This window comes from Ptychodera flava, chromosome 17, assembly GCF_041260155.1.
Source record: "Ptychodera flava strain L36383 chromosome 17, AS_Pfla_20210202, whole genome shotgun sequence".
NCBI classification, from domain to species: Eukaryota; Metazoa; Hemichordata; class Enteropneusta; family Ptychoderidae; genus Ptychodera; species Ptychodera flava.
The window spans coordinates 25,722,671-25,792,686 of NC_091944.1; the positions used below are offsets into that span (position 1 = coordinate 25,722,671).

General features: G+C 38.2%; 2 protein-coding genes and 1 long non-coding RNA gene across 3 annotated transcripts in view; 2 read left to right on the plus strand and 1 right to left on the minus strand.

The window, feature by feature from the left end:
• Nucleotides 1-751: 751 nt before the first annotated feature.
• On the minus strand, nt 752-37,489 carry LOC139115878 (uncharacterized). The gene is made up of 12 exons (XM_070678283.1): nt 37,250-37,489; nt 34,414-34,508; nt 32,741-32,808; nt 29,487-29,710; nt 28,839-28,921; nt 28,174-28,320; nt 27,383-27,612; nt 7,691-8,351; nt 6,292-6,992; nt 4,503-4,640; nt 3,891-4,082; nt 752-3,210 (listed from the first exon to the last, which is right to left on the minus strand). The coding sequence occupies exons 1-12, from the start codon at nt 37,309-37,311 to the stop codon at nt 1,747-1,749; spliced, it is 4,065 nt and encodes a 1,354-aa protein (XP_070534384.1). The 5' UTR covers nt 37,312-37,489; the 3' UTR covers nt 752-1,746.
• A 15,384-nt stretch (nt 37,490-52,873) lies between these two features.
• Nucleotides 52,874-54,172, plus strand: LOC139116354 (BTB and MATH domain-containing protein 42-like). Its single transcript, XM_070678989.1, has 2 exons — nt 52,874-52,924; nt 53,546-54,172. Exons 1-2 carry the CDS (start codon nt 52,874-52,876, stop codon nt 54,170-54,172), a joined length of 678 nt encoding a protein of 225 aa, XP_070535090.1.
• Nucleotides 54,173-65,601: 11,429 nt separating this feature from the next.
• The window catches only part of LOC139115879 (uncharacterized), a 13,930-nt gene continuing 9,515 nt past the window's right edge, over nt 65,602-70,016 (plus strand). The window contains exon 1 of the long non-coding RNA XR_011548201.1: nt 65,602-65,742. This is a non-coding gene — a long non-coding RNA (uncharacterized lncRNA). The remainder of the gene's footprint in view (nt 65,743-70,016) is intronic.

The window sequence follows — 70,016 nt, forward strand, 5'->3', positions numbered from 1 at the left end:
GGTCAATATCCCCGAAGGGCTATCAGAGTGTCACAATTTATTTTGTAGTCCATGCGTAGTCCATTTGTAATATGCAGGGGAAATTACTTATCTGGCTTTCTCGCCAGTGAAGCTTAAACACGCAACTCATGCTTCGTGTACAGGCTGGATGTACGACCTGAATATCAAACAGTGAAGTTGTCCTCGAATGACATCCCAGCTGTTCACTGCATACATTAATTTGCCATACTCTCTCTTGGGTTACATGCACAACCTTTAATGGTGAGTAGAGATATTCCCTTAGTCAACTCAGTCGAAGGCTTGGAATGTTAATGTTTCGAACAATTGAGATATCGCCTTGATGTTCAGTAAATGTTAAACATGTGAATGTGAACTGTACAGGTTATTTGATTGATTGGGAGGCCTTCTTGCAAATATGCAGTTGTCCATTGACATATTTTTATAAAAATAGATGGATCAACATATGAATGATACAGTGCACTGCCACATAGTATTTATTAAAGGCAAGTTCCTGGCACTATAGATTCATTAATATCTAACCTTCCTGCTTAATATTTCGTCCCGTTATAGACAGTAACGAATCAGGTGACCTCTCTCTCTCTCTCTCTCTCTCTCTCTCTCTCTCTCTCTCTCTCTCTCTCAATCCATCCTTTATAATGTAATATGTCATTATTTTGTAACAGTAACACGCGCAGAAATACATGCTTGTAGGACAAGAAGTATTTGAAAGTAACTCTAGCTAGAAAAGATATTTGGTATTCATGACGGTTTATAATAGTTTATTTGCAAACAGAAACCAGAGAACGAAATAAAAGCACACCAACTCAACTTGGATCACATCGATAATATATAAAAGTGGTACAACCGCAGGCATTAAATGACAGCCTTTGTTTGAATCGGCTGGGGATTGCCATTGATAGATTTACCGTGAGACAGATGAGATAAAATCATCGCAAACTTTTGAATTATATATAACATGAAATTAATAAATCACAATACGTTATTCACAATGGTGTGCTTTCTGCCAACAATCTAAAATGCATCATGTAGATAAGCCAATATTTGAAAGTGCATATAAGAACACTATTACACACTTACTTCGTTAATATGTACAAGTAACGATTTTTGCCATAAAATATATAAATGAATTATGTGAGTCCTGGTTTCCGGTATTCTCTGGAACACGATGTTTTTAAACCATGGCATCAAAACAACGCGTCAGAGATGAGACTTTCAAAATCAAACACTAAAGTTATTCTCCTCAACGGGGAACCAGTTTTGGTAAAGTTAATTAATCAAATAACACCACACTTTAAAAGCAATGTTTTATTTTCACTACGGAAACAATTAACCGGAACGTAAGAAACGACTCAAAATTCAGTATTTTAGATTCTTAGATTACTTTAGTCTTGTGCAGTGCAATCGGTGTGAAGTTTTGGCAACACTGGAAGCAATATAACGTGAGCTTTCTTCTTAAGAGTACTTATAGAGGACAAGTCGAAAGAATTGTAAGATAACTTTTGTGTCATGGACCAAAGATGATAACAAATGAACATGCAACATCCTATTCATTCCTATAAGTGAAGGCTATTAAAATGTTATCTTCCTATGCGTTGATTTCATTATAATTCACCATATGATAGCTTGTTGCTTCACTAATCTCCTCATCACTTTATGCTCCTCTCATCTATTCCTTCCCCCTCGTCAATTTCATCAAGTCTACTAGAATTAAGCGGTCTGCCGAATTTAAAGCAATTCTCTAAGAATTTTAGCGGCCCCCGTCTCAGTTTTGCTGACAGCCGACAGAAAATCAACCAACGCTGGACGAGCTTCCCGTTCGCTCATCGATGTCAGCCATCCGTGTAGGTATACCTCCGCGGTTGTTCGCCTGTTCCAACCCTCAATCTTTGCCTTGTCACTCAAGGTGGCAATCTCATCTTCATCCGAGCCAAGGTGACGCGCCACCGACGGCCATACACGAGAGATGACGTTGGCCACTTTGGGCACCTGCTCCAGCTGAAGAGTAGTGCTCGGATAGAGAATATTTTGCGCGTGCGTGTTGCCGATATCAGCCATTTTTTGCCAGAGGGCTTCGGCGATTTCCGCTCTGCACTTTTCAGACTGGAGACCTTCACTGATGTAGATGTTTAATAATCTCCTCGTTGGGTTTTTCCATCGAGGAGTGGTTTGTCTCTCTTTGACTTGCTTTAGCCTATTTGTTACTTCTCTTTCTTCTTCTTCATCATCTTCTTGGCAGTCCTCTTCAGAATTTATATCATCTTCATTATTGCCGTCATTTTGTCGTTTCACCATCTTGATATAAACATGTCGTTCTTCATCCCTCGGAGTCTTTTCAATGTATGCTCTTATATTGTTTTGGCTTGGGTATCTTAATTCGCAGCTGATGCTCCTGGAACTGTCGACCGATCTATTCGTAACCAAGTTATCGAGCGGAAAACTGTTACTTTTGCCGCTGTTGACCCGACCGCTACTCATTCGACCATGCTCTCGGTGATTAGGGTCCTGAACGGCACCCGTTCTCCTGCCTACCCATACTCCATGGGCTTTCCCGCTGACTTCACCATTCACTGTGCCGATGCTGTAAGTGTAAACATTTTTGATACTCGGGTAGTACCGATGTCGCACAGAATTTTCGCCCCTGGCGGCGCTGTGCGTCCGTCTTTTGCCGGAGTTCTGTCGGTTGTAAAAACTGACGCGGCAGCCGTCGCTTGCAAACAAGCCCTCAGAGTACGTTGTGCTTTCAGGTGTACAGACACTCGCAGAACTGACGACGCTACTCGCCCGCAGTCTCTCTCCGATCCTTTTCCGATAATTTGACCTCAATGAACTGTCAGCGGACAAGCTTCTCAGATTTCGTACGGTCTCCGAACCACTCATATAATTACCAAGTTTTCTTCTTCGTCCACGCGCTCGTGCCGCAGACGGACTCCTCCTCGGCGATATTGACAATTCATCCCAATACTTGTTCACACTGACGTTAAAGGACAGTTCCCTGGCCAGGTACCTGTAGTCCATGCACTTGGCCTTTCCTTCTACCATGACGATCATATCGCTCTGCCTGTCCATTCCCTTGGATAAGGCGTCCATGATTTTGCTTGTCAAAACTGGCCTTCCGCAAGTACCCTCTATGACTTTACCTTTAGCTGGACGGACCTTGAATAGACTCGCTCCTCCTGTAGAAAATTCGTTCTGTGGTACAAAGGAAAATATATTTTCGTTAGAAAACCAATAAAAGGCGATACGGATCTCTGAACGTTTTCATAATGTATTGGCAAGGTTCCATTTTCCACAGACTCTGGGCTAGAGAGCAACAAAAAGACATCCTCGACAATTGAATGAACGATATTATCATTTTAATGAAAACCACATTACCAGTGACGCGATCATATAATAAAGAGTAAAACAAACCGTACACACAAATGTATTCTAAACGATATACCGAGGGACTCTCGAGAGGTGAACAGAGTCAAGACTGGGAAACGTCATTGATTCAAATAGCCAAATGCAATGTGAGCGCTATAACACATCATAATCCGAGACAAGTGTGTGTCGTCTGTAAGAAAACGCTCTCCGGAGAATTTTACACATAAATTTAGATAACTACTCCACACATGTACTTAATCGTCCTTAACAATGGCCTAAGCGTCAAAGCACTGACGGATTGAACCTCTGTCATCTTGACTCTTATACCAGAGAGTGGTAGGTAGCAAAGGTTGAAATATATGTTTTGTTTGTTTGTTTGTTTGGTTGTTTGTTATTTGTTTTTATGGGTTGTTTAACATCATAAGCTTCAACACACCTGCATAAATAAACAACATCATATCTGTAAGTTATTAGTCGATGACTTCGAATAATCACTTAATTCCCACCTGTTTTATGTCAGTTTGCCCGTCACAGCGCAAGGCCAGCCGGTTGTTCGTCCGTAATTGGTGTAAATGAACCTTAAAGCTTGTTGAACGTGGAGTAAGCGACTTGGTGTCAGCAACCTTTCGACAGTAATAGAAACCAGCTTGGCAGCCGCCCGCTGCCCCCAGTGACATCAAAGACTCACGTGTAACCGTCTAGAAAAAAGAATGGAGTATCTTTTTAAAATGGCGCCCCCAATCGTCCGTTCACAATATTCTAGTCACGACGTTGAAGTGCTGAGTAGACTTGCCCATTTGTCGCTTGGTATACACTGTTACTCTGCTCGGTCGTTCGCAGGAAATACTGGCTCGCCAATCACCCCCACTATAAGTGACAGTCTGTTGACGTTTATTTCAAAATGTTTAATTTGATCAACCCACCATAAAGGTGACAGTTTGTTAAAGGGTATTCATTCGCTCTATTACACAGTTATCACACTAACAAGCAGAGAGGCTTGGGGCAATTCAAGTTCAGGTGCTGTCCTGCGCATACTCAGAACTCAAATTCAAACCTCGTACCTGGCATTCAAATATCACCATTATAAATCACAGACAACGCTTGAAATCAATATTTACCTTTGCATCTTGGCTAACCGTCCAACCACGTGCTGCAGTCACAGCAATATCTAAATGTCGCCCTGTCTTTTGTAAACCAATGTAACCGATATCGGACAAATGGAATTGTTTGTTTTCGTCTTGCATGAGTTCTTGGACCTGCAAGATACACCGGCATTTCAAAGATAATGTACGATTTAGTCATATAATGGTAATTTTGGAAAATATTTGGTCTTAAAGACTGCTTTTTCAACATTACCGACATCGGAATCCAGATTGTTAAATAAAGACCTATTGCCAGGACTCAAGAATGTTGTATTGTGTTTCGAGTCGTTAAGGTAGAACGTGAATCGGGGATAGAAATTCAACTATCGGTAAATCTTGGGTAATTTGTATCTTTAGTAATAAAATTTGCACGGTGGCCCCCGATTTGTTTTTGATTTGGTAAGAGAAGTGTTGAAAGTTTCATTTAGGAACGTTTGAACAAAAGTGTAAGTCTTTCACTTTCGAGGCTTATACTACCATAACATAGATATGCCTTCAGGAAATAGGATAGGTCTGCAGGAACATGTTTTTGTTTTGTTTTGTTTTTATTTGGAGTGGCCCATCGAACAGATAAATTTGGCAAAATCTTGTATGATTTTTGCAAATACAAAAAAGTTTTTAAGTGTAAGTCGGGTTACTGGAAACATGTATGCGTTTAATTTTGCCTTAGTATAGGAAGATAGTTGATCGAAGAAATGAATAGTTCACACATACGCTATTTTTGTTTTGCAAACAGTCTTAAGCCTTGGCTAAAAACATAGCTCAATGCAACACTTTACTATATATTTAGCTATATGAAAGAAAACAGCCAATCTCAGTTATTGCCAATCCCTCGATTAATCGATGCTGAGGGGCTATGAATAATTCAACTGAAAAATGCGAAAGCCAAGCGTTTGTGTTTAGGGGCAGGAGGTTTATCTCAATATGGACATCTTTACGTCCATGGTATCAAGTACCATTATGGGCAAAGTCGCACTAACTAAAAGCATTATGGTTGAGCCTCTGCAAAAGGCGTGTATATGTGTTACACTCATTCATCGTTCAAAGTTTGTTTTGAATTATTTTTCTTCAATAAAGGCCATCCTGTCAGCTGCTTTCGACACGCCCACCCTTTTCATTCCATATTCCATATTAAAGCCCCAATAGCTGCGAATGCGTAATAAACCGATCGCAAAATATGTGTATTCAAGTAAATGGCATCAAGTTTGTTTCTGGTATGATTACGATGTGTAGTGTGCAAAAAATACTGTGGTTTTTGTACTTTTCCGTGGGGGCGCCATTTTATGAGTGCGGCACCCGTTTATTATTCAGCCTGTTAAAACGGTCCAAATCAGCAAGCAGTGATACTTTTACACACGTCCTTCAGGTAGCACATTTACACGTACTAACTTTGGTATAAAAATAAAATCATGAAAATAATGCATAAAACTCGCAGCTATTGGGAAACGCTCACTATGTGTGTATGGCTTATTTAGAATCGACCGGCATATAAGGTTAGTATCACGTTTTCATGGAAAGAACAATTCGAGATGAAAAAGTTATCCAAGGGTTTAGCTATTTCAGAGAATGGAAAGATTGCGGATCATCATTGGATAAAATGTAATTGTAATATTTATCAATATAAATCATCAACTTTTCATACATAGTGATGACAATTGCTGGTGCTTCAACTTGGAGCCTTGCTACACGACCCTACACTCATCAGCTGGTAGAGATTTACTAGTCCTTAAAACGTTTCGAAAGCAAAGGAGACGTTTAGTCCTACCTTTCTGTCTGCTGGAGTGTCATTCCATATCCGGAGCTGGAGTGTGAGATGATCTGGTCGCATGAAATCTCGCATTGGAGAAGAGAAGAGTCCAACACAGAGAACTTTCCAGGAATTTTTGTCACCGTCATCGTCCGTGGACAACCTCACTTGGTAACATCCACCTCTCGTGACAAGCGCGGTTACTTTGTCTTCCCTGACAACCATCTGAGTCTCGTTGGCGCTCAAGATTCTCCAGTTACACCGCTTGCCTATTCTGTGGTAACTGTACGCCAGCCTAAATTTGCTGGCGTGCACGTTCCTAGCGCAGTGAGGGAGAGTCAACATGACCGGTTCATCGAACCTGAGATAGCGGGGCGCCACCCTAACAACCGGCGACACTGTGACGAACTGGCCCGAGGAATCGGTGGATTTCCCATGCCCTTCCTCGTTTTCCTTACGCAAATATCCTAAGACGTCGCCTGTTTCCAAGGCGATGTACACCTCCTGAACGACATTAGCAGACACGATATCTTGAGGCACATACAGATGAATGTTAGCGTCTTGAAGTTGTAACATCCCTCCATCGCAGCCAATGTACCCGAGGGAAACCGGCCATTTCGTAAATGTATTCCCCTCGAGTTCTTCATCGTCCAATTTTCTAGCTGAATCGCGGCAGCACTCCAAAGCTGACGATAGCTCCCCGTTTTCCTTTGACATCACTACATTAGGAATAAAACTATTGTTTGTATGTTTGTATTTTATTTAAATATGATTACCTATGTGTGGATGATACAACGCTGATCAATTTTTCCACTTTTTGATATAAAGAATGGTTACAAATAAAGAAATATAAAAATAAAGAATGGTTACAAATATAGACAATATCACGACTATAAGCTTATTAGCTAACAAATTTTAGTTGACCGAAGACTGTGATCTGGCTAAGCTAGACTCGGTTAGTCAGCATTGTATTAGCATGATATCAAAATGCTTCTCGTAGTCGACCGCTTCACTTTGTATGGTGTAGTAATAATGACATATTGTGTGCATTTTTCGAACAATCTTCTAGGGTATGGCCTGATATAAATACATTCCAGTGTTTTGGTGCCTCATGTAAAGCCGACTTTATACTATTTTCTTTCTGAATCGATATATGCAATTGTAGCGCAATACTTTGAGGTATGGAGACAAGTTAGTTCTACAAATTTAGTCCGTTGATTTTGGTGATAGGATAATGTGAATCGTTCAGGTTATGTTGTTAGCCGCTTTTAAGGAAATATTTTTATTTTTTGAAACACCAGATTGGAGGAGAGGGAAGTGACACGCGGGTTTCAAAATGAATCGGTCGAGTCTTCCAACCTACTGAACCCCTTCCCTTGAGTGTAGTACATTATATTTCTCATGCAGTAGGACTTACCGCGTGTGTCAGCATCGTGCTGCCACATATTTTTCGAGGGTCCCAGTATCATCAGAACGTTCTTGGAACACTCGATGGCATACGCTATGTGACTGAGAAGCATGCCGTAACGTTTACTCCTCGAATACTCATGGAGAATGTTACGCAGATCTGGATGTAACATCTGTGTACTCTTCTCCGTTCGCAGTCGTCTCTCGATCGGCCAGTCTTGGAAACTCTCCACGGCTTCCCTGTGTCTGTCTTCGTGTGTTTCCAGCTCGTCGTCCTTCTGCATGGCTTCTCGTTTTTCGAATGCGATGTACTCGACTAACTGACGATGCAACAGGTTGTAGAGCCAGTCTTTCAAGTCTAAGATCCCTGCGTAGATGTTTTCCAGCTTTTTAAACGCCAGCAGCGTTGCTTTGGTCGGATATTTTTCCGTTGATCTGCCGGGTGATATTAACACTTCTTTGCAGTATCTTGCATCGTCGAAGGAAAGAATCTTTGGTCTGTGGATAGGAGCATATCCTTCTACAAGTCCAATTTCAGCTCCGTTTATGAAATCGTTGACATGATAACAGAGAAACATGCGCCACTTTGCTTCGTACAAAGGACACAGTCTTTTCCAAGCGGACGATGCTATAGAGTAGAGACTTGCGGTTGACACGTGACCCCATGCTTGCTGAAATATCACAAGTAGAATATTAAACAAACACAGTGGAACTACGCTAGCACTCATGTCTGAACCATAAAACTCTGGGGGTTGTACAGCAGGATACATGGCAATCAATTCGCTGTTCAATGTAGCGGATCAGCTCTGGCTTATTGGAACTTATGGTGTGCTTTTCTAAAAATATTTTTTATCTTTTTTAAAAATAAAAATTGTACATATATATATATATATATATATATATATATATATATATATATATATATATATATATATATATATATATATATTATTTCTAAATCTTTGTCTTGCTTTCGTGAATTCATTCAATAATATTGACAAAAATAAACCTGTTACATTGTTTATCCCATCTTTTTTAAGACTACATGCAGGTTACAAGGGAGATGTCATTGCCAGTTGAGTGTGAAAAATATGGAGGAAATGTTGGTGCTTTGATTAAGGTAGTTCGAGCTTTGCTTTCTTTTCTCAAAGAAAGTTTAACCCATCCCATTTGAAAGCAGGAAATGAAGTGAACCGGGCTAATTTTGTCACTAGAGAAATATTTCCAAACCATGAAATCTAAAATGGTCGCCATATCTGTGTTTACTCTGTAGTGAAAAATAATTAAGATTTTCGATTTTCACGAAAATTAGCAAGTGAAAACTTTATTTACTCCATGAACTTCAACATGTACTTTTCTCAAGGTAGAATGCGCCCAGGGCAAAGATATTCGGACTCTCAACTTTTAAAGCACGTTTTAAGTCCATAGCTACCACTCGTTGAGACTCATTTAGAATAGAAAATTTTATTTCCCCCATAAAGCTAACACGTGGATGGCAGCCGTTTCACTTCAATTTCAAGTGTCGGTAAATACATGTATTGGGTAATCTGTTTCTCTTGTCCCAATTTTTGCACAGCGCACTCCCCCCCCCCCCCCCCCCCCTTTTTGCACAGCGCCCCCATTCATTGCTTTTCTTGATTTCCAAAGGCAATGGTTTAAAGTTTCGGTGAAGTAAGTTTGGGCAAAAGTTTAAGTCTTTCAATTTTGAGTTGAAGTTTGTGTACGATGAACGATATAAGCGAGTGCTTCATGATGAATTTTACAGTGTGTGGCGTGATTGGCGTTGGCAGAAACACGAACCACGCGTGTTTAGGGGCGAGGATTTAGCCAAGCTGTTTTGACTGTTAATTTCTTCGCTTGGTATACACTGTAGGTGCCGTACGTCCTAGCTTCTAATCCGATGCAGAATTTACCGAATTGATTGCTTTCAGTTGTAAATCCAGCAATTCTAACGTACATCATTTATGTCCAGCACTGTCCTTTCATGTAGAACTGTGTGCCCCAAACTATTTCCAGTGTACAAAGGTGAGAAAGAGATATTTTACAAAAGATAAAAATTGTCCCAACGGCTACATTAAGAGTTCCGGTTGGATTCTCTTCGAGCTTGAACAATGTCGATCCATAATTTTCTTTTCGAACAACAATACTTCATTGGAATTACATTGATCTTAAATATTATACACAGTGTAACATGAGTGTCTACTGTACATGCACGTACGACATGGTAGTGTACGTCAATTTGCGTAAGTTGCATTTGTGTCACGATGCAGTTCGGCTTGATTTCCAACCGTCTATTGTTCGAAAACGTTAAAATGTCAAAAGATCAGTGAAATAAGACCTTCTCCCCAGGTAAGACTTTACAATACGCAGCTTTGTCTGAACTTAGCGATATTCACCGAGTACTTGTAGCTATAATTTTGTTGCTAGGGTCACAACGTAACTATATCGACAGTGTGTTTCCTGTATTATGTTGTGTAGAGAATGGCCAAATACATACGATAGGATTAGGAGATTACGGTGAATTTCAAAATAGCTTGGAATTACAACGTGCTTCAAATTGGTGATTAGAAAAACGTTCCTGGCGATAGAAAATAACGCCAACTGCATTCATTGCAAACGTTCTCCTTTGATAGCTTTTGAACAATTTAACCCAATACGACATCCACTGGTTTCACTTACAGAACATGTTCAGTGTAGGAAATAACAATTGTTGTATCGATCCGTGCAAATTGCATCGAGAAAAAACCTATCGTTAGCATTCTGTGCAGTTTCACAGCTGGGAAATGCGATAAAGGCAAGAATGTTCACGCAGTCAGTGTACGAGTGAGGTTTTCATTGAGAGCGCGGCGACACTGACCGTCGGACGATGTTGACTGTGGCACAGTGAACGTTACATTGGCTTAAATTGTTTCAAACTTTATCGAAGGAGAACGTTTGTAATGAATGCAGGTGTCGTCATTTTCCATCGCCAGAACAACGATTTGTATTTCCTACTCTGAATGTGTTCATTGAATGAATTGTAGCTTAATTTACTCTATAATTAAAATAGTGTTTGTGTAACTCAAAAAAAAATAATAACTTATTTTCAATGCTGTCAAAATTTAAAAAAGCCATGCACACTGTAAATTTAGATGGACATCTTCTTGACGATGGTTGCACTTAGAATGGTGAGACAATTTAGATATTTGTCATAAACCCTCGGCGAAAATGACAATGAGCTTTCACATACATGCACAAGTGTGCTGAAAGATCTCAGTGTTTGTCAAAACCACGGTCCCTCCACAATTGTGGAGGGACCGTGTCAAAACACAGGGCTCGAAATTAGCGGTAGTCCCGCGTCCACAGACTAACAACTTTTCTCTTGGGCTACCAAAATCTATGAAATGGTAGCCCACACGGACTAACAAATCCTGGGACCTGAAATTCAGTCAGTATTTGGCATGCCATGTTTGGTCCGTCACTTTTGGACAAGCTAAATGCAGTCAAACCAAGCTGGACACAGAAAGGCCATACCATGACTTTGTTATGCAAATTACGACGACGACCAGGCGTTCGGTGGAACTTTGCAATAAAGTTTCAATATCTGAACTGACCTACAGCGAAGGAGACATTATGTATTTCATCTAAAAAAATATCTTTTTACAGAAAATTTCACATTCTTTAATAGCTTTTACTAATTATGAAGTAGATGTATATGTACATTTTCTGTTTACTTTCTTTCATTTTTTACAAACAAAGATCAAATGATCCGTCCAAAAATATAGTGGAAGCTCTTTTTGCAATATTTACTTGGATATGACCTCTACATTCCTGTCGTGTCAGTACTACTATAGCGAATTTCAAAATAACTTAGAATTACAACTTGCTAGGGTAATTAGAAAAACGTTTCTGGCGATAGAAAATAACGCTAACTGCATCCATTGCAAACGTTCTCCTTTGATAGATTTTGCAACAATTTAACCCAATACGACATCCACTGTTCTCACTTACAGAACACGTTCAGTGTAGGAAATACCAATCATTGTATCGACTCGTACACAATGCATCGAAAAAATCTATCTTTAGCGTTGTATGCAGTTTCACAGCCGGGAAATGCGATAAAGACAATATAAGAATGTTAAAGCAGTCAGTGTACGGGTGAGTTTTACAATAATGGGAGCAGGACGACACTGACGATGTTGACTTTGGCACAGTCAACGTCGTATAGGGTTAAATTGTTGCAAAATTCATCGAAGAAGAACGTTTGTAATGAATGCAGGTGGCGTCATTTTCTATCGCCAGAATCATGTTTTCTTATCACCCAAACACGTTGTAATCCTAAGCTATTTTGAAATTCACTGTAAAATATATGATCATACAAACACGTCGGTGAAACGTTCAAAATCGAGTTACACATGTCAACCAGTGTATTGCTGCTAGAAGTGGTGTGACGGTAACAATTGAACATCTAAGGTTGTTATCATTCATGAAAGAACAATTGTGATTTTCGTCCCCGTTCTTTGTTTTTGCTAAACGAGCGATCGACGCTATCATTAAAGTAAACAATTGAGCATTGTCGAGCTATAAAAATCGATTGACTGATTATAGAGTCTTGACGGAAAGGGACTACAGAGCACAAATTTTAAGCGTGAAGGCAGGCACTTTCATCACCAAAACTTAAATATGGATTATTCCGATCGTTTTTATTTTTTCCGAAGAAGCCCTAATGTATTATTATTAAATTTCCCTGCAATGCTTGTCAAAGTACCCTTTGTAGGCAACACCCTTGGTCCTTGGACCTTGTTAGCGATGCTCCTTAAACAAGCAAGTCCATGTTCAAAGGTGTAACGACAGCACTCTAACCTATTAAGGAATACCAAGTCCCCGAACGAGGATCAAGGATTAACAGATATGCTTTACAAAGCTTGCAATCATGTACAGTACTTGGCAAACAAAAAGATAAAAAGTTCTTTCCACTGATCACGCTGATGACGAAACCTGATCTGCGAATAAAGCACAATTTCTGACATCGATTGCTGAACGAACAATCCGTTAGATGAGCATTTTTACTCACGATTAGTCAAACAGAGTAATGTAATAGCTATTGAACTAGGGGTTTTAGGCGTTCAATTTGTAAATCTTAGGAAACGATTCACTGTTAGACCATCCAAAAAAACTATAGCGAAAAATCTAATCTGAAGGTTTTCGTTTTTATTGTTGTGCGTTCAATACATTTCTGCCCCATGCTCATAAAGTGGTTGGAGGGCTGCCCCTTACTGTAGTAAAGCAATTCAATGAAAGAGGTCTGACTAAATCAGTTACGCAATAGTGCTTGCTACTCTAACCCGTGATCTGACATACTCATACTTTAATAGCCTACAGACCTTGTAAATATTGTTGGTATTGGAGTTCTCAAACTAAATAGCCTAAGATGAATTGAATTACATGTACGCTGAATTGAATACATGGAATTTACCTTATTCAATGAAAATTTATGAAATTTTAACCTAATGTAGCAAAAAATAAGTGTAGATTTTCATTAGAAGTTTGTCGTTCCAATACATTCCTTAACGACTAGAAATATAGTAACATCATCAAAATACATTCGCCCTGTATGTATAAATATAGCATTAGGCCAAAGTGATTAAATTCTGTTTTGCGTCCACTCAAAATGGGAAAAGGTACGCGTCTAAGCGGCTGAAAAACACACACGAGAAAATTAACACAATGTAATTTGATTGCAGCAAATAAAAAATTGTAACAAAATTTTGGTTCAGAAAAGCTAAGCGGTTATGTCCTAAAATTTCCTATTCAAATACACTGTGTGTGTTTTTCATGAAAACCTTAAAAACCTAGGCGGGTAGGGACGCAAAACAAAGAATTTAATTACTTTGGTCTTATTTGGAGACTATGGTTGTAACTTCTGATAATATTTTCACTAAATTTGTTCCATAAAAGAAGAACCTTTATTCTCTATTGCTGCAAAAACTATTGTTGATATACGTGTTAAAATCTATATACTTGCAAACACTTCACAATGCCTTGACAAATGGGTTGTAATTCAGACTGCAATTCCGGCATGAAAATTAACGTACGAGAAATTATAAACATTTTCGGCGTGATTCGTAAAGAGAACAAGAAACCATATTTTAAGAACAGATCAAAAATATAAACTATATCAGTAGATGAGATTATGTATATGTAACATTTTCCCTTTGTCGTTAAAATCGTTCAGGAAAGGTGTATGTTGACATGATTCCAAATAGATTTTCTAAACATCGAGACCTTAGGCCAGCTTGTGGGGCGCTATTGAACATAATTTTCGTTTAAAATAAATAGGCTTGAATCATTCATATACTGTGTATTATATCTACAGCAACCTAGTATTTCTTACTCCAATATGGACAATAAACCTAAGTGAAATAGGTTTTTCCTAGTAAGTTTCAATCTGATGGACGAGTGACTAGTGTTTACCTGATAGGGACAAATGTCGTGGCTACCATTTAAAATAACGACGATAGACTTACAAACATGAAACGGTTTAGTTTATTGACCGTGACGCGACACTGGCGATTACACAATAGATTGTGGTCGTCGAAAGCTAAGTCCGACCCCTAGCTCACGATAGTCGATATGAGTATTCCCTTACAAGGATTCTCACGCTAAGGGAGCCTTCAGTAATAATGACAGGGGTGGGCCGGAGGAAATTGAGGGTGGTCAACCATGTAGAATGTTGCCCTCCCCCGATGTCTCTTTCTAAAACATGACTCTCCCCAATGCCCCTCTCTAAAATGCGACCCTCCCTCTTCTCTCCAAATTCAAAAGTTTGAAATGTGAATATAACCCTGATAGAACTGCTGACTTTGTTATATTATAAGCAACAATATTAAAGGGATATACACTGTAACTGTTGATCGTACTTACATGCTGTAGGGAGTTTGACAGGAAACAGCGATTGAAACACAGAACAAGAAAACGAGATGTTAGTATGCCAAATATTCTGTTCGTCAACAAAGCCCGTACACGTGTAATGACTATTGTTATTGTTGACAAATGAATTCTTCTCCGGACTTGAATTCAATTTTCAACAATAACAATGCTGACTGCACAAATATAGGATGTGTTAATGAGCAAAGGGACTACACAGAAATTACTAGGGGAAGGCTGGTTTTTTGAGGGGTGGGTCGCGATTTTTCCGTTAGCCTTTCTGAAAGGTCATGAAATTTCACACATTCCTTTGGGAAGGGTCACCATTTTTAGGGCAATTATTCGAAGACAAGATGTAGTGCTCGTCCATACATAATGAATCATAATACATGGGAGACTATTGGCTAAACTATCTACAATTTTCCCTACAAAACTTAGCTATATCTGTACTTTTATGTAATGTTTGATGATTTATGTAAATGTTTTTGCTTTAAGTGGGGATAAAAGTGCATGCGAGTACAAGAAATTTGATTTTTGGATTTCTTTGAAAATGTTAATTCATTATACACGGGAGGCTATGGGAAGACTGTAAAACGATTTTTTCCAAAATAAAACTGGCAATATTTTTCATTTATAGACGTTGGATAATTTATATAAATGTAGTTGATCTGAATAGAATTGTTACGAGTGCAAATGTGTTCAAGAAATTTGATTTTGGAATTTCACCGAAAACATGGGAGTCTATGACGAAACTATGAGTATTTTTTCCAATATAAAACTAGCAATATCTACGTATTTATAGACGGATAATTGACATCAATATACTTTATTAGAATAGGGTTGTTACAAGGGCATTTGCATACAAGAAATTTGATTTTGGAATTTGGAATATGGATCCACTATAATAATACATGAGAGTCAATGAGAAAACTTTGAACAATTTCTTTCCGATATAAAACTAGCAATATCTGAGCAGTTATAGAAGTAGGATAATTGTTATGAATGTACCTGATTGAAATAGGATGGTTAAAAATGCATATGTGTACAAGAAATTTGATTTTGGAATTCTACCGAAAATGTTCATTTAGTATACATGACCGTATTTTTGTTCAGTTTCTTTTACACACTCAGTCAGACTTTGCATTCCTCATAAACTCAACGATGTAAAATGTAATCCTCTCCCCAGGGTTAAGTTTGTAATCGGGGCAAGTTTTTAAAGTGTGACTCTCCTAATATTCCTCCGCTGTCCCCCCCCCTAACAACTGAAGGCTCCCTAATGACTTCCACAGTTGTGTAGCCGTAACAATAGAAGAGATTGCACATTGCTGTTTGAGTAGAAGGAAAAACGCAATTTTGAAGTGAAAGCTGTTAAAAACACGAAGCCGCGAGAAATATGCGTGTTTTTCGTCCCATCTCAAATTATCTCAGACTTCTTTAAGTATGACTATAATAACGGATAAGTGCACAGTTGATTACAAAAATTATTTAAGAACGAGTGTCGATAACAGAGAAAGAAACACTACTGTAATTCCTGCAACGTTGTTTACTTGCAATGTGTCGTCGTCATAGAGACTACAGCTAACGAATCATGAACATAACTCTTTGAAACAAATACATCTGAAGGAGTAAACACATTATACATGTAATTATCATCTCAATGTTACCCGAAGGGACCACTGATGCATGTTTGGCTTAAAACACATGTAAGAAAACCACAGTCCTCTCCAGTCATTTGTTATCCTGTCACGTAATGAAGTGATGTCGAATAAACGGTTACGTCGGAGGCGTTTTACTTCATTCTAAAACTGAAACCTCCCATCCGGGGATAAATACCCGAACTAACCATGCGCCCGCGAAAATTCTTACATTGATAATTAATCTGTTTCGGAGGTTGTTGTTTTAAACTGCATTTTTGTGTGGTTTTTGCATAGCTTACATAAATTTGGCATATTTTACTACCCTCATCATTTATGACCTTGCAGTGTTTTGTCAAGTTTATAGTCGCAACAGTGCAAGATTGGAAGGCAGAATATTGTAACGAGCAGCTGGTATGAGTTGTTCAGGTAGTACGCGCTTCGAAATTAATGCATATGAATTCACTGACTAATAAATCCAGACGTACCCCTGAGATAATATTAAATTGCACCGCAGCTTAGCAATACCCATATGCCCTTCTGTTCTGTCGAATCCTTTCGTCGAAATAAAATTAAGTTATTGGGTAAAGTATGCTAGTTGATCGACTTTTGCGAGCGGAAATGAAGCATTGGCATGAACCATCGTGATGATTCAGTGCATTTTGTTATTGCTTACTATGGATTTATCGGTGCATTGACCCCCTCGTAGCAGAATTCCTGTGCAGAGGCGCAACTCTGGCAGTTACCGCGAAGACGGACCTTTAAATAGTTAATACCCTGACAAAGACGTAATCTCAACGAATGTTGACCCATCACACGTAACTGCAATGGCGGACAGGTTATCATTGTGACTATATTTTATGGTCATCCGGACATCGACAACTGTTATGATAAAGTTTATTTGATATGCCACAACATCGTTGTCATTTACGGCGAAGAAGAACTGACATAATAAATGATGCTGGCGATGTTCCAAACACGCACTGCCTTGCGTGAAACATTGTACCGTTTACAGAGCTATGGGATCTCGAAAATTCTTGTATAATAACTTTAAATTAAAGACATACAATCGAACATTTTTATTCCTTTGGGGAGGGGTTTAAAATCGCATAATTTTTGACAATATATTGAATAAAACAGGTATGCTGTAGGCGTGGATTTTTGACATTCTGATGTTGTTTGAGAGTTTGTTAGACATTCGTTTTAATTTGAATGAAATTGTAAATTGCAAATTTGTTTTTTCCAATCCGATGTAGTCTTTGACCGTCGCCATGATCGACGCCAAAGGAATCTAAAGATTTAATTTTGTACAAGCTCTCGTCACTTGAGGTATTTTTACAGAAGTTGAAGTTCATTAAATTATTTTTAAAATACAATTTATTTAAACCCATTTTCATTTCTTTGACGTCATGCTGTATATGACCGGTAGCCGCGAGTCAGTGCTACCTATACGTAAGGTAAACCAGGTGAAGTAAAAAAAATCACGTTTCCGTTGATCTAATGCGTCCCCAAGGCAACAGTTGCTTAGCAAATTGAAACTTTCGGTATCGTGTCCAAATGATATAAAGTATAATGGCAATACTGTTATTTTAACAGATTCATGCAGTGCTCGAACCAAAATACTCACCAGACCTCGAAAGCACTAGATTTCCTCTAAAATGTCCTGGCTACCAGTTTTCTCAGGCCCAGTGATATCGTAGCCTGTTGCCGGAGCTCTGAAATACTTGTATTTCGCTGTGTGAAAACTGATGATGATATCACTACCGGTGTTTTACTTGATGTCATCAATTCGTTCGTTTGATTTGATTTGCGACCGCTTTTGTCGACCAAGGAGAAAAAGATGTGTAGCGTGCCCGCTGTTCACGAACTTATCCGAGCCTCATCGTCAAGTAGACCCCGCGTTGCTGTTGTTCCGCATGACGACGGAAGCTTTGTAATTTATTTACCGAAGTCGATCACATCGACGGAATTCAAGACCCACAACACACCATTCAACCGAAGAATGCGCAATGGTATTATTCTGTGTGTGGTTGCCGTAGGATCAGTGGCAGTGATTTATTATTAGACGCTCGAAAGCTCGGTAACCCGTAATCCTTTGTTTCCCTTTGACGGAGTCTCTTGACGAGTGTGCACGTTACTCGCGGGCAGACTTCGCTTACTCCACATATCAATATCTAAACTCATCAGGCTAATTTACGCTGAGGCACTTGTTTTCAGCTGCCTCAACGACCCGAAGAGGCGGAAACTTGTGCCCGAATTCGATATTAGGAGATATCGCCTCCACCAGAGTGTATTTCTTTAGTTTCGCAGGCTGGTTGTCTCGGACGTTAAGTGGCCATTCACACGCATAACAATGAGGTCATGCTCACGGACCTGAGTTTATGATTTTTCGAAGTGTTGCCATGCAAATTGGGCCCTGTTTGTGGCAACCGTTTCTGATGTATACAAAGTCTTTTTTTCAGTATATAAGAACCTCTTTTGTTGTTGAACACGAACTTAAGCCCTGTCGCCATTCGACATTCAGAGCTAATCTCTTTGAAACCTCCCAAAGTCAAATTTAAGTAAGATTTTATATTGATTGTGCCGAATGTTATAAAGGACTCACCTGCTGGCGGACTGTGTATTCACTGGAAGGGTTTACTGATCTTTCATTGAATGTTGGAGTAACCCTACCCCTTGTACCGATACCGATCTCTTTCCCACAATACGGATCTCAGTCCTGGGTCCTGGTAGCTCGATCTGTTTACACCAAGTTTCCAACCGAACGAATAACAAGCGCGATCTCTGTATCGCCAACTATACACCAGAGAGTCCCGTCGTAACCTCTTGTTCAACAAGTAATTAATTCGATACCGCCCGTGGAAAATCGATTTTATCGGCATGGCGAAAACAAGCATCGGTATAACTGCTATTGTGACGTTTGTTATTGGCGCCAGTTTTGACGTTTTACTCTCGAATGTTGAAGCAAACATCCTTGTCTCGCAACTGGCGTTCGTATTGTAATTTTGTCCTTTTAATATTGATGTCTCCGATGAAATGAAGGACACTGTGGTTTTAAGGAACCATAATTTTTAGAGACAAAACTACGAGTGTTGCTTCATAGAGGTCGATCGCTAACATTTACGACGGCACATGACGTCACCGAGTGTTGATAGGTATTGTTTCTTGTTTACGGTTATCACATTGCAGTTTCCATGTTTAGCCCACATTGGATTCGAGAATATGGGGAAACAAATAAGAGGGAGCACATAGTTGTCCTTCCAATGTGTACGAAAAACGTGAGTTGATGGCTAACGTCCTATATTTAATGCCATCGATTTGTTTTGTTTACCTGACCCCGGTTCAGTGATTAACTGATATATGACAGGATCTTAAGATGTTTATTTCTTAATTAGCGATTTAATTATATTCGTTACAGCTGTAATTGGCACGCCTTACGGTTCGTGACACTCTCTGATGCTTTCCGATTCAAAGGACAACAACTAACATGCTTGCGCAATGAATAAGAAATACGCCGCTATCGCACGGATAGCTTCAATGTCTCCCGGCAACAATCTATGGTGAAGACCAGATCGTTTTGACTTGCGTCCACGCGCACTACGTATGAGAGTAAGCAAGGATTTTGCTCTTCATCGTGTAAACAATGCGTTTGTGACTGAGCAATCATTCAAAGTTTTCAAGTCTTTCAACCTGACTCAAGTTCGAAGATGACCGCAACACTGTAAGATTAAATGAATTAGTGTGTGTTGAGTATAATGAGGTTATTACGAAAATACAGCAAAGGATGCACAAGGATGCGCAGATACAGCCGCAGGGGATGGGGCGCCTTGAAACCGTACGTGTTAAGGAACGCCCGTTCTGTACGGCTTTTTTAGCGCACGCAAAATTCTATTGTTCTCGGTGGTAATTGTATAATAAGTATGTATGTATGTATGTATGTATGTATGTATGTATGTATGTATGTATGTATGTATGTATGTATGTATGTATGTATGTATGTATGCATGCATGTATGTATGTATGTATGTATGTATGTATGTATGTATGTATGTATGTATGTATGTATGTATGTATGTATGTATGTATGTATGATGTATATACGTGCGTGCGTGCGTATGTACGTATGTATGCATGCATGCATGTATCATACGCATGCATGTGTCTGATGCCGTACATGATTCTCCGGCAAAGTCAACACCACAAAGATTTCTCAATTTTAAAGTTGGGGCTTGTGTGTGTGAATTACCACCAGGAGTAATGCTGCTCGTGCTCATGAGATCATTATTTCTATCTGCTCCACAGAATGTAACCTTACCTGCTTTAGGATTGCAACTGAATGGTTCAAGTTAGAGTGCGATAAGAATTCTCTTTTTCTATACTTAGATTATGATATTACGATATTTTCAATCAATAAAGAGAGTCGATATTAGATTTGTTGGACTTCTTTTGACCATGAAGCGTACAAGAACAACTGGAAAATGTCTTTATTAATTCATCACAGAGATGGATCCATGAATGGGTTAATGAAGTTTAGATGCCAGCATTAAATGCATCATTATGACACTAACCTTTCAATTTATTTTGCTTCCTTTGTTGTAAAGCGGCCGCTAAATCATATCGGATAAATGCACGAAATAGTTTTGCAGATGATCTCTTATTCTTGGTCAAAGATGTGAGCAATCCTTAGACTAAGAAGAGAATTAAGCAGAAGTATTACTGGAAATATTTATGTTTATTACGTTCGATGTGAAGGGAATCGCACAAGGCCAAAAAGGACGATAATTATTTAAGCCGTTGATGTCCAACGTCATTAACTGGAACATCCGCTACAAAACCCACTCTACATGATAATGATGAAGTTGTAGAATTATATGAGATTTGAGAGTTAAAATTTCGAAAAAAGATGTACGTTTTGAAATAAGATATTAATAAAAGTGATGCTGAAGATGACCTGGTGACGACAATGTAAAGAAATATAAAGGAAACGTGTACTAATTTTTCCACGATTCCAAGTTGCAAGGTCGGGCCATTTAATAAGCGAAAGTTTACAGATAAACCAGGACAAGGTATATTATATTGGTGCAGCCCTATTTGGAAGAAAAGTGTGTCAAATTTACCTCCCTGAACCTGCATAAATGTCTCACGATGCTGAAAAGTCATACGTATATTGTGTGTAACGTGTGGAAGTGGGAATTACTGTCCACAGCACGACTTGTCAGAGTTTTTAATTACACATGAAGACGTTAAAGCCACAATAGCTGCGAATGAAGTAAACCGATCTCAAAATATCCCCAAGTTTCCAAAAGCTGCTTTATCAACCACGAGCACAAAATGCTATTGCGGTTTATAATTATTTTAAAAAGCTTATAGAAGAGCACACTGGCAATAAATACAAATATATTTCGGGCCCTACAAAATATAAGAACTGAGAAAGATTCTCAGATTCATCAAAAACTTTGCAAATCAAACCTTTACCATTGTTCAAATACAAGCTAAGCATTACGCAAAGGCTTGAAATTTATTCCACTCCGAAGTGCCTCTTCAGAAAAATTCTCGTACGAAATATTAACAAATTTATTCGCATCATAAAATTGTACAATATCATGAGATACAAACACAATCAGACATCCTTTTTAAGATAAGTCCATGTTGGACACTACAGCCGAAAACCCGAAATTATAACACTATCTCGAAGCAGCTTAGGTCGATAGTAAAAATTCCATTCGCAACCTACATCTTAAACAACATGGCTCGAGCAGAAAAGACTGCTCTGAACAATCTCTCCAGAAATAAAGAAATCAGAATAAAGCCAATACCGGCATAGTCGAAATAGAAAGCAGTAGACGGCAATGGAAGACTTATCTTGGCATTTCCTCTTTTGGACAAAAAGTGTACGTTTTTGAACTTGTTTGTTGACACCGATTCAGCGACGCTGATGCCAAAGAGCGACCAAGGCAACTGATGAAACTCGGTAATTTTATCTTTACTCTCCCGAGTTCGAACCTAACTGTAGTGTATAGTACGTATCAATAGGCTTTTAGTGTTGACCTGCCGAATTTTCGTTGTTTATTACTGTACAATTACAGTAGTAGTTGTTTGTGGTTTGATGCACGGCGAAGACCGATGTCAGAGTAAGCATTGGGAATATTGGATCGATCTGATCTGATGTCATCAGCTGCTAATTTTGTACATTCTTGGCGTTCTTCTTTTCCAAGGCAATGGTAAGACGTATATGTACCATCTTATGTTATATTATATAATTCTTTAAGACCCTTGGCGATTGTATACAACATAATAATTATATAATTCCTTAACTTGTAATAATAATTATATAAGAATTATATAGAAATAATAACGCGAATAATAATAGGTTCAATTTCCGTGAAAATTTCACCATTAGGGTATTTTTGGTCGAAAAGACCAAATATGATATCGATTTCACTGCCCCATGTTTCCATGGTAACCATTTTAGGGGTTGAAAATTTCAATTTTTCTAATATCCCATGAAAAGTTACTTTGATTGATATGAAAATTATCTAGTGGGGGAGTTCGGGTCAGAGAACACAAAAACCAGACTTATTTTAATGTTTCAAGTTGCCATGGTAACTATTTTGGCATTGAAATGTTACTTTGTCCCTAATTCCTATTAAAAATGTACTCGGACATAAATCCCGGTATTTTGGGAATAACCTCATTATATTATACACCTTTTTAAATCCAACTTTACCTCAAAAATCAAAGTTAAAGCTTTTTGGGGGATGCCCGTCCCGCACTGCACTGAGCGATCGCGAGCAAACTGAGAACGCGTTAGGCCTAAGCGCGTCCGCTAAGCACACAGAACGAAATTTCAAACCCGCGCAGCGCAGTGTACGTGTTAGAAATTGTAGGTCGGCAGCATAATTTCACCCGAATTCACAGGCTTTTGATTCACCACTACTAACTTTGTGAAGTACCAAATGTTTAGAAGTATTGCCCCGCATTGACGTAATGGTGTTTTGAGGTCAAAGGTCAAATAGCGTCCAATAACACCTAAAGTTATTGTACTCCGCGTCAAAGTTATTGGACTTTGCCTCCTCTGATACCGAAATTTACTGTACGAAGAAAACTCCATAGATTGCAGACGCAGGTGTATAACAATAAAAATAATGTGTATAGTGGCCATTCTGGTCAAAATTATGTTTTCCGTTAATTTTAGTGTATTAGAATTAATTTTATATAAACCAGAAATAATTTTTCAAGCATTTTTAATTTTGTTTCATGCAGTCATCTCAAATAAGTGTTATATAGTATATTACTAACTTATTATGCATTCATCGAATCAAGTTTATGCCTTCAAATTAATTTCATGTGATAAAATTAATTCTAATAGTATCTCAAATTAATTCAATGAACCCAATACCCCTTAGTACCCAAAGTACCATTATTTGTCACAAGCAGTAACAGTAGCACAGTTTTTTTTATTTAACACATGATTCACTGGTCCTTATTTATTTTATGAATTTACAATTAATGATTTCTTTGCCTCATTCCAGGAAGAATAATGAAGACAAATTATTTCTGATTACTAAAATTATGACCATGTAGTGGTGCATTAGTGTGACCTGGCGTGACCCCATACACTCTATGATTAGCTAGATCCCTTTCCATGGTAGCAACGGCTAAATTTGAACATGGTGCCTGTATACCTTTGAACATTTTTTTTAAATCCAGCAGGCCAAGACAAGGGGGAAATACTACAAGATAAATGATTCACGTTTAATACTGTCCTACTTGACATAGTATAGGGCCCTCACTTGTGCGAACGTCGTAGGAAACACTTATTGCAACAATTTACCCTAAACATAAAGAATCGGCTGTCAATTAAACTGCGGTTGCTAACCAACCGGGGGTAAACAGTGAGACTAAACGTGCCCAGAAATACGAACGCAATATCGTTTTGGCGTGTGCCAACTAACTCACCATTAAAACATGTAAAACCGCAAAGATTAGTAGTTTTGGCGTGTGCCGGCTAATCGGCTGACAAAAAACAGAAAACCGCAAAAAGTGATAAAGAAATGTAAATAGCTATGGAATATTTTCTATAAAAATCTCTACATATGTATATCAACCTGGGGAATAAGATTTTGACCTGTGGCTGTAGCACAATGCTCAATGGAATAGCCAGTATTATTGTAAAAGGCGATAGTCATATCAAACTATTGACATGCGACAAAAATAATCAATCTTTCCACCTTTCCGCTTGGTGAAAAACGCATTTATTGATTCGCCAAAGGCCTGTGGATTCGCTTATTTTTGCACAAGTGCTACATGGACATAGGAAAAAGTTCGACTCACCCTCTGGATTGTTGAGAATATAACTGACTGTTTAAGTGAATCCACCGTGATGAGAGTTCTCGAATCCAAAACTAGCCGTGCTCAAATATAAATGTCTTCTCATTAAATTACGTTATTGTATACAAGAGTTAGCATTCCAAAGTCTGTCACCCTGTTTTTTACGAAGTTTGGAGAAGGACGGCATTTCCATCTGAATGATTGAACGACGTGAAACACAAAATTCCATCGCATATGTTCCGGCAATGTAGTATGTACAGTAGAAATACGCTGCAGTTACGTAAGCTTATAAATAAGCTTATACTCCACAAAATGGCCACAGGCGGCTTGAACTTTCTAAAAGGATTTCCTAAACGTCCTACTTGGTACCTTAACACTCACATGTGATATCCTGAAAAGTATTCTCTGCAGTAATTCCAGTTTCTGTCAACATTCAACTGTTCAACGACACGATAGCACGAGCTTTACTGACACGCGCACATAGACTCAATTGCGCATGCTCTCTGAAGGGCGTGCGCGTGAATTGCGCGTGTTCCAACAGTGAAGAACGCAATCGCAGGGTCTCTGCCAAGACTACTCTGGCAGGCGAAACATGCGAGATGCAAAAAAATGTTTATTCTGCAATGCCAATATACGCTTACGAGGTTCGGTGGTCGCAGAAAAGAAATTTCATCTGCACAGAGAGAGAGAGAGAGAGAGAGAGAGAGAGAGAGAGAGAGAGAGAGAGAGAGAGAGAGAGAGAGAGAGAGAGAGATTGTTGATCTATGTTGGAAATCTTTTTCATAGTCGTGAGTTTTGATGGAAGAAAATTAAACTAAAAACAAAATTAAATTGAACTGATTGAACGTGTATCCATAAAGTTCGCACAAAAGTAAAAAAGTCTAGGCCTGCTGGTATCGCTTAAACTGCTGCTTAATGTCACTTTTCTGACAAGCATTACCCCTTGGGTTAATGATATCCCCGTCTCTCCGAACAGTAAGCTTATGATGCATAATTCTGCGCTGCACATACAACAATTGGAAGTCACACGATTGACAAAATTAAAATAAACAACACCTCTTTTTCAGAATTCCAACACAGCTTCAATGAACTGTTATTAGATTTCTATATAATACTTATAGCCCCTAAACTTGTAAAATAATAATAATAATAATAATAATAATAATAATAATAATAATAATCACAATATATCAAATGGGACATATCTCAAGCTGAAAAAGGACTCAAACATGTCCTGTAAAGTAAAAGACACTCCAATATGTCACAGTAAACAGCAAAAAGGCTATGATAAAAGCGACCCTAGCGATTTTGTCAATTTTTTGGCTGAGAAGACACAGGTCGTTTTGGAAGTTCTTTCTTCCTGTGTTAGTATCCAATGTTTGTAAGCTATGTACTTCGCTTGGTTTCATTGATTCGGACGATGGCTCAATCGTTACTGCGCCGTGTCTTCTGACGCATCCCTTTGTTTGAATCGCTGTTAGTTCTGTCGTCGTGTTCACTGGACCCATGTCGAAATGTCCATTCTCGTAACCCTATCAGAAATCGAGGACAAATCTAATGATTTCATTTTGACGACGAGTAGCAAACGACATCCAACACAAAGCTCTGACGAGATTTATGAAGATCCCTTAAATTCGTTTTTAACAGGAATCATCGTCTCGTGATGTACCCTTGAGTGTTTGTGGTAACACATCCTATTTTACGTCAGCGGAACGAGTCTTATTTGTCAATGTTTACGTAACATTTTTATCATTAACATAAGCATGACAAAAGTATACCTGCGGATGAACATCTGAGACGATAGCATCATGTTTTGAAAAGAAAGATCATACAAGTAGATTTCGGGGGAAAAAAACTAAAGTATCTGATTTGCAATAAATCAAATCTGTCGATGTAACCGAAAGGGGTCTTGCTTCACTCACGCTAAAGAAAAAAAACGATGTTTTCTCAAGAAATGCTTTATACCTCCTTATTTTGCTGTTGCCACCGACTCGGCTGTAACTCGTTACGTTTGCGATCACCTTCTAAATAGAAGTAATATATGACAGCGAATTCCACGAGCATCAGAAATCCTAAAGTCTCGCAGAAAGCGAACCAGTAATCAATACACTGCAGAATAAAAATGAATGATAAGGGTAAGTCATTAATGTTGATCATTTTGCTGACTATATATATATATATATATATATATATATATATATATATATATATATATATATATATATATATATATATATATATATATATATATATTTTTTTATTATTTTTTTTTTCACTGCTTTGATTTCAATAAGAACAGTCGGGAAGTTAGCGAGCCGTGTGAATGATGTACTAACCGGTTTTACTGGTTACCCGGTCCGGTGAAGCCCTTCAACTATTTCGACGTAAGGCACGAAGGGTAAGACTAAGGGTATTACTACGTCTAACGCTAGATATAAAATATCCATGCGCGCACTGCTGTATTGACTTTCGTTTTAATCTGTTTGATGCTAGTCGATAATGGTAAAATTGTTTGAGAATGCCCTGTAACTACACGTCATATAGCGTTGACAGTGAAGAAGCATGTAATAAAAATATTATTGCCTGGATACATCGGTTTATGTGCCCTCGCAGCAGGAGACAATTTGCTCTCCTGACGTCGGGCAAATTGTCACCTGCTGTCGGACACATAAACACATGTATTCAGGCAAAAGTATATTATTTTACTGTTTCTCGAATTGGACTAACACACATATATATGTCAACCTTTATATATATATATATATATATAGAAACACAATTTGTCATAAGGATATTATGAGTTAGTTAGTATGATATGTAAATTATATTACCATGACATAAGCTACTTTTGGCATTTCTGACTTCACCATTGTGCTCTTTGTTACCAATGTAAGCATACATGTGATTCCAAGCGTGACCCTTGCTGGCGAGGAAGTCGGCGGGATCCACAGGGCTAACCAGGCGATGATTACAAAGGCACCAGTTGGTATGTATGCATTAAGAAAATAATAGGACAACTGCCGTTGGAGGTGAAATGAGACCAGCACATAGCTGAAGTTTCCTGAAATGATACATGTACCAATAAGTGCAAAAATATATTTTAACTGAGTACACGAAGGGAAAATCTGTCCGACAAAACAAGAATCCAGATCAGCATATTTAATAAATTGCTGCTACTGTCCACAAATGATGATTTCCTAAAAATGTAACTTTAAAGTTTTTAACTGCTTCTTAAGTATTTTGTTCAGTGCAGGTTCAGTTTCAGAATTTTCAAACCATCGCTATTGATGGTATTGTTTATCATCAATAACAAAACAATTGTTAGGTGGACTGGCAAACCGGGCGTCTTCTCCTTATTTGCATGAGTTATATCCCCTTCACAACTATGGAACGGGGCATCTGGTTTTTACATATTAATGGCAATGAAATGTTGCTATTTAGAGTTTCGGGTGTAAAAAGTTTGTCAGCCCTGCCTATGATGATTTAAGTCGACCTTGTTGACGAATATGAAAACCATTGCCATTACTATCGTACATATTACAATATAAAACGTTGATTTCACTACCAACTGTTGTGTCAGTTTTTGCCAGCTGAACTGCCTCCCCCATGTTCAAAAACTCACCAACTTCTGTGAATTCATAAATTCCTGTATCCCCGTGGACCTTTTCTAAGTAAAACTGCGACAGTTCTAGTGTAGGGTCAAGAACGATGGCATCAGTGGTGTCATTCCCAACGAGTTCTAAATAACAGTCGTTCACATCGTACGCATCTACAGTGAATTAACCAAAAAGAAACCAAATTTACGACAATTATCACTTCGCCAAAGTATTGCCTATAAATGGCCTGGTATGTTTAAAATTTGCACGATGATTGCAAGGTTGTCAGGAAAACAACGCCCTCTATATTTCAGTTTCAGAAATTCATGCACATGTGATCAAGGTAGCCTTTCAACCTTTAATACCAACGAACTTTAAAGTGTTCAGACAAATGCAGCATGTGGTACCCAAGCCTTGTTTAGCCTGGCTAAGGTAAAATAGGCAGTTATAACCACCGGAAACCGCACACACATTATGTCTTTCCGCGGTTTTATTAAGAGTTGTGTTAACCTGTAAGAGTCGTAAAATTGTTGGCAAATATTCCTAGCAATATGTAACACAGAAACAAAATGAAATGATCTGTTAGCCTCGTATTATGGCGGAAGGAATAGAAATACATATACAGTGGGAAAGCAAAACTTGGCTATTGATTAAATAGTCTCTCTGTGAAATAACAATCAATGATACATACACGACATTATATTTAAGGCACAGTCCTGATCATCGAACGGAAACTTTCGTAAGTCCATGTTACACGTGGCCCTGACGGTAATTCTGTTGGAGGAAAAAGGAGACATTGGTATTGAGACGTCTTCTTGTGTGTATTCATAAGAAGAAATATTTCAAGATTAGTAAAAAAGTTAGTCATTAGTAAAAAAGTGAAATCGTTTCTCATGAACAACATTCAGATGATAATCATAGACTTAATTGCCCGATTTTATTGGTACTATTCGATTTTGTTCACAATGTATTCTTCAAACGTAAATATTTTGTTTAAATTTTTATTGATAATATAATCCTTTCAGAACCTTTCAAAGTACACAGCTGATCACCTTGACGAAAACTCAAAATTGCGCTTTGAACGAATACCTTTATGCCATATTTGACACAGCACAGACTGACAGACACAGACTGACAGACACAGACACGTAGACACAGACACAGACACACACCCACAGACATATATATATATATATATATCTATATATATATATATATATATATGATATATATATATATATGATATATATATATATATATATATATATATATATATATATATATATATATTATATATATATATGATAAATGTTAATATCAACTATATCTCCTGTCTTACTTGATCGTATAGTAGACGAACCCATCTGAATTGATATACATCAATTCGTTCGGTTTTGGAGTCTTGTGGAAGGTTTCCTCCTCGCAGGAGTTCATGATGGACAAATCAGGAACCCAAAAATTGTTTCTAATGATTGACCCGTCCAGCACTACGCGTTTGGTCGAGTTGTGTTGAAGCCTAGGATCACGCCAGTGCTCCCGTAGAATCATCGATGTCGTGAAACTCTGGGTAAGTAAACAATACAACATCACAGAAGGGCATGAACAATTTCCATATATGGAAGACCTTCAAAGAAAACGAAAGTCCTTCAATTTTGTAAAAGGCCTACCTATCGTATAGTTCACATGTACACAATAAGCATTTAGTTGAGTAGTAAGTTAAACTGTATGCATTCGCGATGAGTAAATTTAGCTTTTAATTTCGCAGCAGTAATTTTTCAAAAATATCAAATTAAGGAAAGTTTTTGCATGATTTGTAGTGAATTCTTTATGTTGTCAATTGTAGTTGAATTGCAAATTATCGCAAGGACAATTTCAAAATATTGTGGGAAACTTTTAAACATTGTCGGCCTAACCTTGCTCTAAAAGTACTTTGGTAGCAAAAAGCAATTGGAAAGTCTGTTCAAACATTGTAGGAGCTTTGAATGATAAAGGAGTTGCTTGTAAGAATCATAGGGTAAAGAATAAAAAAAATGGAAAACGATCGTGTTGGAAATGAACTATGCTCAACCTATATCGATTAGCAGAAAATTGCAATTTATCCTGTACATAAAAAAAAACGTATAAATTCCAGCAGAATATTGATATTTCAAGGAAGAGGGGAAATTCTTCCAAGTAAGGCGAAAGTTGCACGACAGTTAACCCTTTGAGTGACAAAGTCAATTTTTGTCCCCTTCGTAAAATACAACACAGACAACACTGGGCAAAATGCTTGGTGTACAACAATATATACACATTCACTGAGTCTGTGCATTTGTCAAATGCGTTAAGTATACACGTACGTATACTAACAAAATGCACAAGCACAGTGTACACTTGATGTGCGAAGATCTGCATTACGTATGACCTTGTTCTGCATAGATTTACGCTATGTAGATCAACGTATTGAAATTTTCCATATACAAAGGTATACGTAAAGTACACCACTAATTTTGTGTTCCATATACGTATATATACGTACATATACTGAACGTATATCAAGCATTTTGCAAAGTGCAATTTTTGGATCCAGACAATTTTATTTAAGATTTTTCCCGAAAGTTTGATGAAAACTGTACTCAGTGAAAAGTGATATCCATCTGGTCCAAAAATTATCAAAATTTACAGAAAGATTTATAAAACAATAAGTAGAAAGTGCTCTAAAATTTGGATGTGAAAAATTACAGCGCTCAAACAGGTCTGAATATTTGATACCTTAAGTAGCAAAAACAAAGAAGACGTGCCGAACCAAAAAAATAAAATAAATCAAACTAACATTTAACATTATCGGTATAATTTAGTTTAAGAAATGCTCGTCAGCAGGAAATTTTGACATGCGAAATATTGTTAATGAACATATTCCATAAGAATAACTTGAAATAAAGAATTTTTGTAAAACAACCAAAAAATGGATCAGAATGATTATGATGATGATGATGATGATGATGATGATGATGATGATGATGATTGTTGTTGTTGTTATTTTTGTTAGTGGCAACAGAAGAATGGAAACAAGTTGGAGTTGAGATGTAAAAGACCTTGTCAATTATCGTGATATAACTTTTAACTTAAGTAATTTAATTGCTCATTCAAATAATTACAAAACAAATAAAGAGAAATTGTCAAGAAAAAATAAATTCCTTTGAAAGGTTTAAGAAGCAACAGAAGATGTCAAACACTCCTTTTATTTCAAAAACTATAGTTACAGTTAGAAGATAATTAAACAGGTCAACAGATATGAATTTGGATAATAGGAAATACTGAATAAACTGGTCAACACTGATACAAATAGCAAATACTGACAGTTAGAGATGATGTTATAGTTATAGCGTTGTCACGAAAGTAAACATTAGTGACATCTAAAGTAATTACTTTGAACTCAACGAACAAGTCAAGCGACGATGTGTCGGTAGACCTCTGCTTATTCATCAACGAATTTCATAGGAATGCTGTAGGAATCTAATGAAGGTATCAAGATATACGATTAGTTGATCCAAGGTCTTTCCTCGTCAGATTATGTTGCATTGATTGGAAGTCATCATGATGTGTAAATCATGTAAACGCGAATATTAATATATTTATAACAATATTAAGAAAATGTATAATTTATAATTATAAGAATTAGAAACTCGCATGATAAGATTATGGAATGGAAAGAATTGATTTTGCGTCGACATAAACAAATTTATATTTTATTTACAAGCGATTATTACAAAATCTTTAGAACAAAGATATTTTACTAAGATTTACAGTGAAAGAAACGAAACTTGCAGCATAGTGTAAATCATTCATAAATCACCATGATAAGTTCAATTCCTCTGTAAATGGTGATTAACAACAATAATTTTGCCGTCGATTGTTTATGAAAGCAACATGTGTGTGGCGCTTGACGAAATAACGATGAGATCAATACCCATTCAGAAATGTCTTTTCAAGCAAAATAATAATGTTCCTTAGCCTATACTATTTTGGGGTTAAGGTTATCGGATATCCTAGAAATCGAGCATAAATGACTTTATATATTACTGGAATGCATAACAATTTTGCGAGCATTGTTTTACGTGAGCTCAATGATACGATCGCATTTCATCTTCATTCTGGGACTGTGCACTTTGTGGTCAATATACATTTAGAAATAAAATATGTCGTCTAGTTAAACTATTCCACAAGATAAAACGAATTTCATAAGTTTTTTGCAAGCAAAAACGCGCCCTCCACGATAGAGATGATATCATAATTCAATTGTGTACATTTTTACTTTCTATGTTTTAATTATAACATTTGTCTTATTTATTGTAATCCCTTTTATCTAGTCCATGTTTTAATTGCTGCAATGGTATAGAGAAGAGATGAAAAGGCAACTTTATGAGGTGATTATGTAAAACTGCTGAATCAAAGAATAAACTCCGATTAAGCTTTGCCTCCTTTATAGCTTTGAAGATTGTATTTGTAAAAAGCAGGTTATTCTGTTTATCAAGAACACGCATCACTGATCTGTCAATAATTTCGACATAACATGTGGTAGGATTTAGATAAAAACTGGGCTTAAACTCTTACCATGTCAACTTCTGATATTTCACGAATGGTCAATAAATACATGCCAAGTTTCACATTGACCGGGGGCCCTATGGTAAATAGAAACATAGTTGATAATCAATTCTTAGCAAGATGTCTCCAATTACTGTTTTTTGAAACATTGAGAGACCAATGAAATCTAAGCTACATAGTAAACAATCGCAGTCATGATGGAAGAGAGGTAAACACACAGACTGCCCAGATCTTCCATCTTATAAATAACGTATGATGTTGCAACATCTGATATGCTCATAATGCAACTTGGCAGCTTCATAGAGGAGTGTTGATTAAAAACAAACATAAGGTGTACAGTACAGGAACAGTCATGCCATATAAATGGTAATGAAACGGGCTGACGTGCCATCATTCTGACATCGAGCGGTACTGTCTAAAAACTTGCTGTAAGAGGTTACAAAAGTCTTGGATTTTGCAATGTCTTCTGTGTATGCCTAGCAATGCTTTGTTACAGAGGTTTTTGTTCGAGTACGACTGCTATATGCTATACGTTGACTGTGCTATAGCTACTCGTAAAACTGGTGCTGTACATGTGATAATCGAGGGCGCCCACATTAATCTGCTCTCTATGCTATTTTGAGATATCGTGAACGTAAACAACTTGGCTGATATTCGTTATCTTTGTATATGAGCTATGCCGTATCCTGTGCTTTAAAATCAGACGAATTGCTGAGGTCAGTGGCTATGACAAGTGAAGCTTGTGCAACTCTCGTGTTTGAAAGCATAAAGGGCGGGGCGATAGGCATGGAAGGAGAAAAGAGCTCTAAAACTGTCACTACTTTAAGATATAGATTGTTATTCTCGACAATATAATAAGTACAATCACTGACGCATGGCTGCTTATCTTTATTTTGCGTCATTTAAAAAAATTGTCGGCAACTCAAGACACTTATATATTCTAAAATGAAGAAAAGTTAATAACTGAGTATTCTAAATAAGGTGAGAAGTTTCGTGCGACCGACCCCCCAACAATGCACTAGGTTCCAATAAAAGGCAAACATGTACCTAAACACTGTCACACATTACACTGAACAGCAGCAGAATTTCAGCCTGCTGGTTTCTATCAGGGTGTGAACCCCTCCATCTATGTACTTCACACAATATAGAATAATAGTTTTCCGAGAAGACGGCACATCTTCCAAAAGTCATCCTAAGGACGGGAAGATAAGTTCCGACACCAGGTGATTCATAGAGATGTACAGCTTTGGACAGATATTGGTACAGATAAATAGTAAACTATTTATTCTAAAATATACAGATAAAAAGACAGACAGAAAGATAGATAGATAGATAGATAGATAGAGATAGATAGATAGATAGATAGATAGATAGACAGACAGACAGACAGACAGACAGACAGACAGACAGACAGATAGATAGATAGATAGATAGATAGATAGATAGATAGATAGATAGATAGATAGATAGATAGATAGATAGATAGATAGATAAATAGATAGATCGATCCATTAATCCATCCATCCATCCATCCATCCATCCATCCATACATACATACATATATACTTAGGAACTGCACTTTCATCACTACCTATGGTGTTGCTAATAGTATCTCTTATTATGATGAGCACTGTGATTCACCGTCGTGGTTGTCGTATTATGATGATTTACTACTTACTTACCGTTATTGAAAGGCCGAACTCCATGGTCAGAATTCTTAATCAAGTCTAAAATTAGCTTCTGGTCTCCATTCACAATGTCACTTATGTTGTCAGAACTGAAGAGCGTAAATAAATTTTCAGTGTCAACTGCATAGGTTCAATATATGGTTATTGAGATTTAGATAACAGAACGGAAAAAGGTAAAAAAGGGGACTAAAATGGTAAAAATGGATGCAAAAATTACTTATTTGCGTATGTATAATTGCTCTCAGAACATTTTGTAAGGGATAGTGCGAATATAAGACCACAAAGCGCAATGCCCTAAGTCTGATTCCGCCAATCCCCCACACTGTTCTATTTATCGGGTAAATCTAAATATGACACAATGAGATAATCACACAAATTACTGGTAATTGGATGCTTTTTTTTTTGTGAATATGATATAAAAATAAATCAACGTAAATAAAATACAAGGTCTTTCTGTCGAACATTTATGTAATAGCTACTATCATGTCGCAGATGGTATGCTATATATAGGTGACATATTTTGTTTTGTTCTCAGATATCACAGTATGGAACACTGGTAGTGTTAGTTTGCAACATTTTATACCGTGTTACAACTGACAAGGGTGCACTTCGCTCCATGATGGCTGACAGTGATCACAGCATTGATTTTGTCAAGTACATGTAATAAGCTTGTCCATTTTCACATCCCCTTTTAAGTTTTTAGGAGCTATATTTGATTTGATTCTGATCATCTTGACTATTGTGTGAATGTACTTTGGATCATCGCAGCGTGTCAGTTTGTCATGTGACATTATATTGAACTTTGACATTGAACTCACTGGTTAATGTCGTCCAGACAATATAGTTAATTTTTTGCCATCCGATGAATCCCGGCGCCAGTGCCGGCAACTGCTATATAAACTGATTCTAGCGTCAAACACACTTCACGACTGAAGGCCCTGTCTACTTATGAAATCATTCAGAATCAATTCTATGCATATAAAGTTTTTTATTTGATGCCGAACAATGATGATAATATTGTGCTTTCTATCGTCCCCTTCAGGTCACTTTCATAAATCTGTTTTGCATTTTAGTTTTTGTGACCAGTTCGCGTTGGCTGTTATAAAACTAGTATAAATTTTAGAATATTTGTCCTTTAGCATTTTAGGATAAATATGTTTGAATCTTAGTGAAAGATGTTACCGTTATTGCTGCTATTATACCTCACATGCTTTGATATGAGGTCAGCGATCAGGGATGCACATTCATTGTGATCGTGTCTGCGCCTGTACATGTATTTTGAAATCGCTCAATAGATAACCCCGGCGCATAAACGTTTTGGAGTCGACTCCATGCCGTAGAGAATTACTCGTACTATAACCATTACACTATACTGTTTATAAATCGTCAACAACGAAGATCTCTACATATATAGAAATGAAAATCAAATATACCATGATATCGCCATATATGTTATAACGGAATCTGGTTTTTTAGCGAATAATTGTCATAAAGAAACGTGCGAACTAAATGTCTACTTTTTCAAGTCAAACTGAAAAAGTGATTTGTCATATTTGTACCCTGTATTTATTCAGTTAGATAGTTAGTTATTCAGTTAGATAGTTAGTTTGTATGATTGTTTGTATGTTTGTTAGTTTGTCTGTTTCTTTGTGTTGTCTTCGTTTGTGTGTTTGCCTGTTTGATTATTTGGGACCTCTTAATAGTTCTAAGGACAGTGAATTTACCATACGTAATGTGCGATGTAAGTATCTAAAGTCTAGCAAGTTATCCGCGAATCGTTGCTGTTCCAAGCCATCGATGATAATTAATTGACACAGTGTTTGCGTAGCCTCGAACCCGATGAATGCATAAAACAATGGCCTTTGGAGTGACATTTATTTTCGAATGGAATTAAATTCAAGGTGAATTTAATCAATTGAGTAAACAAATAAAAATTACAAAAAACAACGCAAAAGAAAACATTTAAATTACGTTGTCGGCTCAAAGCTTGGTCAATTTCATATTACGTACATCAACTAACATCACATTAACCTCTTTTTTGTTAGAAAATTTACTGAGAATGACATGACTGCACGTAAATTACGTACAATCACAGACATCTTTTGGCATATCGCAAGTTTCCAGAACAAACATTGCTTTGATAATTATAATTGACAACAAAAATTGCACATGCGCTATTAATTATCGTACAATAATATATGATGTGATATTGCTTTGCCAACACTTTTCAAAATTATGTTTGGTACCGAAATACGTGACTTATTGATGGTGATTATAACAAAATCTCTCTCTCTCTCTCTCTCTCTCTCTCTCTCTCTCTCTCTCTCTCTCTCTCTCTCGCTCTCGTCTCTTCCGCCTCTCTCTCTCTCTCTCTCTCTTACTCAAAATAAATGAAGTTATATATATATATATATATATATATATATATATATATAATATATATACACACATATATATATATAATATATATATATAATATATATATATATATATATATATATATATATATATATATATATATATATATATACAAATGCTCGGTTATATTCTGGAACAAGTGCGTTTTGAAATTTGACGCCTCGTCTCCTAGAATTCGTGTCTTTTTCTAAAACATTACCCTGATAAGCAAACCGTACCCGGGCGTTTTGTCCGCTGTACAGTGACCGAATAAAGAGTCGCAGAATAGTTATAAACGTTGGTTGAAAATATTTCTTTTGCCATATCTACTAGTATCATATTCCTCAGAGCCTGCTGTTTGGCATTTATGGTAATAGCTCTTTCAGATTAGAATGAAATTAAATAGAATGCATACAAGTAACTAGATACATACCATACAATCCAAACACTGTTGGTAAGCGCAAGCAGATAGAGGAAAGATCTAGGTATGATCATTTCTGTGAAGCTTGTTGCTGAGACACCGGTGTAAAATATTGAACATTCCCAGTAGACGGACTCAGGAAAGTATGTGTATCTTGGTCACTTGCTTGCTCGTCTCTCACTGTTCCAGCAACGTGTTCGTCACCTGCCTGCATAGATGACAAATGAAATATAGAGTGTACTCGTTTCAAAATTGCTATAGTTAAAGATAGGTAGAAACAAAGCTAAGTGCGCCATCAACGGCCTCTAGGGAATTACAATAAGACAAACATGAGTTCAAGTTGGCCTGATGGCGAAGTGTTGGTAAACTCCAAATACAGTTTACGTCGGACACCTGCTTCAAATTTTGTTTGTTTTTGTTTTGTCTATTTTGGGTTTTTTGTTTGTTTGTTTGTTTGTTTGTTTGTTTGTTTGTTTATTGTTAGGGCAGACAAAATGCATGAAACACAGATAGGATTTCTACAGAAAAATCAATCGCCGCTTCAGTGGCGATCGAACCTCTTTATCATACAGTACGCCCATATTCTTCATTGACATTCTCCACATGGAATAATATCATTATATGAATCGATTACCTATCAACGACTAAAATGCAATAGTGCTTAATCTATTTACTTTTGCAGCATGCATTGAGGTCATATTCTTCGCCAGGTAGGTGTTAGTGGTCAGTATGCTGACTGCTACTCAGGACTCTTGCAGACGAATGATTACATTTATCGAAGGAGAACATCAATGCAGGAGGTATCACTTTCTATCACCAGAATATTTTTCTTATCACCTAAAGAACGTTGTAATTCCGAGCTATTTTGAAATTTACTGTAATAGCTATTTGACTCGAAGTTTGTTGGTATGTTGAATTTCCCGTCCTCTACATCCATTTAGCCAAATTGTCCATGTTAGTATATCTCACGGCTAATTTTACGATACTTTCAAATAACGCGGTATGAAAACCAGTATTACCCCGTCTCATAAGAATCACCCTTTCAATGTGACGTCCATAATTTTCGAAAATTTATAATCAAAATACTGAAGCTAGTAGTACCCTGCAAAGTGTGCAAATATTTTCGACATCTTTAACGACATTATACAGCTTCATATTAACACTCGCAGTTAAGCATTCATCTACCTAAGGTGTGAAATTTAATGAGAACGACCCAAACAATGCACTAGGTTCAACGTAAAGGCATATATGTACATTGACACTGTCGCACGTAATTACACTGAACAGCTGCAGAATCTGCTGGTGTCTATCAGGCTGGTAACCTTTTCCTCTGTGTACTTTATACAATATAGAATAATAGTTCTCCGAGAAGACGAAAGACAACCTAAGAGAGAGGAGATAAGTTCCGAAACCAGGTGATTCGAAAACCTCAAGAGATTTATAGCTTCTTTTACATATATTGTATAGCGTAGTCTAATCCACCTTGGCTTTTTTCCAGTGTGACCGCAAATTTCTATTTTTAGTCTATCAAACGCAAAATCCGTGAAGAGAGCCGCGAGGTACCGTTACAAATGAATCGCGTCGCATTATGATCAAGTGTTATACAGAGCGTGAAATCATTTCATGCAAAACGAACCTGCAGATTACAAGGCGATATTGTCGTAAAGTACAGCTACTGTGTTTTAATTAATGCGAACAAAATATCAAGTTGCTTGTACCTTCAATGATTAGTAACACTATAGCCATTCTCTTTCCTTTCTCTTCATATATTCAATAAAATTCATAAATGCTTCAATGCACAAGCAACCTTGAGACCGTAAAGTGGATACCAATCAAACTATTACTAGGGCGCTATATGTAGCTACTGTGGTGCCATACCAGGGACAAGCCTACCAGCGAAGTTTATTGGCAGTCGTACCATCGCAAAACTTAATAATATTTCCCACATTATTCGTGCATAATATAATGAGTCTAGATTCCTATTTCAAAACGTCGGGAGCATGTATGTTGCCGGGTCACCTTGCTTTTAAAACTAGGCCTGCCATATTTATACAATCAAGGCGATAGAGCCATACTACTGCGATTAGCATAGTACATAAGCTTACATGTACTCTCTTTGAATCATAAATTTCAAGCTAAGATAGCGACTGACACGACTGCAGTTGGCACTCTACATTACTCTCTTTTAAAGATAGAAGGTACCTTCGGGACAGGTGTTATTTTGAATTTCATATAGCAAAAACTGTGAAAATCGAAAATGTACTCATTCCCTTGGAGTTAGCACGGGCGTGGCTGCCATTTTGAATTTAAAGCGGAGAGAGAAATTGTGTAACTTGTGTTTCTAGTGCCAAATATTATACGTTCCTTAACCCATGACATTCAATATTGGCTTTTAAAGGAAAATGGTTGAACGTTTCAAAGAGGAAAGCTTGGGCAATTGTTTGATTAAACTTTTCAGTTTCAGGGCGCGCACTAGCAGAAACTCAACGTTAAGAAAAGCGAGCAGCACGCTGGTGGAGTAAGTCCTATCAAGGAATAGGATTACATTATAATAGTAGTTCGCTGTTAGATATTAGTTTATGATGATTTGTAATATATATTATGTTTCAATGACTTAAATGGTTTCGATGTTTGAAGAGGAAAACATATCGTCTGAGTGACAAACACAAATTGTGCAAAACCGATAATTCAGATCACTTCAGTTTTGTTTTCTGTTAAACTTCAGCTATGTTATAGTTTCGAGGTCTGCATTGATAAACCAATTTCATAGGAGTAGCTTAGACTGTACTGACAAAACGTCACAATTTGGATACACGAACATGTAGCTTCCTCTCTAGCTTTTCTATGGAGCTCAACATATTACAGTTATTTTTGTGTTCGTGAGGGATGTTCGTATTAGGTATGCATTTTGTAATTGTTGATAAACGATTTGTATATGCGCTGTATATATGACACGTAATGACACCATGGCACGCCAAAGGCCTGTTTGTTTCTTAGGGAGACCAAAATCTATAAGAGACAAAATAAACTTTCAAATAAACTGTCAAAGTTTATTAGGTATCTTTAGAAAAAAAGACCGGGTCTTTGACTACCATATACAGTCAATTACTGACAAAGCATCAAGTTACTCTTACATAAGCAAGCGATATAACCTTTGTATATCAGAAAAGCTACATTATCAATGCTGAGAAAGCTACGCTGTTAAAACAACGATCCGAGTTGGCCTCAAAGTGTCAAAACAAATATTATTGAATTTCAACACCACCCATCGAGCACTAGATGGATCCCTCTGACTTCTGCGATGCATCTATTTTGACATAGAATATGAGATAAACTCGTTTTGCCTTTGTTAGGTTACCCAGTAGACTACATACCTACCTACCTGCAATATCAGCAGCATCAACATCATAAGTTTCATTTTTTTCATTTCATTTTATTTCACAAGGGGAAAGATTACACAACACAGTGAAGTAATAGAAATATACAGTGGAAGCAATGATACAGCAGTGCTAATGATTACACTGAATAAACGACCCTGTTGACGACTGTGGAAATAGTTCATTCAAACTAATCAAGTCCATGGCCCTGAACTAGTAACTTTGATGTAGCATGGAAGAGAATTCCAGGGTTTGGTTGCTGCGTACTTAAAATTATGTTTACTGACTGTGAGCTTCACCATCATCATCATCAACAACAACCCATTTGAAAACTTTGCAACTTTTTTGAAAGGAAAGTTAAATATATTCACAAATACTAATAGTTAGAGTCAGCCAACTGAAGTAGCGCCACCTACGGTCGCTTGCAGCTTCCCCTGTCGGTCATCTTCTTTCCAATGAAGAATATATCAGCCTTAGCAAAAATGCCAAGGAAAGCAATTCATTTGACGGGTTAACATCTGTATAAGTTTTATTTTTAAACTTTATAATAATTAAATCATGAAAGTAAAAGGATGACGAAGAGATGTATCATTTTGGCTCTCAGGTACAGCGAAATCTTCGAGTGACTCAACTTTACATCACGCTCAAGCGATGAGTTGCTTTTCGTGTCCGTGAACGCGGTTAACGCGGCACTAGAACGTAATGTGTCATCGGCGAGGTCACATTTAGTAGTATCACTGCCAGCACATGTAGAATGTTGGATACATTACACCTTTGTGACACATTTTAAAGAGGACTGTTTAGGTTTTGTCCGTGACCTTTAAATATGTCCGTCACCTTGAGAGAACCCGTGTTTCAGCGGCAACGATAATTTCATGGACGTGTTCATCAACATCAAATTATTGATCAGGTGTTATATACACAATGTTCCCTGTTTTTAAGAGTGGTTCAAGTATTCACTTACTTTCATTACAGCAGTGCCGATTTCATCAGCAGGCATATACAGAGTTCGTGGTGTAGTTGTAAAGGTCACGGTCACATTACGTGAACGATAATACATGTACTTACAAATATGTATGTATGTATGTATGTATGTATGTATGTATGTATGTATGTACAACGTGGATTGCCATACGTATTAAGACTTTTGTCTTTGTCGCTTTTTTTCTGCTTCAAGCTGATCGAGTCGTGGGCAATAAAATAAGTTATCAATATTGCAACGTTGCACATCCGCGGGTCGTTGGTGGCGATAGTCTCTACAAGCGACGATTGATGAAAGTATGCCCTCAAATTCACTCACACTCTACAAATTATTTCATACCTAACTGCGAATCATTAAGTTTGTCACGTACTCAATGTATTGCGTCATTTCGCAAGCAGGGATCCGTTTAAAATTTCTGACTTAACCCCTTAAAGGTTATTTCTCATCTTTCAACTGCGTGACTAACGCCGCCAAGGGAATTTCCACCGATGTACCAAGGATGCTTTGCTAGCCGTGGAGGCCTCGAAGTGATCGACCATAATGACACGATTTGTTGAATGCCATTTATGTCAAAAACAATTTTTCATCGAAAAAGAGTACTGTACATTCTGTAACAATTTTTCATCGAAAAAGAGTACTGTACATTCTGTAAAAAAGACCCGAACAAGCACAAAGCAGCAACTCATGCGTATGTGGGTAATACATTTGTCCGTACGTTTGTTCACAATGTGATGAATATGTATTGTATGTTTGAATGTAAAGTATGTACGTCCTCTACACTGTTGATTGCTCGAGGATTTTAATTAATTAAATACTGGAAATCGAATAAGTTGGGATTTTATCTTTAATCAGTCGAAAGATGACGTATAAACGGGCTGACATCTCGGAAAGCATAATACCCTTGATATATCCAAGGGCAAATTCCGGCAGTTGATTAATGGCATGTTCAATGAGACCAACTCATTAATCATTAATGTCCCGGGTGTACAGTTAAGAACAGATTTAGACAACAATTTCAAAATCATAAACAATACCGAGTGACTGAGTGTAGCGACATGCATTGACATCGAAGCTGCAAAGGTTATTTGGCACGTACGTGCAGTAATTTCAACGGCACGATATTTCGCTAAGTAGAATTTTATGGATATATTTTGACAGCGATGACTGGCCTGTAACAAGCCCTGCTTTTGCTACAAGGTCCGGCTCAAAGGACTGAAGGTTGTTTAATATTATTTCGAAGGGAGATGATAAAATTTAAGCTTACCATATGAATCAGAATTGCCATTGTGCAAAAATTTCACTTTGAAGTTTTCGCCGCTGAGATTTAAAAAAGCTGCCGCTAAAACGTGATCATATTGAAGTGCGGTCAATGCCCCATTGGTCAAAATAACACGTGGTTGGATTGAAAGATAACGCGATTCTTTCAACAAACTGCGATAATAAAATAGGAAAAACAACGTACAACTCGTGATGTCAAATATATATACACATATTCTCACCGCTTTATGTTATCACAGTGTCTTTTGAATTTTGTGGGGTTTTTTTCATTATTTTCTTCACGTTGTTTTTTATGTTTCTTTTTGCAAGGATCACAATTACTTTTTTTGCAAGCGTACACGAAATGGATATTTCGTACGCAATGTGCTCAGTCTGAAATGACCCTTCCAAATTGAACCGTCAAAACCCTTCAATTGTAGTTAAATTAAATGTGGGGCTTTCAGAAAGTTAGGAGTACCTTCAAGTTCGAGTTTATATTTTATATCGTAGCCTCGCCAAATGAAATTTCTGAAAAACGTAGTCGAGTATTCCAAAAATGAATGTATAATAGGCCTAGCGATGGCCAATAACATTGATTGGCTCCGGGTGATTTTCCCCATTTAAACATAGAAGAATGGCTTTACGGGGGAAACAGCTAGATTTTTCCTTATCTCACCAACATCTGACTCAATGTCGTTCGCTTTGCCGCCTTTGAATTGTGATTTACCGCACGCCAGTGGGTAATAAAATGACAATAGAGTCAATTTGGTCTTATTATTTGCACGCTTTATGTTTACTGTTTCCAGTTAACCTTGGTTTGGATTTGGTCTTCTGTTGAGTGTTTGCATCCGTGAAAACATCGGTGTCAAATTGCCACTCCGACAAGGGGATTACTGTCCCTCCAACCGCGGAATGTGGTTTACAGACCTAGGTTTACAGATTTTATTAATGATAGACGGAGTGACGTGGCAGTTTAGCTGTTTCTCTATACAGGCCTCATTTCCTTATGGAATCTATGGATCGGAAGACAGAACAGAGCATTACTAGCTTCAGACAGAGTATTTTATCTTAAGCTTTCTTTTTCATAGATTATTAATAATATATAGATTATTAATAATATCACACAGTTTTAATGTACTGCATGGTTTCTTTTATCATGTTACGACGGGGTTAGGAAAGAGTGTTGTGAAAATGAACCGTGCCGTCATGGATCCGCATTTGTTTTTATGTCACCTCGGATGGAAGGAGGGCGTATAACTGGTCGAATTGCGCGCGAACGACGTATGGTGATCCATAATAATAAGCAGCGGCTGTGCCTGGTACGACTCCGCTGACGGCAATTACTATACTGACTGGCAACCCTCGTTCATTGTCGTTATACAGCAGAGGCCGTTCCAAGCTGCTCGACTTCAGGGAAAAGTTATCTGGCTTTTGTCAAAATGATTTGAAATAAATGACATGATTTTAAAATGTTGCCACTTTAAATGCAACTGTTTAGGCGGTTAATATAAAACACTGCCTGTCATTGTTGTGCGAAAGACCACGGTATGACTGAGTTTTTCAATGAGCCAGAACAGCTTTATTATGCCCGTAGACAATTGCAATGCGCATGACGAATACGTATATCATTGCGTTCAAGAAGGAGGACGTTTACCTAAATTTCGATTATTAGATACAAATTAGACAAATTACGCCATGGAAACAGTCAGGGTGTATGGAAAAGTATTCAATCAACATTTGGATTGAAAGTTTGCAATATATGTTGTTCAGATCGTATCAGCAGTCCAAACTTCCCAGGGCCTTTTTTCACAACCTACATGTATCGTGTTCGGGGGAGGTATATTCCATAGTCGGATTTTCGCACTTCTAACCTTCCGTTTCGGTGAAAGAGATAGTCTTTATACATCCCACTGTTTTATAATTTTATGTAATCGTGTACAAAGGTTATACGATGTGCCATTTCATGACTTTGCTTCAAGTTATCATCTCACAATAAATCAAGGTAGAAGACCTGCGCGCATGTCAACATGTACATCGAATTGACAAATACTCAGTATTCAATGTGAGGAATTATATGTGAGGAATCCAAAGAACGTTCCTTTGAACGAACCGAAAACGGGTTTCTTGCCGCGATATTCTTTCATCGTTTCCGAACTGTTTTCCGATATAAATGTCGACCACGACCGGGTATGTGGAAATAAAAAAAACACCGAATGGAAACAGTGTCAGGAGCGGCGTAAACAATTAAGGATATAAACAACATCTTTATGCGGAACAACACGTCAGCTATTGACTGGTCGCCCAAGAAACTATATACAATACTTAATAGAAAAGCCAGGCTTGTCGTTTTATTGCTGCGGGTGAATGTCCGCTCGTTGAATACGTTAAGTGGCTGATAACCCTTCAGTTTGACGTCGCTGAAGTTAGGAGCATACGGCGGTCGCTAGTCAATACCCTGCGCGTTGACGGGTGGAAGGGCGCTCAGTAACCTCCATAAATTTAACGTCGAAAACAGGAAACCCTTGGTCTCGTAAATATCACGTAAACAGCACATTTAGATACGGCCTGTTTTGTTCTTTGAATCGGCGAAAAACGGTAAAGTTATCTTGGTTAGGCTATTTAGAATGAAACGCATGGAGCGCGTACGTGACGCAAAAAGTAGATTGGGGTCAGCTGTGACATATGGTTCTGTTACATTCGTAGTGTGAAAAATGTTCTTGGTCGGCTGATGATAGCGTTAAATTAACGTGACGCCAAGCAATCCATTTCTCTGTCAACATTCTCTGTACTTTTACATTGGTTTTAGAACGCATCCCGCGCGATATTCTGTTATATCTTGGTCAAGACAGATAAAAATGGCGAACTGGCGACACTATCATTTACTGATGTATTATTTTGTTCAAAAATATTCAAATATTTGAATTTTCTTCCAGCTTAAATTTGACTTCTGCTGTCCAATCAAAAGAGGCAGGCAATTAACTGACGTCAGCATGACGTGACCGTACCTTTTTCAGGTGTGTTAGTTTTGATATGGTCTCTTTGACAAGGAAAGATATGTGTTACTTGGCCTGTTTGACCTATTACAATTGTGCCCCGTCTGTAAATCTCTCTCTCTCTCTCTCTCTCTCTCTCTCTCTCTCTCTCTCTCTCTCTCTCTCCTCTCTCTCTCCTCCTCTCTCTCTCTCTCTCTCTCTCTCTCTCTCTCTCATAACACACTCATATGCGCATCTTATATAAACTCTGTGTTTGCTGTGGCAGCCGTTTGCTGTCTGTTGACGGGTAAAGTACAGTGTGTGGGCCGTATTTAAAAAAATAGGTCAGGCGAATAAAGACCTGTGCTCGATCAAACATCAATTGTGCTGTTTGACGTCACAATTCGGAGAACGCGATCATCCTTTCCTAATCAAGCATTTACATAACAGAATCATCGACGATTCACTGCACCGTCTTCTTGGCAGATTTAGTCGGGGCAATTACCTGTCAGCAGAATTCATGATGTAATATCAAATAAAAATTAAAGCTGCAAGCAGCGTTGGCGGGGCCCAAGCGAATAACATGGTTGAAAGATCTTGCACTAATGACATTATGTGCAAAATTTGATCTTGGAAAAGTATGATTTTGAACATCATCTCATAGATACTGTACGTGTCAGTGGGAATTGCATGTTTTACGTAAAATCCAATATGGCAGCCAAATATGAAGGAAGTAGCACTTGTGGTTTCTGAGTTATGGACATATACGTATATTCAAGGTCAAAGGTCATCGAGGTCACGTGACATTTTGTCAAAAAAATTGTATTGCTAAGTTATCCCTATATACCAAAAATCAGACCTCTAGCTCTATTGGCTGGCTCAGAATTAGATATGCGCATAATTAATGAGGTACAGGATGTGGTGTCATAAGGTCTCCCATCATACCAAATATGAAGGCTGTAGCACTTGTGTTTACTGAGTTATTGACATATACGTATATTCAAGGTCAAAGGTCATCGAGGTCACGTGACATTATGTCAAAAAAATTGTATTGCTAAGTTATCCCTATATACCAAAAATCAGACCTCTAGCTCTATTGGCTGGCTCAGAATTAGATATGCGCATAATTAATGAGGTACAGGATGTGGTGTCATAAGGTCTCCCATCATACCAAATATGAAGGCTGTAGCACTTGTGGTTACTGAGTTATGGACATATACGTATATTCAAGGTCAAAGGTCATCGAGGTCACGTGATATTTTGTCAAAAAAATTGGATTGCTAAGTTATGCCTATATACCAAAAATCAGACCTCTAGCTCTATTGGCTGGCTCAGAATTAGATATGCACATAATTAATGAGGTACAGGATGTGGTGTCAAAAGGTCTCCCATCATACCAAATATGAAGGCTGTAGCACTTGTGGTTACTGAGTTATTGACATATACGTATATTCAAGGTCAAAGGTCATCGAGGTCACGTGACATTATGTCAAAAAAATTGTATTGCTAAGTTATCCATATATACCAAAAATCAGACCTCTAGCTCTATTGGCTGGCTCAGAATTAGATATGCGCATAATTAATGAGGTACAGGATGTGGTGTCATAAGGTCTCCCATCATACCAAATATGAAGGAAGTAGCACTTGTGGTTACTGAGTTATTGACATATACGTATATACAAGGTCAAAGGTCATCGAGGTCACGTGATATTTTGTCAAAAAAATTGTATTGCTAAGTTATCCCTATATACCAAAAATCAGACCTCTAGCTCTATTGGCTGGCTCAGAATTAGATATGTGCATAATTAATGAGGTACAGGATGTGGTGTCATAAGGTCTCCCATCATACCAAATATGAAGGGTGTAGCACTTGTGGTTACATAGTTATGAACATATACGTATATTTAAGGTCAAAGGTCATTGAGGTCACATGACAATTTGTCAAAAAAATTGTATTGCTAAGTTATGCCTATATACCAAAAATCAGACCTCTAGCTCTATTGGCTTGCCCAGAATTAGATATGTGCATATTTAATGAGGTACCTGATATGGCACCATAAGGTCTCCCATCCTACCAAATATGAAGGATGTAGCACTTGTGGTTCCTAAGTTATTGACATATACGTATATTCAAGGTCAAAGGTCATCGAGGTCACGTGACATTATGTCAAAAAAATTGTATTGCTAAGTTATCCCTACATACCAAAAATCAGACCTCTAGCTCTATTGGCTGGCTCAGAATTAGATATGCGCATAATTAATAAGGTACAGGATGTTGTGTCATAAGGTCTCCCATCATACCAAATATGAAGGTTGTAGCACTTGTGGTTACTGAGTTATGAATATATACGTATATTCAAGGTCAAAGGTCATCAAGGTCACACGACATTTTGTCAAAAAAATTGTAATGCTAATCTCTCCCTATATACCAAAAATCAGACCTCTACCTCTATTGGCTGGCTCAGAATTAGATATGTGCATAATTAATGAGGTACAGGATGTGGTGTCAAAAGGTCTCCCATCATACCAAATATGAAGGCTGTAGCACTTGTGGTTACTGAGTTATTGACATATACGTATATTCAAGGTCAAAGGTCATCGAGGTCACGTGACATTATGTCAAAAAAATTGTATTGCTAAGTTATCCCTATATACCAAAAATCAGACCTCTAGCTCTATTGGCTGGCTCAGAATTAGATATGCGCATAATTAATGAGGTACAGGATGTTGTGTCATAAGGTCTCCCATCATACAAATATGAAGGTTGTAGCACTTGTGGTTACTGAGTTGTGGACATATACGTATATTCAAGGTCAAAGGTCATCGAGGTCACGTGATATTTTGTCAAAAAAATTGGATTGCTAAGTTATCCCTATATACCAAAAATCAGACCTCTAGCTCTATTGGCTGGCTCAGAATTAGATATGCGCATAATTAATGAGGTACAGGATGTGGTGTCATAAGGTCTCCCATCATACCAAATATGAAGGCTGTAGCACTTGTGGTTACTGAGTTATGGACATATACGTATATTCAAGGTCAAAGGTCATCGAGGTCACGTGACATTATGTCAAAAAAATTGTATTGCTAAGTTATCCATATATACCAAAAATCAGACCTCTAGCTCTGTTGGCTGGCTCAGAATTAGAAATGCGCATAATTAATGAGGTACAGGATGTGGTGTCATAAGGTCTCCCATCATACCAAATATGAAGGCTGTAGCACTTATGGTTACTGAGTTATGTACATATACGTATATTCAAGGTCAAAGGTCATCGAGGTCACGTGACATTTTGTCAAAAAAATTGTATTGCTAAGTTATCCCTATATACCAAAAATCAGACCTCTAGCTCTATTGGCTGGCTCAGAATTAGATATGCGCATAATTAATGAGGTACAGGATGTGGTGTCATAAGGTCTCCCATCATACCAAATATGAAGGCTGTAGCACTTGTGGTTACTAGTTATGACATATACGTATATTCAAGGTCAAAGGTCATTGAGGTCACATGACAATTTGTCAAAAAAATTGTATTCCTAAGTTATGCCTATATACCAAAAATCAGACCTCTAGCTCTATTGGCTTGCCCAGAATTAGATATGTGCATATTTAATGAGGTACCTGATATGGCACCATAAGGTCTCCCATCCTACCAAATATGAAGGATGTAGCACTTGTGGTTCCTAAGTTATTGACATATACGTATATTCAAGGTCAAAGGTCATCGAGGTCACGTGACATTATGTCAAAAAAATTGTATTGCTAAGTTATCCCTACATACCAAAAATCAGACCTCTAGCTCTATTGGCTGGCTCAGAAGTAGATATGCGCATAATTAATAAGGTACAGGATGTTGTGTCATAAGGTCTCCCATCATACCAAATATGAAGGTTGTAGCACTTGTGGTTACTGAGTTATGGACATATACGTATATTCAAGGTCAAAGGTCATCGAGGTCACGTGACATTTTGTCAAAAAAATTGTATTGCTAAGTTATCCCTATATACCAAAAATCAGACCTCTAGCTCTATTTGCTGGCTCAGAATTAGATATGCACATAATTAATGAGGTACAGGATGTGGTGTCAAAAGGTCTCCCATCATACCAAATATGAAGGCTGTAGCACTTGTGGTTACTGAGTTATTGACATATACGTATATTCAAGGTCAAAGGTCATCGAGGTCACGTGACATTATGTCAAAAAAATTGTATTGCTAAGTTATCCATATATACCAAAAATCAGACCTCTAGCTCTATTGGCTGGCTCAGAATTAGATATGCGCATAATTAATGAGGTACAGGATGTGGTGTCATAAGGTCTCCCATCATACCAAATATGAAGGCTGTAGCACTTGTGGTTACTGAGTTATGGACATATACGTATATTCAAGGTCAAAGGTCATCGAGGTCACGTGATATTTTGTCAAAAAAATTGTATTGCTAAGTTATCCCTATATACCAAAAATCAGACCTCTAGCTCTATTGGCTGGCTCAGAATTAGATATGCGCATAATTAATGAGGTACAGGATGTGGTGTCATAAGGTCTCCCATCATACCAAATATGAAGGCTGTAGCACTTGTGGTTACTTAGTTATGAACATATACGTATATTTAAGGTCAAAGGTCATTGAGGTCACATGACAATTTGTCAAAAAAATTGTATTGCTAAGTTATGCCTATATACCAAAAATCAGACCTCTAGCTCTATTGGCTTGCCCAGAATTAGATATGTGCATATTTAATGAGGTACCGGATATGGCACCATAAGGTCTCCCATCCTACCAAATATGAAGGATGTAGCACTTGTGGTTCCTAAGTTATGGACGTATATGTATATTTGAGGTCAAAGGTCATCGAAGTCATGTGACATTTTGTTAAAAAAATTGTCTTTCGTAGTTATCCCTATATACCAAAAATCTGACCTCTTGCTCTATTAGATGCCCAGAATTAGATATGACTCTTACATAGGCCAGAATAAGCCATTTGTATAGCTTAGCTGCAGAGGTATAGGGGTCAAAGGTCATTGAAAAATCAGAAAAATAATACTTTAAAAATTTTCTTCTCAAAAACTGCCTGGTTAATTTCCTTTAAATTTATTATATAGCATCTAGTAGTGTGGCCTATAAAGTTTGTGAAAAGATTTTGGTGTTAGTTCTGGAGAAGAAGGTTTTGAATGATTAAATTGCGATTTTTCGAAAATCCAATGTGGCGGCCAAATTATGTGACCGATCCAAATGTCTTTCGCAAACTTAAAAGAGATCACTCTAAGGATGATATGAGTAAAATTTCAGTTAAATCGGTATGTTTGTTCTGGAGAAGAAGATTTTTAATGATTAAATTGCTATTTTCGTAAAATCCAAGATGGCGGCCAAATCATGTGACCAATCCAAATGTCTTTCGCAAACTTGAAACAGATCACTCTAAGGATGACATGAGTTAAACTTCAGTTAAATCGGTGTGTTTGTTCTGGAGAAGAAGATTTTTAATGATTAAATTGCGATTTTCATAAAATCCAAGATGGCGGCCAAATCACGTGACCGATCCAAACGGTTTTCGCAAACTTGAAAGAGATCACTCCAAGGATGACATGAGTAAAATTTCAGTTAAATCGGTGTGTTTGTTCTGGAGAAGAAGATTTTTAATGATTAAATTGCGATTTTTCGTAAAATCCAAGATGGCGGCCAAATCACGTGACCAATCCAAACGGTTTTCACAAACTTGAAAGAGATCATTCTAAGGATGACATGAGTAAAATTTCAGTTTAATCGGTGTGTTGGTTCTGGAGAAGAAGATTTTTAATGATTAAATTGCGATTTTCGTAAAATCCAAGATGGCGGCCAAATCACGTGACCGATCCAAACGTCTTTCGCAAACTTGAAAGAGATCACTCTAAGGATGACATGAGTAAATTTTCAGTTTAAATCGGTGTGTTGGTTCTGGAGAAGAAGATTTTTAAAATTAAATTGGTATTTTACGAAAATCCAATATGGCCGCCAGGTCGCGCGACTATTCGAAATTTCTATACCCAGGTGCACGAGATCTCATAGGTACCTATTAGCCCTGCAAGTTTCAGAAGTTTGCGGTAAGCGGTGTTTGAGTTCTAGGTCGACAAAAAAAGAGCGGAAGAAGAAGAAGAAGAAGAAGAAGTAGAAGAAGAAGAAGAAGAAAGTTGAACTCCTATAAAACCAATAGGGGCCCAGCCGGTTGGCTTGGGCCCCTAACAAAATGCAATCTCGTATGAGTTTTTTACTCAGGAAGAGAGAGTGACAGACAGACAGAGAAACAGAGTATCGGACAGAAAGACAGACAGGCATCAACAGCGGATACGAAGAAAAATCTCACGCGTTGCTTCTACAAACATAGATAACTATACATCAACAAAATACTCTTGTCAGCGATATGTCTTTTTCCCCATGTCAACTTTGATCTCCTAGTATTCTCCGTAAAGTCTAATGGCGCTCTCTTACCGGCAACTATTGTCATATGATATCAATATTGATTTCTGCCATTGATGGGATTGGAACCTCGAACACAAAGCCACAAAGTCACGGACAAATTCCATAAAAATCAATGAAAGTGATAATTAAACAATTCATATCGGGATGCATTGAGGGTGGATGACAATACGCACTGTAACCAAATGCGTACACAATACCCTCATTTCTAATGACTAAAAATACTCCTATAGGTTCTGATGGTTGCTATCCCTCAATTTTCCTAGGCCCCCGCCCTAAAAAATTAGGTCAGTCCGTTGTACCTGATTTGTTAGACTAAATTCCACTTCCATTTTAAATGAAACTGTAAGCCAAGAGGTTGTTGGATTTATTTATTTATTTATTTATTTATTTATTTATTTATTTATTTATTTATTTATTTATTTATCCAATATAAATACTACAGAATCAAGTACTATTTCAGAATATAAGTGTTTCGGCCAGTATGTTGGCAGAAGGTATTACTTACTGAGGTATCAATTTTGTGTATACGTATTGGGGTACATGGCGGGAAAAGAGAGAGGTAACTTCGTCACGTGACTCAATGTAGCGATGTTGAGGTCCTTGAATATTAGACGTACATGTGGCACCGTAATTGCAAAGGTAAAAATTGCAAGGGTAAAAATAGAAGTTAGAGGAGAAAGAGTGAATGAAATTAAACGAGGCGCCGGTGAAGGTTTGGTAGTGGTTCAGAAAGCGCATGGATGACTCAAATAATTTAATATGTAAAGTGTACCGAAATCTGTCGATTAGTCACGGTTATTGGACCCCACTAGCAGACGTCGGCGTTTTTATGGATTTCCTTTACAAGGACGCGTACGGCCAGACGGCCCCTGAACTCTCAGTCTTATGTGTTGGCACTTCGTATCGAACGGACGCAGCCTTGACACGTGGGTGAAACTTAATTTACGTATTGCGACCTTCGATAAGGGCTATTTAAGGGCACGTAAACAGTGTGAGCACTAAACACACGCGATATATCCATCTGGCCGGGCTGTCGGTATCGGCACTGCGGCTTATTGAAGTCGAACGACGGTGGTGAGATTCGTCAAAAACGACACTACATATACGGAAGTGAATTATTCGGCAGCGGACAGGTAATACGCGACCATCAAACATGTCGAAGACGAAGCTATGTAAGCTGCTGAAACGCAAATCACACACTGGAGCCCACGAGCAACGCTTTGGGATGAAGACACGTGTTCTCCAATACTTGGCAAACAGTATATCACCAAAAGCTACTCCAAGTCAGTCGATGGCAAAGCAGTTACGCCTGACACGTGGATTTACGTCGGCGACGCGTGCTACAAGGTGCACCGAGATGTGATCTGCGAACACGGTGAATATTTCAAGGCCTTGTTTTCTTTCGAGGGCTACAGCGAAAGCGAGCCAAAGGAAATCGAGCTCTGCGGCCGTACCCCTACTTCCAATGCCTTAGCCACATTTTTGGACTTTATCTACAAGAGGACTTTTTCATGTTGCGACAATGGAGTTTTGGAATTTCTCCTGGCCGCAGACTTCCTTCAGGTAACCAAGTCATTCATGGACGCCCTGAGTAGGAGTGTTAATAAGGAAAACTGGGGAGCCATCTTGGAGATCGCAGTCACCTTCGAGTCGAAGAGACTAGAAGATGCTGTCTACAAGTTCGTGGAGACCAATCACAGTCACATCCAGAAAACCAAAACTTACAAGCAGCTAAAAGGGAGACACAAGAAACTGCAACAGATCCTTCAGTCTTGCGGACAGAGCAGAACCGATCATGAGGCTGAAAGCGTCATCAAACACTACACAATGGGATTGTGCAGAAATCAACAACAAATCAGTACGGAGACGATATGTTTCTTCTGCTAGCATATCACTTCCCCTGACACCTGCCCATTGCTGAACAAAGCCTGACTCACAAGTTGCCAGCTAACATGATGTACCAATGAGGCTGTCAGTGCGAACGGTAAAGCGTCAGATTCCCGGGAACAATTCTTCTATAGTATCGTTCTCCATGATTGCCATTCATGTTGAAAGGGATCACGCTTAAAACATTTCAAGGTCACAAGGACGCTGTTTATAACTTATAAAAACTATATTTATCCTGTAGATACAATAATATTCACAGGTATTTACTGATATATCCCCTAAAACAGATTAAGGCTTTCTCCAAGTCGAAGCAACTGACGATTTAAAAGCTACAGTGGATTACAAGAAAGTACCAAAATCGCTTATCCGGTCAACGACTTTTTGCACTTCTGCTACACGAAGTTGTAAATGCCGAGAACGATGCTGTAAAACCATCAGAACAGTAAATGAGTATTATAAATATGTCATTACGGCGGAACAGCAAGGCCAAGTACGAACAGCTGTGTATAGTTTTTGTCATTTTATCCGATCGGTTTATTACTGTCCGAGGTCAACCGACCATGCAATATGTGTTTGACAACGGCAGCGGAGGCAGCCTAGCACAACATTTTGTTTACATTTACAAGCGTGGTTGCGTCCTAAAGTATATTATTGAACTCCATTATCTTTTACGTCCGTCGTTTTATTGATGAGTTTGTATATAAATAAATAGAACTGATTTATTGTTCTCGCGTTGTTTGTGTGTCTTTGTAAGATTGGTAAGTCAGTGAACCTTGAACGTTATGATTCACAAATACAAAGACGGCACCCAGGACAACAGCAACGCGAAACGTTCATAAATACAATACACATACATACATACATACATACATACATACATACATACATACATACATACATACATACATACATACATACAGTACAATAATAGACAGACAGACAGACAGACAGACACATGAATGGTACGTATACATACAGTAAATGCATGCATACGACACACATGTAAATTACACGCTCGGATACGCATGTTTATACCTATACGCATCCCCTATCTGATAAGGTTTCCTTGCACACTATTGTCAACCGCGCGCTTTAAGGGTCTTTTACAAAGGGAATATCCATGCTGTTTTACTAACAATTACTGAAAGTGGACTGATGACCTGGACTTGAACTTTGAGAGTGTGGCCTTCACGGCCATGGTGCGTACAGATGCATACAACTTTACACACTCCAAAAGTTCAAGTCCAGGTCGTCAGTCCACGTTGAATTGCGAAGGCAACATGTGAAGGCGCTGATACATCACATACAATCGCCGCCCGCCTGATTATTTATTAATTAAGTCACAACAGTTGGCCTCGGTCTACATAGCTTGAACAGACAGGAATCGATACACTGCCTCGGGCATCCCCTATTGTATGTGTTGATCAATGGATTTCTAAACGTCACCGATGGAATTAGAATGTTAAGGCGCCAGTTGTTGTGGCTTGCACAATTTACGAGGTCATACTGTCGTACCAACATAATAGTATTTGACCTTGCAGCCCTTCGTTTCGACCTACATCTTGTCTATTGGCATAAATAATCGCTGCACACAGACGCGAGGCAACATAAATGAAGTCTAGAGAGGGGGGTGATTTTATGCGTTTGTACAGAAATATATATATTAATATTTAGATTAATTTTTTTGTAATGAAGATGTTATTTACTCATCCCTATTGAGGACACTTGCTGTATGTACATGTACATTGTATTTGCTATTTATACGCATTTACTTTTTCGAGCTCTCAGAGGGCTCTGATGTAAATTACAATTTGACTTGTAACTCAGATAACCCTCTTTAAATAGAGTCTAATTATATATATATATATATATATATATATATATATATATATATATATATATATATATATATATAGATATATAACTAACCACGCTACGAACAACACTGGGAGCTATCTGTACATCTCAAGTACACGTATATATATATACATATATTTTATTTGTGATGTTTTATATATAAAACAACACAAATTACTTGAAGTACAAAGTAATAATATCTCTTACTTGAAGTACTTTGTACCTGAAGTAATTTGTATTATTATTTATGAAGTTCTGCTTACCGCATCGAGCACTGTTATTTCTCACGAGGACATCTGTATACTTCGATAATATATATATATATATATATATATATATATATATATATATATATATATATATATATATGTATATATATATATATATACATACATATATATATATATATATATATATATATATATATATATATATATATATATATATATATAATTTGATATTAAATGCTAATTGAAACTGCTTTTCTCACAATTTACTTCATATCCTGAAAACAAATGAAATGATTAAACTCCACTCCTGAAAAATACGCTTTTCACTTGACCTTGGTATACTGAAATTAATACGGAAATCGATTGGCCCTGTTCTCTCGGTTTTATGATTAAAGGACCTTATCGACCAAAGAAGTAGATTTGTCACGGCTAGACTGCAATGCTGCCTATGTTTTATACGTTTTAATATAGATCAGGGTATAAGCGGCCAAAGTCTTCGTCGATATAAATTCGTCACGTGACTGTAACACTCATTACGACTCAAACGCTGCGATTGCCAATGGCCTTGCTCGTTGCTCCATTCAGGCCTTTGTTATGAAGACTACAAGGTCTCCTGGACCGGCTCCAAGTCTGTGGGAATATAAATATCACAACAATAAGTTGAAGCAACATACTCCATGGTAAACTGTGACGTAGATCGTGGATTGAACGCCATGGTCTAAAGTAACTGCTGTGGCGTTCGCCCGGGACTATCAGAGAGAAGCGAACTTTAGTATAACGATCTTGCTCTCACTGGTTCTCTTTTCATATTTTGTCATTTATTTGTCTTACTTTTATTTGTTTTCATCTTTTATCTTCCTTGGTAAAATTAAAGAAGAACCCCAGAAGATACACGGTCGCAAAAGTCTAGCTGGACACACACCAACGCACCACAACAAACACACACACACACACACACACACACACACACACACACACACACACACATACACTCCTACAAATAAAATATATTATATAATATTCATGTTTGCACAGATATATATATATATATATATATATATATATATATATATATATATATATATATGTACATGTTTCTTTGTATGTGTCTGTCTGTCTGTGTCTGTGTTCACAGCTGTTGGCTGTATATATTAATACATTTTATCTATTAGAATGCATATTTGTACATGTGTATACTCATATCTTTGGTAACACGCATGCTTCGGAAAATTAGTGAGGTAGGTCGGAGGATTATTTTTACCTTTCTGTTTGTTCACTGAAAACCATAATATACGGTAAAATTTGGAGAATTCCTTCAAAATACGGAAAAAATGTCTAGGGTCGGTCGGGTTACCGAAAACGCACATTTGACTTCAGCATGAAGATATGAAGTAGCGAGGACTATGCCGCCAATTTCAGTGCCGCTTGCGTGGAATGGAGCATCATTGATCTATTGTATCGAGGCATGTCCACTTGAAACCAACGTGTCGGGTGTTCCATGCAGCGATCTTTTTATGGTCCGGAATAATGTAAATGATGAACAGCATACATGTAGGTGGACAAATGCGAAATATCAAAAATAGAAAGAGTCATCAGCACCATTTTGTTTTCATATAAGTCGCATAAGCTCTCAGTGCTAGGAATATCGATAATTTCTATATTTTTATGACTACACTGACATTTTTATTCTCTGCATCAGGATTTTGATGTTTATCAAGAAGATTCATTCCTTATCAGCAGCATTCTCAACACGTTGTCTTTTCAAGTTTGCTTATTTTGTTTGTTTTTTGTTTTTTTGTTTGTTTTTTTTTTGCATAGAGGGTAAAAACGATTGGAACTAATTTGGGATAATTGCATAGTGAAGTAATGTCTGTTTTATTTGCAAATGTAAGCTCACCTGCTTTTCTTTTTAGGTTATACACTTTTTTATTAGTAGTTTGTGATATTGTTACATTCACCCATAGGAAACCTAACACTTTTTAAAATTTGAAAAATATGAGAATCGAATTATCCCAAATTAGTTCAATCGTAACCGCTTCTTGAAATTCTCAATTTCCGATCTATCGCTATATTTTTTTCTGAGTCTTAGCATGATCTAGTACCTCCTTTTTTGAACTTCTGCACGTAAATATGCGGATAACATATAGAGTGTAAACAAATCTAAGATAAAAAGCGACCAAAAACTGACCGTGTCGTCGGTCGGTCACTAACATTCGTACAACGTTCAGGACAGCTGGCCGGCCGATTTTGTGAAATTATAACCGCTAAGTAAATATGATTTTTTAATGATTTTGAATGAAATTGGAACTTTAAGCGGGAAATGGCTCTTTCTGACTGCTCTCCTGCCACGATTTGATAAAATGTCCCCTCCGACCTGTTTACATTCTATCTCCCCATACCCCTCATGGAAATCTTCCCGCCTCTCGTGTCCAAAACAAACAAATGCTTTTGATGCCTTCTATCAACAACAAGTCCCGAATTCCATCTATTTACATCATATTTTCCCTTCGCAATCAGCATTCACCCTAAACGAACCGAATCAGAACTCTCTGTCCGCCCATTTGCCCCTTTGCAAGTTCCCCACCGAGCAAGGGGCGGAATACAATTCTCCCCTCCCGCCCATTTGGAAAGATTGCCATCTACCCGCTAAGAAATTGGCAACGAAAAATTTTCGCACGAACTATTTTGTTTGCTACCCCTGACGATAAGTGAAACCATGATTAATGATTAAGCATATATGCATCTACTATAGAAGCTCTCCTCTCTTGTATGTGACGTCTCAGTCAAAAGTGTCCCATGGCATTGGCAGCTCAAATGAGAATGGCAGTGTACTTGAAACAATAGACATGTAACCTTGCGTCGATATGCACGTTGGCTATACAACCATACGGTGCTGAAGGACATGTGACCTGAAAAAATAAAATACGCAGAAAACGATTGCGTTTTTTTGGTTCTTTTTGCTATATAGCCTTTGAACTTCAGAGTCTTAAAGATTGAAACTTGGGTTTTATCATTTCATATGGCGGGGCCCGTTGCTAGCCCTAAAGTATATTCTGATGCAACGCAAATAGTTGTCCTTCGTTCAGTGGCGTGTCTATGAATACGAGATGTTTGTGGCGTGAGGGATGGGACATCGTCTTTGTTTTTAACAACGATCGACATCAAAGGTCACTGGACAAAACCTGGGATAGAAACTTTGAAGTTGAGCAGGTAGTACTTGCATTTCGGGCGGTTGTGTTTTGTTTGGCAAGGTATCAAACGTTCTGTACATCTGTAAAACAGTAGTCCGTCCAGCCTTTTATAAGTTCAGTAAAGCAAGAAAGTGTACATGACGCTAGATCTGGGACTATTCAGTTACAATAGCCTTCACTCGTAAACATGATTACACAGTGCACCAACTTATGTATATTATCTCTGACTTGCATAGGGTCAGGGCGTTCTTCAAACACCCGCGTTTAATATGTGTATTCAACATTTTTTGTTATAAGCACTATAAACCCTCTTCTCCGAATCGTTCGATCCGTGAAGTTTGGTCAGTCTCTAATGATAATGATGCCATATAGCTCTCGTGCACATCTGCTGAAGTTGCTGCTTCCTTCCAACGTACCTTAAATATAATACAATGTAAAAAGTGTAAATTTTTCGTCACACATACGGTATAACTGGAGTGTACATGTAAATTTCAAGTTTTTGTCACTAAGATAACCTCCGGGATTTTTTGCATTGGTATTTGAAATCGCCATAGACGACTTTTATCTAGCGCCCTCACAGTCGATTTTTAAATTCTGATTTTCTCTCTTTTAACAGTGAAACCAGATGATGATTCATGTTTTGTGTGAGTGTGTGGTGTTTTTTTGTACCAGTTTTTCCCCCGGGGAATGATGTTATGTTTTATTTTACTTTTGCCTTTTTTGATTACTTCAAAGGTATGTAGTGCGCTTGGTATTTTTTGTTTTGTTTTCTTTACAATCAGCGCTTATTATTGCACTTTTTATGCTAACTATTACACATATATGTGCGTCAATATTGGTGTTTGACTTTTCCAAATCGTTACAAGCTGTTTACTTCCTTCCTCATTGCGCTTTCATGAATTCATGAATATTCTACAATTAAGCATTACATACCATTTGTGAAGTTCTTTCCTTTACCAATTCCATCGAAATAGTATTTCAATCAAGAAAGACGCCATAAGCGCCATAAGCTATATCTTTTGGCTATTTTTTCAGAACTTTTGTTTTGTGGTTTCCCTAGACTTTCTGCATTCAATCCTAAACTGTAATTAAATGCCAAGTATTTAGCATATCAACACAACGTATATGAGTATAATCTCCATTGTTATTGTTGACAATTGTATATATATTCAAGTCCAGACTAGAATTCATTTGTAAACAATAATCAATGATCACTACATACATACAAGCGGTGTTGACAAAAAGAATACTCGAAATTTTAGCATGACAAACGGATTAGGGTCAGACACGGTAGTTGATATATAGAAGCAGAATACTGAAAAACTTACCACAGGTTACAGCTTATGTCCCTTTAATCTCTTCAGACACATACATATAGCAGATAATACTCCCCATGTTTTTTCAACACAAAGGTTATCAAGAAAACTTTGTGATGGTGTAATTATAGGCAATATCCTTTTTCTCTGTGTCGTCCGTACGTTAATTTAAATAGAAACAATAACAGTTTATTTTAAACGGGAATAATAGATATTTTTTAAACATTTGGCGCGCCGTAGTGCTAGCACCAGGACAGATCTAACCATTGCATCAAACATTATTCAAGCTGCCTTTCCATAAATCTTCATCCTCTCAAATGAAGTTACATAATTTGTTTACAAAATTGGAATATAAATGTTCCACCTCTTTGTCGTTTGTTACTAACATATTTGAAAGACTTGTGCGACCAATTTTAGATAAATTGTTTTCATATTCGATTCAACTTACTAAGTCTCGTATGTCAGATTTCGTACCTACGTTTGCGTTTAATTTGCGCACCACCTGCGCGCATTCGCAGGTTTCGAGGGTGTTCCAAGCTCGTGGTTTAACCGCTGGTGGCGCAAATTCAAGAGCAAGAATTTCGCCAGCTTAAGCTACAAGTTTTGCCGATTGATCGAAGCGGCTAGCCGTCAGCCCGATGGTGACACTTTCAGAGAGCATAGGCATCGATGCCCAGAATTTCAAGATACCCCTAATCTGGGATTTGTCAACAAAAAAGATCCCCTTATTTTGAGAAATATGGGAGAAAATGCGACCAAAAAACACCTTACTTAAAAAATCCAGGAGAGGGAGACGTAATATTAGAGTCAGGTCAATGCTGAATTATATTGTTTTCACATATAACACGTCAGGGTCTGAAATTGCCTAGACCCTATGCGTCGCTCACTGCCTCCGTGAGCGGAGGCCGTCATCGTCGTACACCACGCCCTCTTCGGCGAGTCTTATCACCCAACGCCGAAAAGGCCGTGGTATCACTGGCCACGTTTAGCGTTCACGCATTGCTGCAAGGCTCTATGATAGTCGAGGAAAAACCGACGAGCCAATCAGATTGCCCGTTACAGAGCTGATCTTGGTGCTTACCACACAGCGTTCACTGTCGACGAAGAGCGCGCAATGTGTAAATGTTTAATGTTTTTGGACTCAACCGCTCTATTCACACCAAAAAGACGCCATTGATAATTATTTTACAAGGAAAAGATGGGTTTCTTTGCACAAGGACCAGCGGTGGCAAGTCTGTATGATACCAGGCATGGCAGGCCTTCCGGCCCATCGTGTTTCACGGGCGTTATATGGAAGGGTATCGCATAACTGGAGCAGCTGGCCCCACGCCTCGCTATGCACAGTGTCCGACCCAGACGTAGAACAACACCGCTGAACTGTGTAAAACCGTTGGTCAAAACTATTGATCATAAATTTACTTTACCACAAGTTATGTATAAACGTTTATGTATCGATCTCTTCATTAAGGTTCACACTGAAAGCTTTCTTATCGTGCTGTGGGTATACATGGAGCTAGAAACGTATGAATGGTATATTGGGCCCTTTCATTCGAGCTGGTGCTCCGCGATACAAATCACAAATGTACGCTAGGCTCCCGATCGTCTCAACACTGCCGAAATCACAGATCTCGGGAAATTGCGTAGTTGTTCAAGTCCGATTATGTTTCATTAATTCATCACAAAGTTACGCTTACAACGGAATCAAACCAAGAGAGGTTTAGTTTGTTCCATGGGTTTGCAGTTCAGCGGGGTACGAACACGTATAAGCTTATGCGTACACTCGCTCAGTGTGACCTGGTGACAATTTTCGGACAGGGTATAGTGAATTTCGCCCAAAGCCGTTTCACAAATAACGAGCAGTACGAAATCTTATTACCATACCCTTCGAAACTTTATTGTGTTTATCCTAAAACTGTTAACAGGACGGAAGTGGTATTTGGGGGGTCAAAGTTGCCAAATTGTTGACTCCATAGTGAGTACGTAGTAATCGGACGTCGTATTTGGAATGTGATTATAGGGGCTAAATATTGATATTTTGAAACTTCAAACCCTCGATTTTCAATTTCGATGTGTTGAGAAAACTGTTTGTAAAAATTTTGTGATAAATTAGTTACGTTCAACCCATGGACGACGCAACTATATTTCGACGGTTATGGTGCTTACATCGGATATGGGCTGTCTCTGTGTGTTGCTTTAGATCGTACGGTGTGTTAACTTCGCGAAGTTTTATAGCGCCCGAAATAGCTTCTACCGAAAAAAACTAACTATTCAAAACGGGACAGCAGCGTCACCTGACTTAATATGCGGTGTCATGACTTGTAAAACGCTATCAATACGGAGCAAAGTGAGTACAACGAACAGCATGTCTTTGAATGTCCGAACCGAGATCGTCCGAAAATAGTCACACTGAGTGTACGGGGACGACCTTGCAGTGGGACCGGGTGGGTTCGTTGATGGCCGTAGTCTGTGTACCTATCGAAGCCATAGTATTCACATGGTGTCGCCGTTGCTCTCGATCATGACAGAAAACAGTCAAAATTTTGAAAGCTGTCGGATTTAATGCAACATATATCGGAAGAGGTGCAACAGAACCAGAGGATCTCAGGCCCTGGAAGCTCGATTGTGTACACACAGACAATGAGGAGCTTACGACCCGACATGACTTTGTAAAACGTATTCGTGATTGGCTAATTCTGATGATATGTTCTCATGAATAATTAATTAACCCCCATTCATACTTCCGCAGTTTCCCGGCGTAATCTGCCAGAGCTTGATTTTTGCGTAGGTCAGCGGAGCGAAAATTATTGCTCTGGCTCGCGAGAATGGGAGGCCGTTAGCGACGCATAGGGTCTAGGCAAACTCTGAAAGAAACTGTCAATCGTTGGGACCTGAGTGTCAAACTCATACAATTTATTAGATTTCGAATCACAGTTTTAAACCAGACCAAAGAATAGGAACGCACAATGAAGCTTTTTTGTGAAGTTTGAGTGTCTGATAGGTATTTCCCGGGATATTTCAAACCTTTCTTAGGTCATGTTTTTGGAAAAGCACCCCTTTTTATCGATTTCACGGACCCATGACTAGGGAACAAAAATACTTCCTTCCCCGTGATCTTAGGAATACGCATGGATACACATTTTCCCCTACGGTGACACCATCGGGGCTGTCATGCGGCGAAAAATCGTCGCCTTAATGCAGGACGATGGCCGGGTGAAATATGCACAGATCGCTTCTTTTACCCTCTTTCATAGACGATAAGGCAATAATCTTTCTTAATTTGAAAAGAAGACATAACAAACGCGATGAACAGTGCAAATAGATGACATATTCTATTCTCGCTAAGTTACTTCCGGGTTTATCGCTTAAATTCTGGCTCATATCGATGTCTCATTCTTGTTCTCCATATATCCAATCATGAGATGTACAATCTATGTACATGTATTGTCATGTATTCTGCGGTTTGTACATTTACATCCCCTACATGTATCGGCTGCTCTGATTCGCTAAATTTTTTAATGCAGTCAATTGCCTATTCACAAAGGCGTTGTGAAGTTCATAGCATCGTCGATCCGATTTTTCAAGGGATAATTACCGTCACTAAATGATTTTTTTGGTTCGCAAAAGCAATCGAAACACAGATAAGTAAGTTTGGTTGTTTTATCTCGTTTCTAGTCGTGAATTTGCGCCTAAACGTGGTCTGTCTCGGAGAGCAGACAAGTCGACACTGAACGTGCCCATCATGCTATTCTCAGACATAAGCATCAAGTAAGGACTAACATAAGCAAGCGATGTAATCTTTGTATATCAGAAAAACTACACATTATCAATGCTGACAAATCTACGCTGGTGAACAAACGCTCGGAGTTGGTTTCAAAATGTCGCCACCAAAACAAATATTATTTATCAAATTTTAACACCACCTACAAATAGAATGGTACGTCCCGATGATACATAATTTAAGACTGTCGAGCTAAGAATCCTTTCACTTCTTCTGTCTTATGATTGCAGGATGAATGAAACTTAACAGATATCATTACTTTGTACTTGAAGTAATTGAGTCCATATTTTCAATCCTCAACAATGTGTAACCGTACACTCTGTGCCCAAGTTCAGAGGTTGCCATAAAGCCATTATGGTGATAACCGGGAGGGCACATTGTATACATTTTGTGTATATATATATATATATATATATATATATATATATATATATATATATATATATATATATAATAAAAAATCCCTCATTCTATAAATGCTGAAATATATATAATAACACAAAATTACTTCAAGTACAAAGTAATGATATCTGTTATTTAAGTTCCATTACTTCTGGCTGATCCATCATTAATGAATGAAGGAGAGTGTTGAGAACTTGTTGAAGACGTCGGCTTTGCAATGGTTTCCCAAGCACAGCACCTCGCACGCTGCAAAGTCGGTTTCCTTTTGTTTTTGTTGTTCAGTTGTTGTTATTGTTGTTGTTATTGCACTCTACGAAGTCATCCTTTTTGCACTCAACGTTATTCCTGAGCGAAGCCAGGCAACGAGCTGGCGCAGCTGTGAGCGACCCGCGACAAGAAAGACCACTTCGCAGACCGCTTGGGGTTTTGATATGGTTTACCTTGATATGACATACGATAGGATGCGTGTTACTCTCGCTGTTGCATCATAGAGCCTGTTTTTCGTGAGGGTCTTTGGTTGCATATAATTTGTACGCATGAGAGTATCGTCAACATGCATGTGAGCTATCAAGATTTACATATTGCACGGTTACTAACCGTGAGTTTTGCGACAAAAATCACCCATACGGTGTCAGCACTGCGCATGCGTTATAGCCAAACAGGAGAGGCTGTTGATATCGCCACACAGCTGTAACGTCCACACACGGGTGGAGGGACCGTGGTCTACACCGGTACGGTTGTATTAGATTCACGAAAACAATACAAGAGTTGCAGTGAATCAATCAGCGGAGAACAGGTGAGACCCTATGGTCGAATATGTCTAAGCTGGTGAAACGCAAATCACAGAAACGGAGAAGGCGAGTGGCTTGCACAAAAGCCAGACAGGTTCTGTTATAACAATAATAGCTGCAGTGCCGTGGCTCGAGGTTTTGCCTGATATGGAGGGCTCTTTTACCTCCATGCCTGAATATATCATGAAGGTCAAAAAAGATGTTGATTGGCCTGTGAAACTATTTTTTTCTTACTCTGGTTTCGCCGCCCGACCCACAGTTACGAGTGTAGTGAAACATAGTCGCCGCCGCGTAGTATGCATGGAATAAAGGGAACTTTCCTTTATTCTATGCATACTACGCGGCGGCCGCTGTTTATCACTACACTCGTAACTGGGGGATCCACACTTTTGGCAGCCGGTGCGTGACCTTCAGTCAGTCACCAACTGCCCGACACTTCATTTCATTTCTTGACTGAAGGGACATTTGCTTTTATGTTGACATCGTATACATTTATATCAGTGGCAAATGTAACTATTGCGTAATCACGTGAGGCACCTTAAAAGACTTGCTTGAAACATATATCCTCGAGAAAAACGGGTCTATCCTTGAAAGAGCTTTCATAGGGCAGTAAAAACGTCTGGTAACAGGGTCGACCACAGCGTGCAGCTCGACAAATACAAAAAGTCGAGTTCGCCTGAGAATCACACGTTCAAATTGTGCATGTTTATTCACCTCGGCATGCTAGTAACGATTCAATCTTTGTATATTTTGATGGTCAGTGGTGTGAAAGAAGTCTCCCCTGGACAGTGTACATTTGCTATGATTTACAGTCATGACATACCAGTATCTTGCATATCAACGATTTTGTGAAACATGTTACGTAACACCCTTTTCAATTTCCCAAGTATTCAGAGTTCCCTCGGCTGACATAACACTATGGCGCGTAATCAAGGCCAATATTCGAACTCCCAATTTTCAACTATACAACTCAACATTCAACATTCAAACTCCCCATTTTCAACTATACAACTCAACATTCAACATTCAAACTCCCCATTTTCAACTATACAACTCAACATTCAACATTCAAACTCCCCATTTTCAACAATACAACGCAACATTCAACATTCAAACTCCCCATTTTCAACAATACAACGCAACATTCAACATTCAAACTCCCCATTTTCAACTATACAACGCAACATTCAACATTCAAACTCCCCATTTTCAACTATACAACGCAACATTCAACATTCAAACTCCCCATTTTCAACTATACAACTCCACATTTTCAACTTTCGAACTCCCCATTTTCAACTATACAACTCTACATTTTCAACTTTCGAACTCCCAATTTTCAACTTTCGAACACCACACATTCAACTTTCGAACTCCACATTTTCAACTATGGAACTCAACATTTTGGATTCGTATTCCCCATTTTCAACTATCGAAGTCATAGGTCCCCCTAGACCACTAGCCAGCGAACACAAGCCAAAATTAGCATACATATAGTCAAATACGACTTCAAAAAATCGTCGGTGTCATTTTACATGAAACTACTTATCACTTTGTTAGGGAGTCCCAAACATATGGTGACCTCGCAGTTAATTTTGGACGACACCGGGTTCGTTAGTGACCACGTCAGTGGTAGTTTGTCTAGGCTGCTACTTGACCTTGACCAGCCCGATAGACGGGGAGATGTGTCACGTAGGTGTGAGAGTCTTGTTAGACTTTTGTCACAGTTAAGTGGCATTGGAATGTGTAGTGAGCGTATTGTCCAGCTGGTGCAAGCCGCTCAACGTGAAATACATTATGTTGAACATAGTGGTCACGGTGTAATAAAGGGAAAGTGGCTTCACACATCAGCCATCTCGTCTTGTATGTGCTTTGGTGTGTTGAGTGTTAGCTCTGCATTGTAGGGCTGTGTGTTACCGGCGTTATACGGCCTCCCACTACATGTGGTGGGAGGCCGCATAACGCCGGTAACAGACAGCCCTGCCTAGCCCTGCGTACGATGCTGTTAAGTTTGCTACAGCTAATCGCCCCGCTCACCAGGCGATTAGCTGTAGCGGAACACACAGCATCGTACTCAGGGCTAAGCCCTGCCATGCAGAGCTAGTTTAGTGTTTGAGTTGTGTTTTGGCTGTAATAGTGTGGAAATTAACAAGCGAGTTGTTAATTTTAAAATAAGCCATGGCGAGCCACGCATGCATGCTCTTGATTAGACGACATGATAGCGACCGAATTAGGCCTAAGTGATGGCGGAGGTCGGCGGTAAATCTTGATAGCATCACAAATGTTTCCGGTCCATATTTTTGGACCCTCTAGAATATCACATAGGAATAACTCTAAAACTCCGAAACGTCATGTGACGTATCTATGACGCGTTCTGACGTAGTATAGCCCAGAAGGAAAAACGTGGGTAACTACAATGAAGCAAGTTAGGGATGCCTAGGGAGAATACGAATCCTAAATGTTGAGTTCGAGAGTTGAAAATGTGGAGTTCGAAAGTTGAAAATGGGGAATAGCAATCCCAAATGTTGAGTTCGATAGTTGAATGTTGAGTTGTAAGCTTATAGTTGAAAATGGGGAGTTTGAATGTTGAATGTCGAGTTGTATAGTTGAAAATGGGGAGTTTGAATGTTGAATGTCGAGTTGTATAGTTGAAAATGGGGAGTTTGAATGTTGAATGTCGAGTTGTATAGTTGAAAATGGGGAGTTTGAATGTTGAATGTCGAGTTGTATAGTTGAAAATGGGGAGTTTGAATGTTGAATGTCGAGTTGTATAGTTGAAAATGGGGAGTTTGAATGTTGAATGTCGAGTTGTATAGTTGAAAATGGGGAGTTTGAATGTTGAATGTCGAGTTGTATAGTTGAAAATGGGGAGTTTGAATGTTGAATGTCGAGTTGTATAGTTGAAAATCGGGAGTTAGAATATTGGCCTTGATTACGCGCCATATAACACACTGTACACAGTCTCTCTATGATAGAAGGACTGTGCCTTGTACTATATCAGTGAGCAGCTACTACGCTGCTCCGATTGGTCCAGATACGAAAGTGACACGTTGTATACTCTTACGGTTGCTCACTTTGCCACCTCATATTCCACAGTTTGAACGCTGTTAGCCGTGTGCGCGTGTACTCATTGCTGAAGAGTTGGGAGGCCGGTGAGCTATTTTACGGGGTGTGTACGCTTTTGGTAGACTTGGTTCAAGTCTGTGATTTGTTAATGCTTGAGTTGAGTGAACGCAATGATATGTATTTTGCTTTCATGTGAAACTTGCACGCGAGTGGAGTGGACGCGATGAGTCGGGTGAGTTTCAACCGGATTGAATCCGGCAGAAACTAACTCACTATACTGCGCAGACTCAAAGGTAATGTATTCAATCGCTGGGAAAAACATGGCCTGGGCTACCAAATTCCGAATAGGTTTGTACGAAATAGGCGAGACACAAGAGAAACTATTATAAATGATTGTATCTTTTTTAAATTCACCGACTTGAACCAAGTCTACGCTTTCGGTTGCCCACAGTGGAGGGACAGGGGGTTGCCAGAGCAATATTCAACTGTAAAGGGGGCCAATTTGATTTCGGGGACTGGAGGAGTTTCGAAAAAAATAATTTGTTACCGGCCAAATACTGGAAAAATGTCTCTGCAGAAGGAGTGGAAAAAATTGCTTCTAGAAAGGCTGCCAAAAATTGTGCTGTGGAGCACCCTTTGGTTGTAGACTAGCATTCAGTAATCTCTTTAGCTACGGCGGCAATTTTGAACAAGACTCTTTGAAAACAGAATTATATTGTCTTTGGAGCTGCCGCCTACGTCGCCTTTCCCGCCCATGTAACTATATTGACGGTAATGCTGATGAAAGGCACAATTTTATCGGTGGTTTACGGGCGACGTCAGTCATAAGGGAGGTCTAATGTGATATTCCACAAGTTTCTTCGCAGTTAGAGCACAGGATTTTATTCAGGGACAATAAATACAAATATGATAAAAACCAAGTAAGTTCCGTTGTCTACAAGTTTTCTTCTGTTTGCCTTTCTCTTACCTGTACGCTCTGCTCGCTTTAGACATGGCGGACTGTGCACTATGTCAGATATGCGTATTATAATGCGCCCTCCTTCGGTGAACTGCATCCGTTGTGGGATTATCATGCCTGATTCAGACTCGATATATCCTGCAGACTCGATAATCCTGCAAAATATTCAGATCATGTGTGGAAGTGCATCCTACTACTCAGGCACTTACACACACACGTCTGTTATTAGTTAGATAAATCTTCTGCTCAAAGTGT

Excerpts from the sequence above, each read along its gene's own strand:
- LOC139116354 (XM_070678989.1), top strand. The coding sequence starts at position 52,874 with ATGTTGAGGTCCTTGAATATTAGACGTACATGTGGCACCGTAATTGCA. Across the intron at positions 52,925-53,545 it reads GTGGCACCGTAATTGCAAAG|TATATCACCAAAAGCTACTC; the intron begins GTAAAAATTGCA and ends CTTGGCAAACAG.
- LOC139115878 (XM_070678283.1), bottom strand. The coding sequence starts at position 37,311 with ATGATCATACCTAGATCTTTCCTCTATCTGCTTGCGCTTACCAACAGT. Across the intron at positions 34,509-37,249 it reads AACAGTGTTTGGATTGTATG|TTCTGACAACATAAGTGACA; the intron begins GTATGTATCTAG and ends TACGCTCTTCAG. Across the intron at positions 27,613-28,173 it reads TTATGAATTCACAGAAGTTG|GAAACTTCAGCTATGTGCTG; the intron begins GTGAGTTTTTGA and ends GTATCATTTCAG.